At 40.6% G+C, this 72,089-nt stretch overlaps 1 protein-coding gene across 2 annotated transcripts; it reads left to right on the forward strand.

Moving 5' to 3' along the window:
- Positions 1–13,887: 13,887 nt before the first annotated feature.
- rgs18 (regulator of G protein signaling 18) lies at positions 13,888–49,701 on the forward strand. Of its 2 annotated transcripts, XM_060929406.1 has the most exons (6): positions 13,888–13,921; positions 38,330–38,400; positions 40,344–40,472; positions 40,562–40,623; positions 42,340–42,506; positions 46,902–49,701. In XM_060929406.1, exons 2-6 carry the CDS (start codon positions 38,348–38,350, stop codon positions 47,145–47,147), a joined length of 657 nt encoding a protein of 218 aa, XP_060785389.1. In that variant the 5' UTR covers positions 13,888–13,921; positions 38,330–38,347; the 3' UTR covers positions 47,148–49,701. The 2 variants fall into 2 exon arrangements, with proteins under 2 accessions (XP_060785389.1, XP_060785379.1); XM_060929396.1 differs by lacking the exon at positions 13,888–13,921 and having other exon boundaries at positions 38,174–38,400.
- The last annotated feature ends 22,388 nt before the right edge of the window (positions 49,702–72,089 follow it).

Raw genomic sequence — 72,089 nt, forward strand, 5'->3', positions numbered from 1 at the left:
TAGTGTTAGTGAAGGCCATTGCTAGTGCAGTCAAGCCAGTGCTACCGAGAGCTACTATGAGCACAGGCTAACAACTGAGAAACTAAGATTTCTGTCTCCAGACTCTTCGTCCACGCACACTCACCACAATATTTTTCACTTATACTTAAGTATTCATTTCCCTGTGTAATTTACTTAGTAATTTTTCAAATCAACAGCAACAACTACACACAACGGAGCGAACTGGCAGCCAAAATTCTCTCAAAATCTTCCATTTTTAACAAAGCAAACTTGGTGGCCATGTTTGTTGACAAATTATCACGGTCACTCACTAGCGCGGAAGTTTTACGTCTCCGACGTGTGACATCATGTTCTCTTGACAATATGCAATATTGTAACAAAATTGCACACTCATTCTCCATTGGATAGAGTGATGTAATACATGTAGGATAAGCGATATGCTAACAATATTGTATGCTATCAAACCAAACGAATGAAACCCACTAGAAGGGAATAGAACACATGTTTTTATTCCATGGAAAAGTGGCCTTTATGTATTATTATTATTATTATTATTATTATTATAATATAAAACTATCATAAGATGACTGTGATGACCTGGCGATTTGTCCAGGGTGTACCCCGCCTTTCGCCCGTAGTCAGCTGGGATAGGCTCCAGCTTGCCTGCGACCCAGTAGAACAGGATAAAGCGGCTACAGATAATGAGATGAGATGAGATGAGATGAGATGAGATGAGATGAGATGAGATGATGATGAATATCACTGGAAAATAACCAACAATTTAGCACCAGATTCATTAAATATAAGCTTCACCTCAAATATTTCAATATAAACATATCATTAATGTTTAATAGAAGCCATCATTCAACCTACAAGTTTCTTCGGGGTCTAGATATTCAAGTGCACAGTTCAGTTACATCATCTCTTCAAACTACTTCTCAAAAAAAAAAAAAAATCACTCCAAACACCGTGTAAGATTAGATTTGGTTTCTGTGAAGGAAATGGTTTTCGTGCAAGAGAACGATTCTTCACAGTGCAGGGAGGTAAAAGCCCATCCCAGCTCTGTGAAGTGGATACAGCAAGGGCATCAAGCACTCAGCGAAACTGATCTCTGCATCATCTCCCGCATCCACTTGGAAATGATGTCATTCCTCAACTCAAGTGGAGATTAAACCTTCCCGTCTTAAAAAAAAAAAAGTGGGGTGAAACGTGCAACTTAACCAATACGCTGTCTAAGGTTAAGCAGAAAACAGCAGGTTGTTACATTGCAGTATATTGTGCTCATCTAGAAAGTCAATCAATCACAGGATGATATGTACAATAGTAGGACGCTTCACTTATCTAGATTTTTTTTTTTGTCTTTCTGGCTGCTAAATGTATTAAGCTATGCGACAAAATACTGATACTAATCCTGGTGCTAGCTTCAACAGGTTTGGACAGGAAAAAGTTTCTAGGTGTTACTTTAGTAAGATAGCTCTAAATTCGTTAACATCTTAAAGGTCCCATGGCATGAAATTTTCACTTTCTGAGGTTTTTTAATGTTAAAATGAGTTCCTCTGACCTTCTTAAGTCACCCCAGTGGCTAGAAATTTCATAATGTGTAAACCAAACTATGCCCAACATTTGAGAATGGTGCGTCAAAACGGCGCGTTGATAAGCTCTTCCCTTTACTACGTCAGCAAGGGAGATGATCCCCACGCCCCCCCCCCCCCCCCCCCCGGATTCCCACCCACTGTATGGATTGCCCCACCCAGTTGTAGTGAGGAGACCATAGAGGACACAACAACATGGCATCACCTAAGCGAGCGAAACATGGAAATTGCGCTGTACATGGATGTGACAACACAGGAAAGAGTCTGTTTTTACTGCCGACGGGAGAGCCCCTGAAGACGCAGTGGCTTAATTTTATTTACTTCAATAATACGCCGTCGAGTCTACCTAAGACGGGGTATGTTTGTCGGAAGCATTTTCCTGAGGAATGTTTCCACAACTTGGGACAGTACAGGGCAGGTTTTGCACATCAACTGTCACTGAAGCCTGGGTCCGTACCAAGCATCCCTGCCGCATCAGCAACAAACACCGAACAAGTAAGTGTATAACTGGTCGTTTTGCCGTGTTTTAAAATCGGTGCGTTAGCCTAGCAATGGCTACATTAGCTGTGCAGCTAACCGCTTCCTGCAGTTAGCCAGGTAATCTGCGCTACAAAACTAAAGAGCATGCAGCATGCTCTGTTAAACTGAGTTTAGTCTGGAAATTGACTGTAATTTATGAGCTTATGTTTGACTATTACTCCGCAATGCATGTCTTCTGTTGGATAAGCGATATGTTGCTGTAGTGGCTGCTTCTATCCTCTTTGGTTATGGAGTGTGTGTTCAAGCCTAGGGTATTATACGTTCGTAAACTACCACTCAGAACACTCTCACTCTCTGTTCTCTGTGTCACGTTGAGTTTACGAAAGGAGTCCGAGGGAGAACGGGGTTTTGTCTTAGCAGCGAGTATGTGTGTGCGCAGCTTGGTCAAGCCCCTCCCCCTCCCCCCATGGCCCGCCCCCACCCTCTACCCTTCCCCGCCTCCTGCTTCTCATTAGCAAAACGACGCACTGGGAAAAGCGCTGAAATGGGGCTTTCTCCCAGGAGGCTATATTTACGTGCCGAGGGTTCATTTCGAGAAAGGCTGCAGATATAACATCCGGAAGCCTCCACGAGCTCATTTAAAGTATCAACAAACCACCATGCCATGGGACCTTTAAACAACTAGCGTCCAGGTGCGGGTCCACATTTACATTCTTCACTCATGTAACTATTAGTGCATGAACAAGTCGTAATAGTTACTATATAATGTGCTGTAGGATGAATAACTGAAAAAAATTGGGATTTTAGGGATCTACAGTATGGACTTAAAAGAATAAATAAGGAAAGGGTTTTTTTTTTCATAAACCATCAGTTTACATACTGCCATGACTGTCTACAGGTGTTCATCATGACTGAATTAGTTGCTAATCAGCTCCCTGTGGTAAATGATTGACTTTTAAACCTTGGTTAAAAAAAAAGCCTAAAGTAAAAATATTCTGCTTGTTATGTGGTTTAAACTCTGGATAACCACTAGGGACCGTGAGAACAACCTAGATTCCTTCTTGTTAGTGAATGCACGCTTGCAACACGTTCCAGCAAAGTCATAGAGTGATCATTAGGTGCACTAAATTGGCCATCTTTTCCTGAGCCATTGCCTTGTCCTGAACAATAAGGTACCCTGAATATACATAAATAACTAGCATTCAATTTCAGCCCTCAGAACCACCAGGGATGGCAAGAATCAACTGTATATCTTCCTGTGTGTGTGTGCACATGAATGCCGTAACCTTCCAACAAAGTCATCAAGAGACTGTAGGATGTAGAACTTACAATGAATCCTGCCATCTTCCATCTCCCTGGAAGCTTCTCACAGGTTTAGCACTGTTCCTGTTTCTGTCACTGGCAGTTCTCCAGGGTTTGTAGAATCACCTCAGTAATGTACGTCACAACATCACAAGGAATTTTTGGCAGTTAGGGCCACCTGGAAACGTATTCGGAGACAACCACCAAACTCATGCCTCTGGGAGGAATGGTGTTAAGGTTGTAGAGTCTGGAGAAGGTACATGGTGACACCCAGGTAGCAGCATGTCTGAAGCAGATATCCTGGAGTTAGCATGCCTCCAAGTAATGCAGGAGGAGGCACATCTGATGAAGGGATATATGAGCCTGCCAGTAGGCTACCCAGTGGACCAGTCTCTATTGAGACAGGGAAGCTCTCAGTGTCTTTTCTTCATGATCTCTGAAGAAATGGTCTATGGCTGCACAGCAAGCTTAATCAGTTGATGAACAAAATACAGATGACCAAAGTCATCTTTCCACCAGGGTGAAAGGTTCCGGGTTTGAACCTCACAGCCAACAGGAACCTTTCTGTATGGTTCTCCCCATGTCTGTGTGGGTTTCCTCTGGGTGCTCCGGTTTCCCCTACTGTTCAAAGACATGCAGTTAGGTTAACTGGCTACTCTAAATTGCCTATAGATGTGAATGTGTGTGAATGGTTGGGTTGGAACTGCTCTATGTCCTCGACGTCCACCTGGGTACCTCTCCTGAGCTAGCTAACAAATCTGCAGTAAACAGTCAACTACAGCTGACACAGAAGAACAACATGATGTAAGGTGAGCTTATCACAAGAGTATGCATTTCTCCCATCCTTTTCTGATTGCTAGCAAAAAAAAGTCCAAGTTTGTAATCTTGCAGAGATTGGTGAAGAGGGGCCTGAAGTAACTCCCACACGAAGATAAGATCCTAAGCAAATTTCTTACCCCTTTCAGAAAGGTCATAATAACTTTACAAGCCCCTAGATGCCATGAATGATGCTGTGAAGTACTGCAAAGCATTTATACACCTTTAGCATAGATGGAGATTTGCTGCTGTCTAGTTCTCCCAAAAGACATCATATTTGGGAACTGGGAAGGTTACCAGATTCAGCTGGTGAGCTGGACAGCATTCATGGAACAGCTTCTAAGAAAAAGCCTTAATGCCCAGGTTTTATTAGCAGGACTAGTGGTCTAGTTGTGGAATTATGTGCAATATGAGCAGAATCCATTTTAGATGGGAAAATCATGAACCATTGTATCCTGTTTCAGCAGTCTTGACAAATCATCTGCTGTACCACTATAAAACCCAGCAGTGAGTTTCCCAAAAGTCTCTTAACACTAAGAGCATCTTAACTAGAAGAGAGAGTGATCATTGTGCTTCTCGCTCGACCAATTATCAATGATCTTTGCGCTGCAATGTTTTTGGGAAACCCACCCAAGATCAGTTGTTTGTAGTGAAGCTAACCATGGATGGGCCTACCAGGGGAGCTCCTGTTCTGCTCACCTCACCTGCTCACCCAGACGTCTGTAGGCCAGCTGGCCTGTCAGTTGAAAGCCTCTTGACTAATGCCTTCCATTCCAGTCTATCTTGGGCCATATCCTTGATTTTCCTAAAGTCTTTCTCTTACCTTTGAGTGATTTGTTTGATCTGATCTTCCCATTGTTTTGTAGGTCTGCCAGTTGGCCTTTGGCAGAAAGAACTGTCCAATCTCATGCTGCCATAATGATTTATCGAGTAGTCACAACACATGTGGCCATCCATCCATCCATCCATTATCCGTAACCACTTATCCTGTGCAGGGTTGCGGGCAAGCTGGAGCCTATCCCAGCTGACTACGGACGAGAGGCAGGATACACCCTGGACAAGTCACCAGATTGTTGCAAGGCTGACACATAGAGACAAACAACCATTTGCACTCACATTCACACTTATGGTCAATTTCGAGCCACCAATTAGCCTAACCTGCATGTCTTTGGACTGTGGGGGAAACCGGAGCACCCGGAGGAAACCCACGCAGACACGGGGAGACCATGCAAACTCCACACAGAGCCACTGAGCTCAAACCCAGAACCTTCTTGCTTAGGGTGACCAGATTTCCCTAGTCTGAAACCGGGACACTTTTGCGCGCGACCATGCTCGTGCACGCACACCTTTTTTTTACGTAAACGTGACACTCAGAGAGGTGCTCTTATCATTTTGTTGAAGCTCACATTTATCAACATCTCACATGAAATAAAACAAACAGGCATTTTGTTATCTAGTAGCATAGTGGTGTACAGATCAGTTAAATTATGGTCAGACAACAGATTTTGTAATGGCTGAGAATAGGCCAGGCTATGTCCATAGGCCACATTTAAACTGATTTATTTCACCTGTTTGTGAGAACACCAAGAAGAATGCATATGCACATGTAGGCTATATCTCTAAAATTGTATGCACTATAGCATGAACTTAAAAAGTAGATATGTGACCTCAACATAGCCTAGGTCAGAATCAACCTTACTAACCATTCCCCACAACTGAATGAATAAAGCAAGAAGATGTGTACAAAAGTGAACACTTTAATGGAAGGTGCAACAGGCTGTTCAACACAGCAATATGGCCAAACTGTCAGAATGGTGTGTTAAACAGAAACAAAAAAGAGACAAGTGATTTGAGAATATATACTACGGAAGCCGCGAGAGGCCCTTCATATAATCCTTTTTTTTATTCACCTTGTTATCCCGAGATAAGGACATAATTAATTCAGGATCTCGAGAAAACAACACAACTAATTCGAGATCTCAAGAAAACAAAACCGTTATTCTGTGATCTCGAGAAAACAAAACAATTATTTCGTGATCTTGAGAAAACAAAACAATTATTTCATGATCTCGAGTAAACAGCTGAGAAATGGTTCATTCAGGTGCGCCAAGAGACTTGTGATATGCTGACTTTGGGGCTATTTCTCGTTCTGTATAGATGCAACTTTGGTCATTAGAATGTCTGGAATAATTGATCACCTAATAAGGCAATATTTTGATCAGGGGTTGACACAGGGAGAGATTGCATTAAGTCTTTTAATAAGGGATAATTTTAAAATTAGTCCGCGGCACCTCCGCAGAAGACTGGCCCGGCTTCGTCTCTACCGACGGAGATACAGTGATCCAGCTGAGATCATGAAATAATTGTTTTGTTTTCTCGAGATCCTGAATTAATTATGTCGTTATCTTGGGATAACAAGGTGAATAAAAAAAGATTATATGAAGGGCCTCTCGCGGCTTCCGTAAATATACACTCAAACAAAACAGCAATAAAGGAAGAGAGGGGCGACAGCCCGAGGAAAGCCCCCACAGGAGCGCACAGCATTTGCAGCATAGGCTACCCAACTCAGTACAAGAACAAAGCACTTACAGTGTGTGCAGTAGGCTTCGTGCGCATTGTTCTGCACCTCTCGGAGGAAGGGGTAGGTGCCCTGTAAATCTTTGGAAAAGGTACATTTTCTTTTCGGCATAATTGCTGCGGCATTACTGCTGCTAGCTGCTAGACAAAGAACATTCGCGCCAGTTAATGTTTATTTTATTGTTGCATGGCAACACGTTCTGTTGTCTGGAATAATGTGGCTAAATAAACACCCATGCCACAGGGCCAGGGGGCAGTAACCAGGAAAGTTTGCGATTCCTGTCAACTCATCAAAATACTAAATGCAGACATTTCTCCGCTAATGATTCCCACGCTGCTCAGTTGCAAACATCGCGAGTGGCGAAAACTGGGACATATCCGTGTCCCGACAGACTTTTGTCGGGACTCGGGACACACAACCCCAAATCGGGACTGTCCTGGTAAAACCAGGATGTCTGGTCACCCTATTCTTGCTGTGAAGTGACAGTGCTAACCACTACACCACCGTGCTGCCCCTACATGTGACCAATACATGGCAATCTCTCAGTGCTGGTACAAAAGAACTTGAAGGCCTCAGTTCCAACTGGTTGAACATTCTGATATCACACTTGGAGGTCATTTACTGAAAGGTCTCACTCAGGGTAGTTACTCTATACACTATGTCATAGGTCTGAAGCAGAACATTTCCCATTGAACCCAATATAATGTGCACAATTCAGCACAATGTGGGATGCAATTCATATGTATACAATACAGATCTGTTTGCTTGAACTTCATTAGAAAGAGAAATGGGCCATGACCAATTTTAAATGCCTTTTTATTTTGCAGAGTCACAGTGTTTTTCTTTTGTTTTCTAGACTGCTAGGCTTGTAATGGCTCTCCCAAAAAAAGAATATGCATGCACTGAACAGCATGGCTTTGAGTAACAGAAATTGCCTAATCAAATTTTAATTGTGTTGTATATACAGATGGTTGCAAGCATAGCCAGGGAAACCATTTATTTGGATCTGCTGAGTAAAGGCAGCCTAGCATGAAAACGCCTATTCTAATCAAGAATCCCCCATTAATTTTCTGATGATCCCAAATTAACACTTCAAAATACACTGATCTGCAAGAAGCTTGAAATTTGCAGTAACAATAATATTCCTTTCTTTTTTTTTTCTTCCCCCCAACTCTATTCATCCAGTGTGATTTGCACTGAAGTGGGTGTCAATTCCTGCAATATAAAAGTGGATAGAAAGATCTTTTAGGAAGAACATGTGCATTGATCAAAGAGGGCGGTCAAGCCTGCGGGCCTCTAACATGGAGGAATCCATCACGATTGGCACCTACGTCTGATTACCACTGGGACTATGAGCATTTTGTAGACCTGAGATAGAGAAAAAATGTCGGACACTCTTTACTAGCGCATCACTCAAGAGTGGCAGGATGTCGCTTCAGTGTCAGTTTTGAGTCACCTTTGCTTAAGTTGGCGAGCTTGACTGCTAGCCTCCCATCCTTCAGAACAACATGTTTAAAAGAGCACAACCTTTAAAATCAAAAGAAGTCAACTAAATGTGCAAAAGTTGCTAATAACAAATAAAAGCTGGTGAGGACAGATTAGCATTATGGCCATTAATCAGACTGACACTAAAATTAGCATCCATTTATCACTCGGTAGGTTAGCATTTTTAGGTGAGGTGGAGTGGAGTTTATGTAAAGTGGATGTTTAAAATGCCCTAAAGGTTTAACCTACTGATTAGCCTTAAATATATGCTTCAGATCGTGTGATGCCATTAGAAATGATCAAGTTTACAATCTCATTTCATCTCATTATCTCTAGCCGCTTTTTCCTGTTCTACAGGGTCGCAGGCAAGCTGGAGCCTATCCCAGCTGACTACGGGCAAAAGGCGGGGTACACCCTGGACAAGTCGCCAGGTCATCACAGGGCTGACACATAGACACAGACAACCATTCACACTCACATTCACACCTACGGTCAATTTAGAGTCACCAGTTAACCTAACCTGCATGTCTTTGGACTGTGGGGGAAACCGGAGCACCCGGAGGAAACCCACGCGGACATGGGGAGAACATGCAAACTCCACACAGAAAGGCCCTCGCCGGCCACGGGGCTCAAACCCGGACCTTCTTGCTGTGAGGCGACAGCGCTAACCACTACACCACCATGCCGCCCATAAACAGACATGTTGTTGATTCTAGGATTCCTGTTCTTGGCTGCAGGAGTGGAACCTTGTATGTGTCAGCCCTGTGATGACCTGGCGACTTGTCCAGGGTGTACCCCGCCTTTCACCCGTAGTCAGCTGGGATAGGCTCCAGCTTGCCTGCGACCCTGTAGAACAGGATAAAGTGGCTAGAGATAATGAGATGAGATGTCTGTTTATTCTGTCTTAATGACAATCGTGTTAATTGCATCCAACACTAGGGCTAGCGTTCCTTTATCACTAGCCATGTTAGCATTTTTTTTGTTCAGTAGACTTTATGATGATTGGCGTAAACTATACCTTTTTTAATTCATAATCATATAATCACCTATGCATATAATTATGCTAATTAATTTTTGTATGAAGACACCGATTAACTTAGGGCCTGGTCACACTACAGCTCGCGATGGGTTCACGAATATTTGGTGATGTAAAGTTGGTCACATCACCACCAATCACAATGTGTGGTGAATGTTCTCTGAGCTTTGCGAGTTGTTTTTTGGTGCATCTTCACCTCGTGAGTGTCCAAAAACGTCATGAAAAATTTCAGTGCATGCGTTGAAATTTGGTGGTGATGTTTTTGTCAGCAAACGAAGTGGCAAATACTCTCAAATGGGTCTGGGAATACTTCCCAAAGCTCAGGGAACCTTCACCAAGCCTCTTGATATGTATTAGTCTCGAATCCATATCCCCGATGCTTGCAGGGGCCTCGGCGACACAGTGGCGAGACATCGTCTAACTTTCGCCAAGACTTGAAAAGTGCATTTACATTCGGCAATCCTTCTCTGAGGTTCATAATTGGTTGGGCAAAGGGTTCATGAATTTTCGGCAAATGTTTGGCGACAGTTAGGCCCTGTCCACACGGCAACGGATTCAGGTGAATCTGATAAAATTTTTTATCATTTCGGCCTGGCGTCCACACGGCACCGGTGTTTTGGGTGCCCCAAAACGAAATCTTTTGAGAACGGGTTCCAGAGTGGAAAAATCTGGCAACGGCGCCGTTGCAAAGTCGTCTGGACGAGTAGAACGGATTTGTTTACGATGACGTCACAACCACATGACTAGAACAAGCAGCACTCTCGCGCGCATCATTCAGAAATTGAAATTGTTTACACATTAACCTGACTGACCTGCCAGACAGACAATTTACACCTGCTTTGATGAACAGAAAGTACAGCCTTCCACACAAAGCAACAGCTACCTGACTATAATGGAGGCAGAGGGGAAAAGGGTCAGAAGACCCTTCAACAGACTGTTTTGTATAAACCACTGCATTGCATTCACTTTTGTATACAGCTTTTCTTTTAAATAAACAAGTAACTGAACCATTTCTTGAATTTCTTTTTTTTATTGGATAAGACTGCTTTTCAAAATGTTCACACACAATATAAAAAGTTATATAAATTATATAAAAATGCTTTTCAAAATATTCACACACAATAAGAAAATTAAGTTATATAAAACTATGCACACTAATAAAACTAATTTGTACACACAGAAGGCACAATTTCCTCGCGTAGTCGCAGCCATCTTCTTCTTCTTGTTGTGTGCTTGTTCCTGAGAGTGCTTCACGCCGGGTAGAAGAAGGGGTTTATGCGTGTAACAGACGTTGCGTTGTGTTGTTCACCAGTCTTTTTATTCTGAAGAAATGAGACACAAATACACTGCTGAGGACGGGCTGCAAACGTCCAGTGGCATTGGCGCTTACATTTCCAAAACGAACTGAAAGAGGCCAGCGCCTCGTTCCCATAACTACCTGCACTCTTAAAGGGCCAGCACAGAATTTCCCCACCACTACACACAATGGCAAGTGGAAAAAAATAAACCTGTTACATGCGCATGCATCCTACTTCTTCTTCTATTGTTCTGGTGTCTCTGATGGAACCGTCTTACAGCGCACGTAGAGGTGTGGCATGTGTATTGCATCGTTTTCAGCAAGCGTTGCGTTGCCACATGAACCTGATATTTTACTGATCCGTTGCCCATGTGGACGCGATATTTTTAAAAAAAAATTTCGTTGCCGTGTGGATGTAGCCTTAGACGACACATTTGTGATCATTGCTGATTGGCGCTAATGTCACGCATTGTTGAAATATATTGAGCAAGGCAGCTGCAATCATTCTCCTGCCAGACACCGATACGTACAAAACCCTTAAGCATGCCTCCAAGGAAAAACGCCAGGTCTCAAAATATTTTTGAAACATATATGTTGAAGTAAGCCATGATTGTTTTTATTCAGTCCTAAAGCTAATTCTTGCCAACATGAAAGATACTTGTCCTTTAAAAAGGCCACGTTAGTATTGCTGTGAGGCTGGTTAACCTAATTCACATCAAAAAGCTTAATTGGGCTCTTAAAGCTTAAATAACTGAACAAAGGGTTGTCAGATTAAATCTTTTTCCTTTTTATCGACCCTTGAGCAAATCTTCTTTCGTCTCGGTTACATTCTGATGAATAAAGGTCAACAAAGCACGTCACAGTGAAGTCAATGTCAGACATTGTGTATTTTTATCTAAAATATCTACTGTAGCCCTTAATCTATCAGCACTGTCATGGATTTGATATGCAGATTCATCACACTTTAATCAAAAATGCAGTGCCATCGATCAAAACAAGCTGCAAAGGATGTGTGGAGGCGCTGGATTGACTCATGCCCCCGAGGATATACACACACACACACACACACACATTCTTTGCAAGCATAAGACAATTCTGGCTGCTAATTAAAATGTGCTTTTATATTTAATGTCCTGATTTAATTGAGATTCAGTCGCTTGCCCAAATGCCTCCAGGGTGCATGGATTCAGAGCCCATATACAACAATTAAATTGAAGTAACCTTAATGTTTCTTTAATAATGGTAATAACTGAGCCCATTAACAGGGCCTTAAAATCCAGTAACAACTGTGCAACATCTACATATAAACAGAAGGAGGCAGCCTTGAGGCCCACTTGAACTGAGCCATAGTTGTTTTGAGTTTAGGGCATGCAAACATGTCTTCTGTTCTATTTTCATTTGACTATAGATTTACACAGCACAGACACTTTATGAGGAAAACCACAATGGTCAGGACCCCACCTTGGTTTCAAAACCACCTCACTGGTGGTTCATGGCATGGATTCCACAAAATCTTGGAAACATTGCTTTGAGATCCTGGTCCATGTTGATGATAATTGCATCACATACTGTAATTGATGCAGATTTTCCGCTCTACGAAATCCAGAAGGTGCTCGATTAGATTCAGTTCTGGTAATTGGAGATGCCATTGAAATACATTCAACTCATTGGTCAAACATTCAACCATCTTCAGCTATCCAGTGTAGCCTCGGATTCCTGTTCTTGGCTGACAGGAGTGGAACCTAGTGTGATCTTATGTTGTTGTCATCATAAAGGTCATCATGTTGTGCATTCCGAGATGCTTTTCTGCTCACCACAGATGTTAAGAGTGGTCCTGTCCGACACTCTTCATCAATAAGTTGACACCCATAGAGCGAATGGTTTTGGGTTTTTCTCACCAATATGTGGAAACTCTACAAAAGGTCCTGCATGAACTGAAAATCCCAGGAGATCAGTGGTTTCTGATTGACTGGTTACTCGAACCAGTCCATCTAGCACCAACAATCATGCCACGTTCAAAGTGAATGAGATCTCATTTTTCCCCTCCATTCTGCAATTTGAAGTGAACATTACCTGAAGCTCTTGACCTGTCCCTGCACAATTTGATGCCCTACACTGCTCTCATATGATATCTGGATAATTGCAATTATCCAGATATCCCAATTGATATCTGGATAATAGAGTCTCTGAACATGGACAAAACAAGAGATGGTTGTTGACTTCAGAAGAACATGGAGTGACCACTCTCCACTGTACATCGACGGCTCACTCATGGAGAATGTTAAGAGCACCAAATTCCTCAGTGTTCATCTGGTGGAGAACCTCACCTGGTCCCTCAATACCAGCTCCATAGTCAAGAAGGCCCAGCAGCATCTCTACTTCCTACAGAGGCTGAGCAAAACCCATCTCCCATCACCCATCTTCACTATTCTACAGTGGGACTATTGAGAGCATCCTGAGCAGCTGCATCATGGTCTGGTTTGGAAATTGCACCATCTCGGATCACAAGACCCTACAGCAGATAGTGAGGACAGCTGAGAAGATCTCTCTTCCCTCTATCATGGACATTTACACCACATGCTGCATCCGGAAAGCCACCAGCATCGTGGCCGACCCCACACACTTCCCTCACACAATCTCTTCACCCTCCTGCCGTCTGGAAAAAGATACCGAAGCATTCAGGCCTTCACAGCCAGACTCTGCAACAGTTTCTTCCCGCATGCTATCAGACTCCTCAACTCTGAGGGACTGGACTGATTCTCATGGACTGTTGAACACACCACTCACACTGCAGTCTTTGCACAGTGGAAAATAATGCACTATTGCCTTACAATGTTTACAATGCCTCTTCAATATGCAGCTTATGTTGATTGTGTCTGCACTTTATATTGCTTGTGTCATTTATTGTCCGTTTATTGTTTTTCTGCTGTGTCATTTACTGTTTGCAATGTTGCACTCTTGCACTTTACCATGGTCCTGGTGAAACGTAGTTTCATTTTAACTGTGTGCTGTACCAACTGTATATGGTTGAAATGGCAAATAAAAAGACCTTGACCTTGTGTGAATAGGGCAGTAGGTTTACAAGTGTTCCTAATTAAGTGGCCAGTGAGTTTAGTTAAATTGGTAGCATCTGACATTGTAGTATAATTATAGTCTCACTGTAATATCACAATCAGCCGCAACCGAGCATCACACTATTGTTGATAAACAGAGTATGCCAAGCCTCGTGTGTTAAAAGTAATCAATTTCCTGGTTCGTGGTCAGACTCCAAACCTGTTAAGGATGCGGTTGTTGAGGAAATGACATCATCTGACATCAGGCTTCCTTGGTATGCAGTAAGTATGTGCTATTGCTTCAAGGCTGTTTGCATGGGAAGTGAAAACAAGTTGACAGGAAGCCACTCGTGTTTTTGTAAGCGCTTGAGAACTCGGCGGATCCCAGCTGTAACATCACTGTGCCGTCACTTGGCAGATAAACATCTCGCGTGAGAATTAAGCCGTTTAAAAGAAATGCTGTCTTGATGTATTTGCATGAACGTGGTTGTGAATATGCACACACAAATGTAACAGCGGGGTGTATGGAGGTTGGGGGGGTTGATGTGACTAATTTAACTTCTGTTTTTTTTCTCAGTAACTGATCAGTTGATAAGGGTGAGAACTGTGTGAAATCTCACAGCACAGTCTGATAATTGATCAACCTTGAATTTACCCTGCAGCTTGATGGCATTGTATTGAGTAAGGAGTCAAACATGATGGGGTGTGCTTTGATAGGAAAATAATCTTAATCTTCATGTCACGGTGCAGCTCAGCACTACGGCGTTGATTGTTTTCTAAGAACAGCATGTCTCAAGGTTTTGTTTTTTTTGTTTTAACACCAGTCCAATTTGCTTTTTAATGATCATAATCATGACATGGTGGTGCAGTGGTTATCACTGTTGCACCACCATGTCAGGAAGGTTCTGGGTTTGAACCTCATGGCCGACTGAGGCCTTTCTGTGTGGAGTTTGCATGTTTTCCTCATGCCTGTGTGGGTTTTCTTTGGGTGTTCCGGTTTCCTCCCACAGTCCAAACATATGCAGATTACATTACATTACATGGCAAGTGCAACAGTCAAGTGCAAGAAGTGCTGAACTTCTAGACACGAAAGTTCTACTACCAACTGACAGGATAACACTAAGTGTAATATTCTGTTGAAGTTCCAACACTCACCAAACAGCCACAAAAAAAAAACAATTCAACCATAAAATGAGCTGACAAAGTACAACTAAATAGAGAAAGATAAAACTCCAACAGCTAACCCCAGACTAGACAGTGCACAGCCTGGGTTGGTCAAGACCACTAAGCAATTACACAATAGACAGGGAAGCAGGGGAGAGGTGTAGCCTGAAGAGGTGAGTCTTCAGTCTGCGCTTGAAGGTGGTCAGGGAGTCAGCAGTTCTGACCTCCATGAGAAGGTCATTCCAGCAACGGGGAGCCAGGACAGACAGTAGTCTTGAGTGGGCTGGCCAGGACCAGAGAGGAGGAGGGGCCAGGCGACCAGTAGTGTTGTAGTTGAGTCACTAAACCTCAAGTCCAAGTCCAGTTTGAGTCCCCAGTGTTCAAGTCCGAGTCAAGTCCAAGTCATTAAAAAAATTTCAAGTTGAGTCCAAGTTGAGTCCACTATTGATCCGAGTCGAGTCCAAGACTCCAACTGCACCATTTGACAGTGGCTGTTTTAGCATCATTAACATTAGTTTGTTCCTGAACATGGTGTATGAACAAGTGAATATGCATTCTCTTTGTCAGGGAGTGCGAAGTATTCTGTCAGAGACAGTTGGGAGATGGATGTAATTGCAGAAGGTGTGTTTATTAATACAAGTGAAGACAGGTAAACAATCCAGAATGGCAGGCAAAATCATAAAATGGTGAAACAGGCAATAGGTCGAGTGAGGCACAAACAGGCTATCGTAGACTCAACAGAATCAAAGATGAGAAATGGGAAATCAGGGCTCAAGAAACCAAACAAGGGAATAAGGCTCGGTAATGTGTCAGCAACACAACTCAATATTTTGCAAAGTAAGTGTGTTTTCACAGTTTTTATATAAGCGCACTGATTGCACCTTAATCCTGTGCAGGTGCGAGTTGTTTACAGCAAGAGTCCGCTTGGCGTGCGCATTGTCTGGAGCATGCCCATTACAAAAATCTGATGCACGTGCCAAGGCACACAGGTGACACTCTTGCACAAAATTCGTACAAAATTAATGTAAATATAAATGTCTTATGCCAAATTATTAAGGCATGTTACAAAAAATAAAGAAAAAATCTGAGTCCTCGTCTCCAATTTACAAGTCCGAATCCAAGTCCAGACTCATCAGTGCTCAAGTCCAAGTCGAGTCACAAGTCCTTAAAGGGATAGTTCGGGATTTTTGACATGAATCTATATGGTATCCCCATCAGCAGTGTCGTGCATCCACACTGACTTACCCCCGACAGTGTTCTGTGAGCCTAGATATTGTACAGTGTTGGTCAGTGCACAAGTAGTTCCGGCAGATTTCCTGGGGTCTGCAAAGTAACACGTTTTTCTTCTCAAAACAGCTCGTGTTCGAATGAGTGATTTATTAGCATAACAAAACCCTTGTAGACCAAAAAGTCACAGCTTGTAATTGCTTGGGGCTACTTTCTCTCGATAGCGATCAGTGCGCGCTGTCACTGTTAACAGTTGTGTGCGAGCTAGCCAACAACTTTCATTAGTTGTTCGACAGTGTTTAGCAGCAGCAAATTGCTTTCCTCCTCAGTATACAAGTGCGCTTCCATGGCAGGGAAAAAGAAACTACCACTGCTGCCTATGTAGTGCCCTATTTATACAAATAGGAGTCATTCAGGATTCAGCCATGTTTTTGCTCCGTGTCATGGCTGAATCCTGAATGACTCCTATTTGTATAAATAGGGCACTACATAGGCAGCAGTGGTAGTTTCTTTTTCCCTGACATGGAAGCGCACTTATATACTGAGGAGGAAAGCAATTTGCTGCTGTTAAACACTGTCGAACAACTAATGAAAGTTGTTGGCTAGCTCGCACACAACTGTTAACAGTGACAGCGCGCACTGATCGCTATTGAGAGAAAGTAGCCCCAAGCAATTACAAGCTGTGACTTTTTGGACTACAAGGGTTTTGTTATGCTAATAAATCACTCATTCGAACACGAGCTGTTTTGAGAAGAAAAACGTGTTACTTTGCAGACCCCAGGAAACCTGCCGGAACTACTTGTGCACTGACCAACACTGTACAATATCTAGGCTCACAGAACACTGTCAGGGGTAAGTCAGTGTGGATGCACGACACTGCTGACGGGGATACCATATAGATTCATGTCAAAAATCCCGAACTATCCCTTTAAAATTAGGGCACGAGTCGGACTCAAGTCTGAGTCCTGGACTTGAGAACTACAAGCCTGGCAACCAGTAGCAGCAGAGCGTAGGGATCTGATTGGTGTGTCAGGTCGGCTCAGTCTCTGGAGGTATGCTGGACCTAACCCCTTGACTGCCAGGTAAGCTAGCACCAATGTCTTAAATTTGATGCAAGCCGCGTCAGGTAGCCAGGGAAGGGTGGCAAACAAAGGGTTGATGTGGGAGGAACGAGGGAGGTTGCAGCATTCTGGATGAGCTACAGAGGTCTGATGGCAGATGTTGGAGGCCCAGCAAGGAGAGAGTTGCAGTAGTCCAAGCAGCAGAGGATCAGCGCTTGGACCAGGAGCCATTGGACCTTGGATTAGGTCAACTTCCTACTCTAAATTGCACATCGGTGTTAACCCTGTGATAGACTCTCCACCTCTCACTCGAAGCCAGCTGGGATTGGCTCCAGCTTCCCCCACGGCCCTGATGGATAAATCATATCGATAATGGATGGATGGATGGATGATTATAATCAGAATCAAGAATTCACACCAATAGCTAAAGGACAACACCTCTAGAATCCATACCCATTCAAAAAGGCAAGAATTGCATCACAAGGAAAGGTAGAATTGTTAATCCCATCCTTCACTTTAACCATTTACCATGTGTCGCTTATAAACCTTCATGCAAAAGATGGTGTTTGTTTAACAAGGTTTAGCACAGACTGCAAAGAATTATAGGAAACCATTTTAGGGAACCTTCAGGATTATAGACAATACAGACAGCCCAAGCCAGGTGTCCAAATTTCATATAAAAGCTCCCCATCCATAAATATTATCAAACATCCTTAAGAAGAAGCTTTGATAACTTTTTATGAGTGCATGACGTGATATTTTCTCAGACTGCTGCCTGTCAGCATGTAAATCCAGCAGTCTGAAATGGAATGTGTAATATCTTGGATGACGAAAAAGCAGCTAAAGTTCAAGAGGAACCATCAGGGAGCTAAAAGCATGTCACTGAGCATGCAGTCCTGAAAATATTTGACCTGACAGAATTTTCCTGAAGACATACTCCAAAAGTATTACAGCAGCAGACAATGTTTGGGGAGTTTGGACTCCAGTGTAAATGAGAGCTGAGAAAAGGGAGGCGCCTTGATTCTCTCTTTAGACGGTTCTGCATCCATGCACAAATCTCCATTATAATATAAATATATAAGTTTTCAGTTTAGACCATTATAGACAGTTCAAAACTAAATGTAGAGCAAGTCATAATTAAAAAAAAAAAGTACTGGCTCAATATATATTAACCCAATCGAGTGGTGAAATGAAAAGATATAAGGTAGCAAGTGATCTGGGTATGTTAGCAGATTATGTATAGAATCAAAATGCATTGAGAATTGTTCATCGCATCATGACACCTTGAATCAAAATGGCGTTGAATGGTAAGGGGTCTAATGTTAATGCAAAGAGCAGTCCAATCCAAAGATCAAGAAAGAATTTTAATAAACAATATAAATGTCTGACCAACAGGAGGCATTAGAGGACGAGACGTGAGATGGACCTGCAGATTTTCTTTGACAAGCTTGCAAGACAGGAAGTAGCGCTTTGCGACAACACATTTCAGTTTCAATTTCTGCCTGCCACATTTCCCCTTTCTTTAGCTCGGGCCTCATTTATAAGAACACATTTGACAGCTTTAACAAATGGATCCCCAGCAAACTGATGCTTTGATGTTTGTGAATAATGAACAAGGTCCCCCAAGGACAGCTTCTGGACAACTTTAGGGTGTCTGGTTAGACGATTACCATGCAACAAACTGATAGCCAAAGTCACTGAAGATGTGCTCCAACATGCATTTGTGAACGCGGTTTCAAATGGGGAACTGGTTTTGAGGCAAAGAAACTCTATCAGAAAACAGTGGACTCCATGATATGAACATTTTACGTCATTAGCTAATGGAAATAACATTAGACCCCTGGACTAGGATTGAGAGCCAGGACTCTATTTTAAACTTCCTTTCCTCACTTTTATTTATCATTTCATATTCATAACACACTGGAGAATTTCCTATCATGCTGCATCATGATATATTTAAGCTGGGAGAGTGAAAGGTAGCATACAGCTCAGTGGATGTGGATGAAGCTCCTGCATTTTTCAGAGTTCCATACCAGAATTGTCAAGCAGTTCAAAGCACTAAGATAAGAATGCTAAACATTGTTGCTTTGCCACATGACTATGTAGAAGCCAAACAACTGGTTGGTGTACTGGGGTGACTCTCACTAGCGTCTAGAAATCAAATTCATGAAATGGAATTGGGACAGAACCTGATAACAGAAGAGCACACGATGGCACAACCCACAGTATTATGGTGATATCCATTCACAACATTTTCACGAAGCCATTGTCACAATTATAGAAAGTTGTCGAAATGTACAATTTTATCTCATCTCATCTCATTATCTCTAGCCGCTTTATCCTTCTACAGGGTCGCAGGCAAGCTGGAGCCTATCCCAGCTGACTACGGGCGAAAGGCGGGGTACACCCTGGACAAGTCGCCAGGTCATCACAGGGCTGACACATAGACACAGACAACCATTCACACTCACATTCACACCTACGCTCAATTTAGAGTCACCAGTTAACCTAACCTGCATGTCTTTGGACTGTGGGGGAAACCGGAGCACCCGGAGGAAACCCACATGGACACGGGGGGAACAAGCAAACTCCGCACAGAAAGGCCCTCGCCGGCCACGGGGCTCGAACCCAGGACCTTCTTGCTGTGAGGCAACAGCGCTAACCACTACACCACCGTGCCACCGTGCAATTTTATGAGAGAGTAAAAAAATGTCGCCCATATGATATGGCAGTGTTGTTAATGTACCGGTATTTCCTCTTGAAAGAGGAAGTCATAGTGATGGTGGACTGAAGTGTTTGACTTATTTATATCCAGTAGCATTTATACCTCTCTTCACAAGCGATGGGACAGTGCTTGATGAAGTAGATGATTTGAAGTATATAGGCTCGTGGGTAGCCCTGTGATGACCTGGCGACTTGTCCAGGGTGTACCCCGCCTTTCGCCCATAGTCAGCTGGGATAGGCTCCAGCTTGCCTGCGACCCTGTAGAAGGATAAAGCGGCTAGAGATAATGAGATGAGAGAGAGAGGCTCGTGGGTTAATTCAACTGAGCAGGATATCAAAGTCCACAAGGCACTAGCCTGGCAGACAAGATCTGGAAATCAAGTGTCTCTTGCAAGCTGAAGTGTAGGCTCTTTGTGGCCACCGTCAAGTCTGTTCTCCTGTACAGATGCGAATGCTGGTCCCTTAAGATCTCTTGATGGCTCCTACAGTACACTTGAATGTTACGTGTGGCCCTGAACATCAGCTGGCAGAGCTATGTACCAAATGAAGATTTATATAGTACCTTCCCCAGAATTTCAGACAAGGTGACCTGGCAGAGACTTGGGCTTGTGGGCCACTGCTTCAGGCACAAGAATCTGCCTGCTGATGAGCTTGTGCTGTGGGAGCCTCTCCACGGTTGCAGAAATCGAGGCCATCCCCCCACAACCTTCATCGATACCCTGAAAAGGGACATGGGCCAACTGCATGGCTGATTGACAGGATTGGGGTTCCAGGCATGCGACTCAGCTGAGGCCGCTGTGAGTGAGTGAGTGAGTGAGTGAGTGAGTGAGTGAGTGAGTGAGCATTTATACCCCCACTGAATACAAAGTCAAAGTCCCTCTCACACCAGAATCTGGTCTTCCCAGGCAGTCTCCCAGTACTAATCAACTCTTTAAGGTGTATGGGTGCGGTGCCAATCTCTGTTTTGATAGCCCTCGGCCTCTTGCCTGTACAGCTAGGGTTGCAGTGGGGGGCTAGTCCTCTGGTAACCACGAGAGTTTGAAGTTGCGAGCAGACAGACTAAACGTGAAGACCTTACCAAGTTCAAGTACAAGAATACAAACAAACATCACTGTGGCTTAACACACTAGTTTATAAAAAGGAGAACACCAAAGACTTTAACAAACCACAGGGTTGTCAGTGGGATGCCATCTACATTCTACATACTAGATAAAATTATATGACTTACTCATACTGATAGAGAAGATATCATGGTGTGTGAAGATGGAATTGTAATTTGGATTGGTACAACATTCCTGTACTCTACAGCCCCAAGTTGCTAAAACTTTCCTCCAACGACCAACTTGCACAAATTCTATCCTCTTCCAAATGAATAAATACCAACCATTTTTTTTTCCTCAAACAAGGAATATTGGAAAAGGCAATAATGAATGTGCGGGAAGACATATAGTACATGTAAAGAAATGAAAGGTTTAAAAAAAAATACTATAAGCAGTAAGCAGTAAGCCATAAATGAAACAAAGTCAATATTTGGTGTGAGACCACCCTTTGCTTTAAAAAAAAATGTAGTCTCAGGTCCAATGAGTGCAGTTTTATAAAGAAATGATTCTGTAGGTTTTGCTGAGCATCTTGCAGAACCAGTCACAGTTCTTCTGGACACTTTGTCACACTCGCTTCTTCATTTTGCACCAAAACCCAGTAGCCTTCATTATGTTTTCTTTTTTTAATCTGAAAAGTGCTGTCTTATGTAATACTATGCTGCTCAGACATATTACAACTTTTTTTTTTTTTCTCTGTAACATTTAATTTTGTGCTGGAAAAAAACAAACGTTTGGAACTCTAAAATGCTTTTGTAATGTTTTGACTTGATAATGTAGAAGTCATAAAATAGAAATCTATAACAAAGTTTGTATGAAAAAAAATACGGCGCCGAAGACTTTTGCACAGTAGAACGGCGGCTACAATTATCGACAGTCCATAATTATTGACATCTTTTCAGATTTACCAATAAAAAACCACTTTACAAAGGTGAGTTTCAGTTACAACAGTTATGATTGGTTAATTAATCAACTGGAAGACCCGCCTCACCCTTTGACCTTGTCATCTGACGACACAGCTCGTTACCTGAGATGGAATTTTTTAGCACGATTAGCAATTTGAGGAAAACCCGAACGTTATCATTGCAGGTAAGCATGGTGGAAAGATCATGGACATGTTTTTACTCATCAAATTCGCCGATGTTTCATGATCTCCTTGTCCAAACCGACTTTCACTTACTCTTTCATTTGACAGTCGCCATTTTGTATCCAAAAGCGCATTTGAGAAGTCATGTGAGGTGTCCATAATAGTGATCATGTTCACTGGTGTCCACCATTATCGACACCCTGTGGAATTAAGGGATATTTACAACTGTTATGGATTGATCTTTGTGTAACATTGTTGAAGTAGATGAAGTACTTTAAAAAAATAAAAGTGTTGTGATTTCTAATATTTTTTTCTGATTCATAACAGAATGGAATGTTTATAGAGTATTTGGAATTCGATTGCAATAAATAGATTTTAGACCAGAATTAAATTCCTAGCATATAAAACATTACATGCTTGAAATATTCAGATTTTTCTATTCCATTCAGATTTCTATTCCATTCCCTGTTGACATTTATTGGTAAGCTACAAAACTAGAAATTAATACAAACAACAATGAATGATTAACAAAATGTGATCTACGAAAATACTTAGAAAGTGGGTAGAAAGTGGAACAACAGGATTTTCTGACGCAGGTTAAACTTTATCAGTACATTTGTTTATAAACATTAGAATTACTTCCTCATTTACGTAAACACCGACATAGATATATTTATATGAAAGATATTTTGTACAAAATATAAGTCTATGTAAAACAAATTTAAAATAAAAGCTATATTTTGTTAACTTAATACCACATACCGATTTTTTTTTTCATTTTTTATAAATAATCAACTGGATGTCGATAATTGTAGAATGGTGTCACGTGATCTGATATGCTAAGTAATCAGGAATCAACTCTTTTTTTTCAGTGGAAGTTTGAGTAACTATTCATGCACAATTTACGTATTGAAAGTCTTTTCTACTTTTATGACGGCGTTAAGGTGTCAATAATTGTAGCTGCCGCTCTACTGTACATTGGGGCAAAAAAGTATTTAGTCAGCCACCAATTGTGCAAGTTCTCCCACTTAAAAAGATGAGAGAGGCCTGTAATTTTCATCATAGGTATACCTCAACTATGAGAGATAGAATGGGGGGAAAGAATCCAGGAAATCACATTGTAGGATTTTTAATGAATTAATTGGTAAATTCCTCGGTAAAATAAGTATTTGGTCACCTACAAACAAGCAAGATTTCTGGCTCTCACAGACCTGTAACAACTTCTTTAAGAGGCTCCTCTGTCCTCCACTCGTTACCTGTATTAATGGCACCTGTTTGAACTCGTTATCAGTATAAAAGACACCTGTCCACAACCTCAAACAGTCACACTCCAAACTCCACTATGGCCAAGACCAAAGAGCTGTCAAAGGACACCAGAAACAAAATTGTAGACCTGTACCAGGCTGGGAAGACTGAATCTGCAATAGATAAGCAGCTTGGTGTGAAGAAATCAACTGTGGGAGCAATTATTAGAAAATGGAAGACATACAAGACCACTGATAATCTCCCTCGATCTGGGGCTCCACGCAAGATCTCACCCCGTGGGGTCAAAATAATCACAAGAACGGTGAGCAAAAATCCCAGAACCACATGGGGGGACCTAGCAAATGACCTGCAGAGAGCTGGGACCAAAGTAACAAAGGCTACCATCAGTAACACACTACGCTGCCAGGGACTCAATTCCTGCAGTGCCAGACATGTCCCCCTGCTTAAGCCAGTACATGTCCAGGCCCGTCTGAAGTTTGCTAGAGAGCATTTGGATGATCCAGAAGAGGATTGGGAGAATGTCATATGGTCAGATGAAACCAAAATAGAACTTTTTGGTAAAAACTCAACTTGTCGTGTTTGGAGGAGAAAGAATGCCGAGTTGCATCCAAAGAACACCATACCTACTGTGAAGCATGGGGGTGGAAACATCATGCTTTGGGGCTGTTTTTCTGCAAAGGGACCAGGACGACTGATCCGTGTAAAGGAAAGAATGAATGGGGCCATGTATCGTGAGATTTTGAGTGAAAACCTCCTTCCATCAGCAAGGGCATTGAAGATGAAACGTGGCTGGGTCTTTCAGCATGACAATGATCCCAAACACACCGCCCGGGCAACGAAGGAGTGGCTTCGTAAGAAGCATTTCAAGGTCCTGGAGTGGCCTAGCCAGTCTCCAGATCTCAACCCCATAGAAAATCTTTGGAGGGAGTTGAAAGTCCGTGTTGCCCAGCGACAGCCCCAAAACATCACTGCTCTAGAGGAGATCTGCATGGAGGAATGGGCCAAAATACCAGCAACAGTGTGTGAAACCTTGTGAAGACTTACAGAAAACGTTTGGCCTCTGTCATTGCCAACAAAGGGTACATAACAAAGTATTGAGATTAACTTTTGTTATTGACCAAATACTTATTTTCCACCATAATTTGCAAATAAATTCTTTAAAAATCAGACAATGTGATTTTCTGGATTTTTTTTCTCATTCTGTCTCTCATAGTTGAAGTGTACCTATGATGAAAATTACAGGCCTCGCTCATCTTTTTAAGTGGGAGAACTTGCACAATTGGTGACTGACTAAATACTTTTTTGCCCCACTGTACATCCAAAAATGCACTGAACCATATACAGTACATTCAAGAGAGCATTTAAATGGATAAGCACAAGACTAATACAGGTTGAGTGATCAAAAAGATTGTAATTTTTTTTCCCCAAATGGTGAACTGGTTCAAAATTACAATAACCAAATGTCTTTTTTGGAATTACTCTCAAAAATTTGTATCTGTAACCCTAAGAGAGCGGTACAGAAAGTCTTAAGTGTAATGGGATTACTTATAACCCCAAGGAAGTCCCTCTAGCTCGAGCAGAGTCTTTTGGCTTGAACTTGTTTACACTATTAATACGACTGGGAAACCATGAACAGATCTGTTTTAGTATCAGTGTTGGCAGGCTGAAGTGTTGCCACTGTAATAGCATTAGAGCTATTTCTACTGCTATTACAACATGATAAGTCGGTAAACATTGATTGCAAGAGCAATATTACCATGCTGATATCAAGCATATGATATATCACCCAGCATATGAGGAAGTGCATACATCACATGGAACGCAATGGAGTGTTGGTGTGATTAACCTGTCAGTATTTAATACACACTTTAATTCATTTAAGCTACTTTGCAAAGTACTTTAAAGCAACAGATGCTCTGAAACTGTCTTGTGCTAGCTTTTATGCTAAAAAGGATATACGCAAAATTTAGAACTTTTACTCTTTGTTGAATTGTCTGATTCAATTATAATATCTGGACATAACTTTACTTCATGTTACAGCACCGAGGTGTTGAATTCTCCTTTCTGATTGGTCAGATGTTAGTTATTTTTCTATGAGCTCATACAAATGTATTATTATTTCTATAGTAATAACAACAACTCATCTATGTAATCCAAGGCGAATAATCTATGGATTAAAAAACGTGTTGCTATTTAACAAATCAAACCATAATAATTGATACAGTAACACTTTTTACAAGGAGTTTATGAACACTTGTGGAAGGGATCTTTGGAACAGTCCGTAGGTTTTCCACCACAGTAAAGTCATCAGGACGAGATTTTGATTTCTTCAAGCTCCATTTTTCTCTCTGTTGAGGGAAAGACTGTTTATAGTTACGACTATAACCTAAATGATAACCTGATTTGTGGACGTTGATCAACACATTTCCTTAAAAAGGTTTCACAAACCAGAACAAATTTTAAATTTCTGCCGGATTTACAAATATCTCTGTCGGCCTTATTTACAGTGGATATAAAAAGTGTACACACCCTGTTAAAATGATAGGTTTTTTTGATGTAAAAAAAAAAAATTAGACCACAATTTCAAAACTTTGCCCACCTTTAAAGGAACAGTCCACCGTACTTCCAAAATGAAATATGCTCTTATCTGAATTGAGACGAGCTGCTCCGTACCTCTCCGAGCTTTGCGCGACCTCCCAGTCAGTCAGACGCAGTCAGATGCGCTGTCACTCCTGTTAGCAATGTAGCTAGGCTCAGCATGGCCAATGGTATTTTTTGTGGCTGTAGTTAGATGCGACCAAACTCTTCCACGTTTTTCCTGTTTACATAGGTTTATATGACCAGTGATATGAAAAAAGTTCAGTTACACAAATTGAAACGTAGCGATTTTCTATGCTATGGAAAGTCCGCACTATAATGACAGGCGTACTAACACCTTCTGCGCGCTTCAGCAGCGCATTGATACGGAGCTCAGATATCAATGCGCTGCCGAAGCGCGCAGAAGGTGTTAGTACGCCTGTCATTATAGTGCGGACTTTCCATAGCATAGAAAATCGCTGCGTTTCAATTTGTGTAACTGAACTTTTTTCATATCACTGGTCATATAAACCTATGTAAACAGGAAAAACGCGGAAGAGTTTGGTCGCATCTAACTACAGCCCCAAAAAATACCATTGGCCATGCTGAGCCTAGCTACATTGCTAACAGGAGTGACAGCGCATCTGACTGCGTCTGACTGACTGGGAGGTCGCGCAAAGCTCGGAGAGGTACGGAGCAGCTCGTCTCAATTCAGATAAGAGCATATTTCATTATGGAAGTACGGTGGACTGTTCCTTTAATGTGACCTATAACCTGTACAATTCAATTAAAAAACAAACAAATCTGTTTGGGGGAAAAACGTAAAAAAATTTTAAAAACGTACAATAAGTTGGGGGTGGCACGGTGGTGTAGTGGTTAGCGCTGTCGCCTCACAGCAAGAAGGTCCGGGTTCGAGCCCCGTGGCCGGCGAGGGCCTTTCTGTGTGGAGTTTGCATGTTCTCCCCGTGTCCGCGTGGGTTTCCTCCGGGTGCTCCGGTTTCTCCCACAGTCCAAAGACATGCAGGTTAGGTTAACTGGTGACTCTAAATTGACCGTGAGTGTGAATGGTTGTCTGTGTCTGTGTGTCAGCCCTGTGATGACCTGGCGACTTGTCCAGGGTGTACCCCGCCTTTCACCCGTAGTCAGCTGGGATAGGCTCCAGCTTGCCTGCGACCCTGTAGAACAGGATAAAGCGGCTAGAGATAATGAGATGAGATGAGAGACAATAAGCTGGTTGTGTACTGTAAGTGTGCACACCCTTAAACTTACGAACACATCACTGCACTTTATATGAATCTTTAGGTTGGCCCTCTCTATATCAGAGGCGAAAATGGCACTTGTTGATTCTTACTCTCAAGGCATTGCTAGGCAAACTGCCGGTCTATATCTCAAGACTTCTAACTTACCACACAGGCACCTACAATACTAGGCGAGCGGCAAATAGGATGCTCTTGGATGTTCCGATGGTACAGTCAGAGCTTGGAAAAATTGCCTTCTCCTTTTATGCACCATCAATATGGAATGAGATGCAGGTTATCATTACATTAGAAGCACTTCTTACTGTAAATGCCTTCAAAGGAATGTTAAAATCCGCCCTACAGGAAACATGTAGCTGTTTTTTTACCTGATGTGATTGTTGACTGTGACAACTTCATTTCTCACGTTCTTGATATTGTGTTGATTTTATATATGATGTATGTATTTTACTGTATGTATGCAATTTATGTTAATATCTGTGCGCCATCCTGGCCAGGACTCCCTGGAAGAAGAGCTCTTGTATCTCAATGGGACAATTCCTGGATAAATAAAGGAGAAAAAAAATGTACACTAGGCTGGTTGCATAAGTGTGGTTGCATAAGAATTTCTGGCAAGTACTGGTTGTGTACTACACGTGACAACAATCTCCCGTATTCTCCATATGTCTGGACTATGAGGTAGGGTCAAAGAAAACATCCAGGCCCGGCTAAATTTTGAAAAAAAATATATATATATATAAACTCTCCCAAAAGCATGTGGGAAAATGTGTTGTGGTCTGATGAAACCAAGGTTGAACTTTTTGGCCACAATTCCAAAAGGTATGTTTGGCGCAAAAACAACATTGGGCATCACCAAAAGAACCCCATACCCACGGTGAAGCATAGTGGTGGCAGCATTATGTTTTGGGGTTGTTTTTCTTCAGCTGGAACAGGGGCTTTAGTCAAGGTGGAGGGAATTATGAACAGTTCTAAATACCAGTCAATTTTGGCCCAAAACCTTCAGGTGTCTGCTAGAAAACTGAAGATGAAGAGGAGTTTCATCTTTCAGCACGACAATGACCCCAAAAAAGTTTTGGAATGGCCCAGACAGAGCCCAGACCTAAATCCAGTTGAAAATCTGTGGGGTGACCTGAAGAGGGCTGTGCACAAGAGATGCCCTCGCAATCTGACAGATTTGGAGTGATTTTGCAAGATAGAGTGGGCAAATATTGCCAAGTCTAGATGTGGCAGACTGATAGACTCCGACCCAAAAAGACCGAATGCTGTAATTAAATCAAAAGGTGCTTCAACAAAGTATGAGTTTAAGGGTGTGCACACTTGCGCAACCAGCTTATTGTATGTTTTTTACTTTTTATTTTTTCTCCCCGAACAGATTTGTTTTTCAATTGAATTGTACAGGTTATAGGTCACACTAAAGGTGGTCTCATTTTTTTTACATCAGAAAAACTGTCATTTTAACGGGGTATGTACACTTTTTATATCCACTGTATACTAGTGCATCTCAAAAAATTAAAATACCATGAAAAAGTTCCTTTTTTTCATAATTTAATTCAAAAAGGTAAACTTTCATATATTCTATATTCATTACATGTAAAGTGAAATATTTAAAGCCTTTTTTGTTTTAATTTTGATGATTATGGCTTATAGCTCATGAAAATCAGAAATCCAGTATCTCAAATTATTAGAATATTCCCTAAGATCAATCAAAAAGGATTTACAATACAGAAATGTCCAACTTCTGAAAATTATATTCATTTATACACTCAATACTTGGTTGGGGCTCCTTTACCATGAATTACTGTATCAATGTGGTGTGGCATGGAGGTGATCAGTCTGTGGCACTGCTGAGGTGGTATTGAAGCCCAGGTTGCTTTGATAGTGGCCTTCGGCGTATCTGTATTTTTGGTTCGGGTGTTTCTCATCTTCCTCTTGACAATACCCCATAGATTCTCTATGGGGTTCAGGTCAGGCAAGTTGGCTGGCCAATCAGACACAGTAATATCATGGTCAGAAAACCATTTGGTAGTAGTTTTGGCACTGTGGGTAGGTGCTAAGTCCTGCTGGAAAAGGAAATCAGTATCTCCAAAAAGCTCGTCAGCAGATGGAAGCATGAAGTGCTCTAAAATCTCCTGGTAGATGGCTGTGTTGACTTTGGACTTGATAAAATACAGTGGACCAACACCAGCAGATGACATGGCACCCCAAATCATCACAGACTGTGGAAACTTCACACTGGGCTTCAAACACCTTGGATTCTGTGCCTCTCCACTCTTCCTCCAGACTCTAGAACTGTGATTTCCAAATTAAATGCAAAATGTACTTTCATCTGAAAAGAGGACTTTGGACCACTGAGCAACAGTCCATTTCTTTCTCTCCTTAGCCCAGATAAGACACTTCTGACATTGTCTCTGGCTCAGGAGTAGCTTGATATTAGGAATGCGAAAGTTGTATCCCCTTTCTTGAAGATGTCTGTTTGTGATGGGTCTTGATACACTGACACCAGCCTCAGTCCACTCCTTGTGAAGCTCTCCCAAGTTCTTGAATCAACTTTTCTTGACAATCCTCTCAAGACTGCGGCCATCCCTGTTGCTTGTGCACCTTTTCCAGCCACCCTTTTCAGCAATGACCTTTTGTGGCTTACCCACAACAGTCAAGTCAGCAGTCTTCCCCATGATTGTGGTTGTGTGTACTGAACTAGACCAAGAGATACACTGTGTTCATACTGTTTTACTCAAACTCAAAATGAAATATTCTAATATTTTGAGATGGTTTTTTTTATGTTTTTGTACTGTATGCCATACTGATTAAAATTAAAATAGAAAAATGCTTGAAACATTTTAGTTTATGTGTAATGAGTCTATAATGTATAACATTTTCACTTTCTTAAATAACTGATGGAAAATATTGAACTTTTTCACAATATTCTAATTTTTTGAGATGCACTAGTATGATGATGAATACCAATCGCAGAAATTGAATACCAATCGCAAAATGCAAAGCACATGCACACCACTGTTATTTGCATTTAGCCACACCTACAAAGCTCCATAAAAGGTAAAGCTCAATGAGAGCTGAAAGCACAAAGGCAAAATAGTGAATTATTCCAGAGCATTTTTTTTTCTGAAAAAGCTAAAATCTGGAGAAAAGATGAATTAATGGATTAATGGAACTAGTTTGACATGAAAACCAAGAATTAAAGGCCACACAGGAATCCTACGATGTTTAATTGTTTTGGGTCATGGCAGCTATCTATCCTATGGAAGATTTACAACTGAATTTGTTCACTGATAAAATAAGACCCTTCAAGTACACTTTTCGTAGACATTACAAATCCAAGTATCTGTAAATATACATGCAGAAAGAATATTCTATGATTACAGTAATCCACAATTGAGATATTTTGATTAGGATGCCACGCTCATCTCTCATCTCCGTTCAAGGATGTGCACCTGTTCCCGGTTGACCTTTTTACCCATCAAACAGATTTGTCTGCAATTGTAATGCGACAACACAAAGCGGCGACGGACATAAAAGAGGATTCAGGACTTGTAGTACTCTTCAATTTGTTTGACCTTAAGCTCTGACAAATGAAAGCTGAGAAACGTTATGAGTCTCTTCAAAGTAAAAACCATTTATTCATGATGGCAATAAGAATAAAAACAGCAGAGCATGTTGAGTTTTAAAATGATAAATATGACAAAATAGGACAATTCCAAGCAAATGCAACAACACAACACATAAAGCGATTAATGCAATATTAGTTACTAGAGGGGCGGCTACAATTATCGACACCTTAATGATCTTTTGGCTGTTGCAAAAGTAGAAAAGACTTTCAATACATAAATCATGCATGAATAATTACTCAAAATTCCACTGGGAAAAAAATGAGTTGATTCCCGATTACTTAGGTGGTGTTTACATTAGACCGTATCCGTATCGTTGTCGTTGCGGATGCACTGTCCGTGCACATTAAAACGCCGGGAAACGACTCCACAGGCGGAACAGTTTGAATCTGCCAGGGCCCACGTATTCAACCCAGTACGTATCTGATCCGGTGCTGTATAAACATTGAGGAACGAGGATACGCAGTGTTGAGCTCTAGCTGACGTCGTCATTGGACGTCACTGTGACATCCACCTTCCTGATTCGCTGGCGTTGGTCATGCCACGTTGGTCATGTGACGCGACTGCTGAAAAACCTTCTCCTCTTTAGTCCCAATGACACGGTGTCCCTGATTTCCATAAAGAACTTCAAATTTTGATTCTTATGCTCTCTCACTCTCTCTCGCTCGCTTGCTCTCTCTTTCTCTCTCTCTCCTCTCTCTCACACTCTCTTGCTCACTCAATCTTTATGTGCTTGCAAGTGGTGAGTGACTTGCGCATGCCCAATATGCACTGGGATCATGTGACGTGCCGTCTAATTAGTCATGTGATTAGCGTATCCGTGTATTGGCGTTGCTGTGTGCACGGGGAACGGTTTTGTTGCGGGCACAGAAATTTTGTGTGTGTACGCGAATTGTTTTAAAAACGTTAATCTGATGATCCGCTGATTTGAAATAATGTAAACAGGGCCTTATGCCGCTTTTCCACTACAAACGCGGCTGAGTCGGGCTGAGCCGTGCCGTGCTGAGTTGGGCTGAGTCGAGCTGAGCAGGGCTATTGGAGTTGCATTTCAACTACAACCGCGCTGAACCGTGCTGGCTGGAAGTGGGTGGACACATTGGGTGGAGTTAGCGAAAGTGGGTGGACGTCACGTGATGTCGTTAAGCGGCGCAAACAGTGACATCAGTGACCTTTTAAGCGGTAGTCTCACGACCCGGATAGTAAATAATAAACATGGAGGACATGGAGTCGTTAGTGTTGCTGGTCTTGGTTCTGTGGCTTGTTGTCACCGACAACGCCAACAGATACTGGCAAGAGCGTATAGATGAGGCGAGGCGCATAAGGCTTCAGAAATTCTCGTAATTCGTAATTCTCCTTCTTCCGGGTTTACGGTGTTTACAGATCCCAGCGTGCTCGCGGGGCGTGTGTGGGCATGTGAGGACACTCCTCCTCACCAATCAGTGCACAGGGGAGTGTCTCCTCACGCCCCTAGCCCCACTCGGCTCGGTTTGGCTCGCTTCAGCCCCACTCCAAAACCGTGCGAGTTTTGGGTGCTAAGCAGGGTTGAAGCGAGCTGAGTCGTGCTGTTCTGAAGTAGTCGAAACGCGAGCCGTGTCGGGCTGAAGTGAGCTGAAGCGAGCTGAAGTGAGCTGAAAAAGGGTAGTGGAAAAGGGCCATTAGTATATCAGATCACGTGACACCGTTCCACAATTATCGACACCTTTGTCCACAGTTATTGACACCATTCCACAATTATTGACATCCAGACGATTATTTATTTTAAAAAAAAATCGGTATGTGGTCTTAAGTTACCAAAACATAGTTTTTATTTTAAATTTGTTTTACGTAGACTTAGTACAAAATATATTTTATATAAATATATCGATGCGGGTGCTGATGTAAATGAGTAAGTAATTCTAATGTTTGGAAACAAATGAACTGATAATGTTTAACCTGTTTCAGAAAATCTTTTTGTTCCACTTTCTACCCGCTTTCTCACATTTTGTTAAATCATTTGTTGTTTTTTTGTATTAATTTCTAGTTTTGTAGTTTACTAATAAATGTCAACAGGTAATGGAATAGAAAAATCTGAATATTTCAAGCATGTAATGTTTTATATGCTAGGAATTTAATTCTGGTCTAATTCTATTTATTGCAATCGGATTCCAAATACTCTATAAACATTCCATTCTGTTATGAATCAGAAAAAAAATTCTTATAAATCACAGCACTTTTATTTTTTTAAAGTACTTCATCTACTTCAACAATGTTACACAAAGATCGATCCATAACAGTTGTAAATGTCACTTAATTCCACAGGGTGTTGATAATGGTGGACACCGGTGAAAGTGATCACTATTATTGACACCTCACATGACTTCTCAAACGTGTGTTTAGATACAAAATGGGGACTGTCAAATGAAAGAGTAAGTAAAAGTAGGTTTGGACAAGGAGATCATGAAATATCAGTGAATTTGATCAGTAAAAACATGTCCATGATCGTTCCACGATGCTTACCTGCGATGATAACGTCTGTGTTTTCCGAAAAATTGCTGATCGTGCTAAAAAAAATTCCATCTCAGGTAACGAGCTGTCATCAGACGACAAGATCAAAGGGTGAGGCGGGTCTTGAAACTCACCTTTGTAAAATTGTTTTTTACTGGTAAATCTGAAAAGGTGTCGATAATTATGGACTGTCGATAATTGTAGCCGCCACCCTACTACTACTACGACTACAGGCTGTGCAAATGATATTCATGTATACAGTACTGCGCAAAAGTCTTAGGCATGTGTAAAGAAATGCTGTCGACCAAAAATGGCTTAAAAAATAATGAAATGAAATGTTTCAATATTTAAAAAAATACTATAAACAGTAATCAGTAAGCCGTAATCAATGAAACAAAGTCAATATTTGGTGTGATACGACCCTATGCTTAAAAAAAATAGTAGTCTCAGGGACAATGAGTGCAGTTTTATAAAGAAATGAGCTGTAGGTTTTACTGAGCATCTTGCAGAACCAGCTACAGTGACACAGTCTGGACACTTTGTCATACTTGCTTCTTAATTTTGCACCAAAACCCAGTAAATTCATTATGTTTTCCTTTTTAATCTGAAAAACACTCTCTTATGGAATATGCTGCTCAGATACAATTATTTTTCTGTAACATTCAATTTTGTGCTAAAAAAAAAACCCAACAACGAATGTTTGGAACTCGAAAATGTTTTTATAATGTTTTGACTCGATAATGTAAAAGTCATAAAAGAGAAATCTATAACAAAGATTGTATGGGGAAAAAAAACAGGGTGCCTAAGACTTTTACACATTACTGTATATTTATGCCAGGCCTCATTCTGCACAGGCTACAACAGCACAGCTTCGCAGACACAGAGTGCGTGCGCTTGACTGGCCTGCTGCCAGTCCAGATCTGTCTCCTATTGAGAATGTATGGTGCATCATGAAGAGGAGAATCAGACAACGGACTGTTGAGCAGCTGAAGTCTTGCATCAAGCAAAAACGGGCAAAAAATTCCAATGGCAAAACTGTAGCAATTAGTATCCTCAGATCCCATATGATTAAAAAGTGTTATTAAACGGAAAGGTGATGTAAAACAATGGTAATAATGCCTCCGTCCCAACTTTTTTCCTTTACAGAAAAATCATTTTCCATTGTAAATTTTTCCTGCTCATGTGAAAATAAATGTATCATGAGGGGGGAAAAAATAAAAAGCATGGGAAAAACATGTGAAGACTTCAACAAATGAAGTCAGTTTGGTGTCTTGTTTTCTTTCAGACCATAAGCATACATTTCTTCGACATGTGACTTTTCTGAAAGAATGGCTCTGTCAGTTTAAAAACAAAAAACAACAAAAAAGCAAGCACACAATCTAATATGTAGCTTAGAAAAAAAAAAGGATATTTCTACTCATCAGGACTGAGAACGAGAATGAGGTGACTTCCACCAGAATGATTCAATGGCTCAGTTGGATGTGAAGCTGCTCCAGGGCCTGTGCATTATGCAGTGAATGCATTCTAAAAGCAGCTTCAGTGCTCACAGGCAACCTGTAACTAAAGGGGAAAAAAAAAACAGATTAAAGGAACGCTCTTTGGACTCAGCAGGGGTTTTGCTCTGAACGTGGCTTTCGACAGTTCTGCTCAGAAATCTAAATAAAAGTAACGAAAGCTTGACTTCAGGTTTATCCACAAATGCAAAATTATAAACATTAATTTCTATGTGTTCATTCAATTTGATTGGTGTGTGTGAAGTAATGAACTCCATAATACCATTATAATACAATTCTTAAGTATCGCAACTAGTGCTGTCAAAAATGTCGCGTTATTATCGCGTTAACTTGACTCAATTTTAACGGCGATAATTTTTTTATCGCGAGATTAACGCTCTGTGACATGATGTAGGTTTTTCATAAGCTTTTGAAACTGCCAGGAACTTGGAACAGAGACTTTGCTTAGAAAAACGATAGCAGCTCGACTGTAATGCCATGCCCCGCACAGCCAGAGTCCTCTGCCCTCCCCCGAAGAGCCACGGTGCTCAGCTTAGGTTTCGTTTTCCCATCGGTGGCTCCAGCCCCACTTTGCAGTGGCTGTGACAAGACGTGTTATGCTCTGCAATAAAAAAAAACATTGGTACAACCAGTGTTCGAACTATGCCGATATTTTCGGGGGGTCCCTTTCTTTCCCTTGGGGGGGTGCTTGCACTTGTCTCAGAGCGCGGATCTCCATCGCGCGCTCACTTCGGATATGCAAATGCTTCCCGTTACACATGATTGCTATGTCAATAAACATCATTTTGCCAATATTTTAGAGACCCCCCAACATTTCCCAAATCATGTTTTCAAGGGATCTCATGTCTGTTTCAGGGGATCTCGGATCCCCCGAGTACCCCCATAGTTCGAACGGTGAGCAAGCCCATTCACTTTTTTATGCTGGTAAGAGAATCACATGGTTTTTCATGTGACAAAAATGTGCGATTAAATTGCGATTAATCGCGAGTTAACTATGACAGTCGCGACATTAATCGCGATTAAATATTTTAATCGCTTGACAGCACTAATCGCAACATTTTTAAAGTGACCCAGCCTTTCAATTTCAAAAATCGGTGCAATTTAGTTCAGTCTGAAATTTGCTTATTGTGATATATGATTATTTCTGTAATATCTCATCTCATCTCATTATCTCTAGCCACTTTATCCTGTTCTACAGGGTCGCAGGCAAGCTGGAGCCTATCCCAGCTGACGACGGGCGAAAGGTGGGGTACACCCTGGACAAGTCGCCAGGTCATCACAGGGCTGACACATAGACACAGACAACCATTCACACCTACAGTCAATTTAGAGTCACCAGTTAACCTAACCTGCATGTCTTTGGACTGTGGGGGAAACCGGAGCACCCGGAGGAAACCCACACGGACACAGGGAGAACATGCAAACTCCACACAGAAAGGCCCTCGCTGGCCCTGGGGCTCGAACCCAGGACCTTCTTGCTGTGAGGCGACAGCGCTAACCACTACACCACCGTGCCGCCTCTGTAATATCTAAAAAAAAAAAACAGGCCATTCTGTGGTTGGGAAGTTATTTAATTTGAGGGGATTAAAGCGAATAATGTGCATGAAATCGCTCACTTCATGAACAGCTGATCACACCGAGGTGCTCGCTGAGCGCCAATATTTATTAGTTTGGTCCTGCGTTTCCTTTCCTTCGTATATAACATAACATCTTTTCTTCTCGCTTTCCGTTACTGTAGTTGGTCTTTCGCGTTTCATTCACACACTCACGTCCTCCATTTTTCTCTCCTGTTTCAAATGTGTATCCCACAATGCTTTGTGCGAACGGGAAAACCCCACCACGTGATGGTGGCATGACGTAGTATCTTGTATTGCCTCATGGTGAAGCAGGAAAAAATAGCAGAGAATTTAGGGCCACGTGGCCTTAAATTCATGAATTGTTCTTTTTTTTTATTGTAAGTCTGTGATTCGAATTCAGTAGCTTTCGGTCCACTAAACAAAAATAATTGAGTGTTGGGAAAATTATTTTTATGACCTGCACTTGAAAAATCTGAAAGGCAGTCTAACTTTAAATCTTTCTTCTACTTATGATTTTGGAATTTTATCAAATTTAAGTCATGTGTATGATATGAGTAAACGTGACCTTCCTGAAAAATTGTGCATAACATCACTACATAGAAACGCACACCATTCACAATTGTGTTGAGTCAAAAATTTTAAAATATCACTTTTATCGTGCGCAAAACTGCCATGGTAACCTGGTTATATACCTGGCTATATACGTATGTATTATGTAGTAGATACAATTCCAAAATCGTAAGTGGAAGAAAGACTTAAAGGTAGACTGCCTTTCAGATTTTTCAAGTGTAGGTCATGAAAAGAATTTTCCCAACACTCAATTATTTTTGTTTAGTGGACTGAAAGCTACTGAATACGAATCACAGACTTCTAATTTTATTAGTTTTTTTTTTTAAATAGAACAATTTATGAATTTAAGGCCACATGGCCCTAAATTCTCCGCTATTTTTTCCTGCTTCACCATGATGCAATACAAGATACTACATCATGCTACCATCATGTGGTGGGCTTTCCCTGTTTGCGCAAGGCATTGTGGGATACAAATTTGAAACAGGAGAGAAAAATGGAGGACACGAATGAAACGTGAAAGACGGACTACAGTAACGGAAAGCGAGAAGAAAAGACGTTATGTTATATATGAAGGAAAGGAAACGCAGGACCAAACTAATAAATATTGGCAGTCAGCAAGCATCTCGGTGTGATCAGCTGTTCATTTAGTGACAGAATGATGGAACTGTCAGTTTGTCTGCAAAGCAGGACTTCCTCTGTCTGCTTGACTGCGCGAAGCGAGCGATTTCATGCACATTATTTGCTTTAATCCCTCAAATTAAATAACTTCCCAGCCACAGAATGGCCTGATATTTTGTGCGATATTACAGAAATAAACATATATCACAACGAGCAACTCGAAAGGCTGACTCGAAAGGCTGACTCGCTTTAAGTCCACATCATGACACTGAACAGATATCATGGCATTACCAGTTATGGTAACATGACCTTTTCTGATGACCGGACAAACTGTCATGACATTTATGACACAGTCATGTCAGTCTTATGACGTGGGGTTCAAGTCAAGTGTTATCCATTGGTCATTGGTTTAGCATGAAGAATAACTGGTCATTTCATACCAATGCCAACATGACGTGACTTGCACTAGATTTGAGATGTGTCTTCTTTTTTTTGATCCACCATTCTTTTATTAAATGGAATGACTTTTTTCAACCATGCCATCTACATCATTTCTTTTAAAAAGTGCCTCTTCAAATGGAAAATTCTTTCTCAGCTATGTTACCGTAACATCAGGGGTAGTTCCCATTGAACAGGAAGCATTAACAACAGGTATGGGAAATGACCTGACAGATACCAGTCTGTGTTTTGAGGATTTGTGGTTAAATAAGATTGATGTCCTGCTGTCTGGCTTTATGAGTGAGAGAGAGAGAGAGAGAGAGAGACAGAGAGGAAGAGTGAGACAGGGGAAAAGCATGGAGACCTTTGTCTTTCTGTTTCCTCAATTTGACTTCTCTGCCCCTAAGGAGGAAGTGTCTTTCAAAATGCTCGGCGAGACCGTGTGGCGTGCTACCAGAATGAAAGACAGCCAATCAAGGTATGTTTTTTTTTTTAATTTTATTATTTTTTGTTGAAATCTTTCAAGAAACAATTGCTGGTATGGTAATACATGGTTGGTATATAAGGATGCATGTATTACTTTGACTTTATGATGACAACACGTTGGCATATTTGCTGTGTCTGCATTGCTTAACTGTTTCATCAGAGCACTTTAGCTTGTATCCAGATATCCTGCAGGTTACTCAATGCATAACCTCAATGATCCGTAATCAAAAAGTGATCGAGATGTGTGCTTGGACACACTGTTGTTTTCCAGTGCTACAGTTTTGGTTTTTCTCTTGACTGTCATGGATCTGTGATATAATGGTTTGCTGTTACAAAACGTCACGAGCAAAATACAAGAGCTTGGAAACGTTCATGAGCCCATTTTACGTTGTTTCTTGCTTGCAACTTGGTCTTCTGAAAGTTGTTTTAAAGAAGTAACAAGGACAGAAATGGTTCATGGCCAAAGTGTACGACTACTTCCCCTTATTTCACATTTTATATCGTGCCTCTGTAAGTCAGCATGACACGCATTATAAATGACTCATCCAACCTCAATCTGGTTAAAATATTCAACTTGATCTCACATAAGATTTCTACACTCTTAGAAACAAAAGGTTTGTTTGGGGTGTTAAGGGTTCGGCGTCGTACACCGTAAAGGAAACGTTGCATGGTTGAGTGACGAGGTTCTCAAAATTGGACAAGGAACTGGAAATCTGCCCTCATTCTTGATTACCACATTGTACATGTTTTAGACTCATTATTTAAAGGTGTCAAATTGGAGCCAATCAGCTTCTTACTTAATCTTTGAGTTGACATCATTTACAAGCTACTGGTTTTTCAATTATTGACATTCATTTCGAGTTCCCAAACAAGCTACACAGCAAATTCCTCAGTGTTGAATTAACACTTTCAGAGTTAATCTGTGTCCATTTGGACATACTGTATATAAACACAGTAGGGTGTTAAATCAACACTCTGGGTGTTAATTCAACACTGGGGATTTTGCTGGGTACCAAGTATAAGAACTCAATAACAAATACAACAACCATGATCATCGTAGGTCTTTTTTTTATTCCTGTAACAAATGTTTTTTAAATCATGGCATCATTGGTGGCTCCAGGAAGGCGCCTTGGAAATTAAATGGACTCTAAAACACCCACCTTTTCAAGTCAGACCCCTCATGATGGTGTAGGAACAAGTCACAAGTCTCGTATGTGGAAGGTGTTAACCATGTTGCAAGGAAGTGGAACAAGGTGTGATTGACGCTCGAAAAATTCCAAGCAAGTCAATGAGACAGTGGCGAAGAATAATTTTAAAGCTACGTACTACTTTAGTTGGATAATTCAAACACAACGTAACATTATTCAATGTTAGCTTGTTGATCCAGTGCATCGCAATAATTTAGCATTCTGTTTATTTTTTATATCAAGCGCTGACACAAGATCTGAAACGTTATTAATGTTATGAAGTTGCAACATGTGTCGGATATCATCTACTTGATCACGTCTTTAATTCACCATTTTGAGTTGCCGAATTAATATATTTAATTTTTAATATTTAATGCACTCACATGTAAAGGAAACATGCGAGTGGTTTGAAGGATCTGTTTGCTTCCATTCACATTAATTCATCACAAAGGTTTTTTCTTTTAATGTCCAAAAAGGTCCTCGATGTCTGTAAACACATCATGGTATGGTAATGGAATGACATTTTCCTTGTCATTGTCATTGTCCTACCTCGCAATGCAGCGAGTACAATGGCTCGATATTTGGTGGACAAACAGGTCTAATGTAATTGGTTCATCCACAGAATGACTGGCCCCAGCTTGTGCCCCCTCTTGAGGAAATGGTCTCGAACCACCTCTGCTGGACCGCACTTTGACAAATGCTGGTTTCTTTTTCTTTTTGGAACTAATGACTTTTTATTTTCATGCAGAAATAAGGACAAGGACAAAGATAAGGACAAGGACAAGGACAAAAAGTATCGACTCAGTCTCCTGATGACCAGGTCTGGCTCGCATGAAAATGTGAGTCCAGAGAAAAAGGTGCCAGCGAAAACCATAAAGTAAGTCCTTTCTATTAAACAGTATACCTCAACGTTGAAATTTGCCATCTGAAATAAATCAGAAATTCTGCCTTATCTGTGACGTGCAGCATTCCACCTGAGGTTGCTTTGAGATGGAGCACTTCCTTTGAAGATTTACTGGCACATCCAGGTGAGATAATGTTAATGTTCATGTTAAACAATGAAGAAGCACTAGATCATGGTTGTGTGCAGAGATCCTGTTAGGAACTGAAGGGCCCAGCTTGATAACAAGACATGCTTCTCACATTTGGTTTGGTTTGGTTTGGTTTGGTTTATTTATGTATATAGGAAGACAAAGGGTATCCAAGGGATTACATGTAAAAGCGTAAAACACTTATTTCCAACATGGTCCCTGGTGGAAAAGGACAAGACATACAAACACATGCAACAGATATCACATATACATTCACATTCCTAAGTCACCTAATTCTCTACTTTATTCCACAAAAAAACCCTGACCTTTTGTTTAAAATCCCTTTTTGTTTCTGCCATTTTAATATTTAGTGGAAGGCTATTCCATAACATAATTCCTGTATAAAAGAAAGAGTTATGTGCCACGCTCTTTGCAGATGGTACCTTGCAAGAGCGGACACTTGCTCTTGTTTCATGGGTATGTTGAGTATGCACCATTACAATTTGGGATCCCAAATACTTAGGGGCTATACCATTAATAATGTTGAACATATGATTCAGTTTTAGCTGTTCAACCCTTAGCTTTACAGGCAGAAAGTCCACTTTCTTAAAATCATTCAAAGTGACATGATATCTAGATGGTTTACAAAATATAAAACAGATCATGTTGTTCTGCATAACCTGCATTTTATTTTTAATTTTCACTGTCAGGCCACTGTACCATGCTGAACAAGCATAGTCAAAATGGCACTGAACAAGCACTGACACAAGAAGTTTTTTTATTTTAAAATCTAACTGCCTTGTGTTACGGTATAAAAATTTCAATTTGGAAGCACTTTTGTTTAATAGCTTCTCAGCAATAGAATGACCGGTCAAAGTCTGATCCAGTGTTAAACCTAAATATGTAACCGTTGTCTTTATTTGAATTTCATTACCATTACATATGACTTTTAACTCAGGTGCCTTTTTTATCTTGTATTTGGTACCAAATAAAATGCGTTCAGATTTCCCCACATGTAATGACAGTCTATTATCTAACAGCCACTCTCTTACATTACTCAGCTCCTCATTAAGGGTTTCTTGAATCTGAGAGATGTTTCTACCAGATACAAGTAGCGAGGAGTCATCAGCATAGAGAATTACTTTACATTTAACAGCTGCTGGCATATCATTTACATAAATAAGAAATAACAAAGGGCCTAAAAGTGAGCCTTGGGGCACCCCACAAGATATTTGCAAAGGTTCTGACAATACTCCATCATAATCACAGATTTGATTTCTATTTGATAGGTATGATTTGAACCACTGTAATGATGCCTGGCCAAAACCCATGCATTGCAACTTAGATAAAAGAATTGAATGGTCCACAGTGTCAAACGCTTTCTGTAAATCCAATAAAACCATGCCAGTATAATTTCCTTTTTCACATCTTGACATTTCAAACCAGTTCAATGCAGATTGGAATTTTTACGCTCAACAAACAAGTAGAACATTTACTGAAGTAGTCCAGTGATGAGGAAGAACTTTCAATAAACACTCCAGCACACAAAACCAAGAAGGATCACTTCTGCATTGCAGGGTGACTCAAGCATACAAACATGTTGCTAGTTCTAGATACGCAACACTGCAGGATCTGTTGTTGTGTCATCAGAGTTCAGCTCTTGATATCATCTCAGATCCATTAACAGCAAATGTGCTTCCTTTCCTGGTTTAGATGGACTGGAGACCTTCACGCAATTCCTGCGCTCCGAGTTCAGCGAGGAGAACATCGAGTTCTGGTTAGCGTGTGAGGATTACAAAAGCACCACGTCCCCTGCTAATCTACAATCCAAGGCCAAGCAAATGTACGCAGTATTTATTGATGCTGAGGCGCCCAAAGAGGTACGCAAGAGAAAAAGCCCTTATCCAGAACTTTATTAGCACAGACCGGTGGAGAACATTTATGTGTTTCTCTTTTCTCAAGTGGTGTTTCCGTACACTTGTTTTCACTGGATATTGGATTTGCAAGACCAGGATGTCACAAAAATTTACTTTGCTGATGTAGAAAGACAGAAAGCAGCCTTACAGAAATATATACTGGACATTTCTCAGTTTCCCAATAACTTAACAAGACGCGCTTATCTAAAGAGAGTGGAAAAAGAGAGGCTGGTGAAGGAACAGCTGTTTATAGCTGCGAGAATGGAAGTGATACTCGTTTCACGGGGTGTTCTGTATCAGTGTAACTATAAATGGATAAAAAAATTTGATTTTACCTTAATCAACAACTTCTGAACAATCAGATTGAAGACATTATTAACGCTGACCGAAAAGCTAAGCTAGCTACTTTCAACCTGTTTTGAAAGGTGTAAAAAACTTGCTTAATAAGAAAAAATTACTTCGTAAATAAGGAAAGATATGAATCAATTCTTTACTTTCGTGATTTGATTCTTTCAAACTTTATGTATCAAGCTAACTAAGTACTAATTCGTTTGAATCACCGGCTGATCCCATCTATGAGTCATAATTCACGTACTGCAGAAGAAATCTAGAAGTATATCATCTAGAAACATACACCGGCCAGTTTATTAGGAACACCCATCCACCATGCAGATACAAATCAAGCCCTTCACTTAACGTTCACAAGGTTCCTAAACATCAGAATGGGATCTCAAAGTGTGACCTTCTTTCACCGTGGCATGGGTGTTGGTTTGAGTATTTCAGAAACTGCTCCTGATCTGCTGGGGTTTTCTTCATACACAACAGTCTCTACACAGAACAGTGCGAAAAACAAAAAACATTCAGTTGATTGAGCGACAGTTCTGTGGGTGGAAACAAACGCCTTGTTGATACGAGAGGTCAGAGAAAAATGGCAAGATTGGGTCGAGCTTTTTTGCCAGGTAGGACTCATATAATCACTCTTTACAACCGTGCTGAGCAGAAAAGCATCTCGGCATGCAACAGAAAACAGAAGAAGTAAAAATGATGACACGGATGCCTAAACAAGCAGCACAAAATAGATTTAAAATTTGTTTTCATGTAGATCAAGTATATTTGGGCGTGCAAATTTATTTGACCAGGTTCTACTTTAACCTCGCGTGCATATCTTTACATGTATATATCACTGCTCTAGTCACTGCCCTGATAAACCTTCCAAAGAAAAAGCCCCTATGACTGAGAAGCGGTATCAACGCGAGCCTGGTGGTTTAGCTTTGCTTGTTTTTTGTGTCTGTTGAGGCTGAAACGAAAAGCCTTTGCAAGAGTATAATGTCTGTAGCGCAAGATGTCTTTAAAAAAAACAAACGGCTGAGCCGCATGGCCACAAGACCGAAGTGGAGATGTGACCGTGTGGTTTTCCTGCTAGCATTTTACAGCTGGGCCTGCAAACACCCCCCCTACTCAGCCACCCACGCTTTTTCGGCCTGAGGAAAAAAAAAAACACTGAAATACAAGTAAGCAGAAGTGACTGAAGCACAATGAACTTAGCATTGTGAAGTTCTTGTAGTGTCCTGACAACTTTAAGAAGCAGTATGGATATTAACCCAATACACAGTAACAAAGATGATGTGAAATTAAACATTCACCGAAGTATTGGCAAAACCGGATAAGACAAGAGGTTGTTCCAATATACTGTACGGTATATTCGCATGGTCAGCGATTATTCGTCCAAAATTGCCATGGTAGTATAAAGCAAAGGAAGGGCATGTTTAATTTACACCTTTTGGTTTATCTTTAACCTTTAAGACATTTAAGCTGCACATGGACTATTATGTTATTATATAAGGAAGCAGATGAAGATGAAGTTCAGAAAACACTGAGTCACTGTGGTGCACCTAGCAAAGGCAAGAAAATGTGCTCGAATGAGGTAGTGATGCAAACATTTGAACTTAGACTCACAAACATCTCAACCATCACCAATAAAGCATGAAATCAGTTCTGTAGGCAATGTAATAAAGCTAGCACTGCATCTAGGACTGTTAGTTTGATAAGAAAAGGAAATGGTCTATCAAGATACTGTACACTGGGGTTTGCTAGTTAGAGCTAATGCTGACAAATTTTTCCATGTATGTAATAGATACATTAATATCCTAGCCTACTTGGATCATTTTTCTTTGTAAGGTCACACAACATGAAATGCACATGTCTTACTCAGGCTTGTAGTACTCGAGTCCAGGACTCGTGCCCTAATTTTAAGGACTCGTGACTCGACTTGGACTTGAGCACTGATGACTTGGGCTCGTTCATTAACTGCATTCGGACTCGTAAATTGGAGAAGAGGACTTGGATTTTTTTTTTTGATTCTCAGGATGACGCCAAAAAAAACCTCCTAACAATACACCCCTTGACATTGACCAGTAACATGAATGGACATCAGTTACTGGACCGCGTTGGCTTGACTTAAATTAATTGGGAAGTTTAGGGCTAGGTTCAACGTAATTTGGTCAAGATTTTTTTAATAAGCTCAACATCTTATAAAAGACCACAATGTTATTCCACAAAATTGAGTCATACATGAGCCAGGCTTGTAGTACTCGAGTCCAGGACTCGGACTCGAGTCTGACTTGTGCCTTAATTTTAAGGACTCGTGACTTGACTTGGACTTGAGCATTGATGACTCGGACTCGTTCATTAACTGCATTCAGACTCGTAAATTGGAAACGAGGACTCTCATCTCATCTCATTATCTGTAGCCGCTTTATCCTGTTCTACAGGGTCGCAGGCAAGCTGGAGCCTATCCCAGCTGACTACGGGCGAAAGGCGGGGTACACCCTGGACGAGCTGCCAGGTCAGAGGAAATGCACGCGGACATGGGGAGAACATGTAAACTCCGCACAGAAATGCCCTCGCCGGCCACGGGGCTCAAACCCGGACCTTCTTGCTGTGAGGCGACAGCGCTAACCACTACACCACCGTGCCGCCCCACGAGGACTCTGATTTTTCTTTATTTTATTTTTTTGTAACATGCCATAATAATTTGGCATAAGATATTTATCTCATCTCATTATCTGTAGCCGCTTTATCCTGTTCTACAGGGTCGCAGGCAAGCTGGAGCCTATCCCAGCTGACTATGGGCAAAAGGCGGGGTACACCCTGGACAAGTCGCCAGGTCATCACAGGGCTGACAGATAGACAACCATTCACACTCACATTCACACCTACAGTCAATTTAGAGTCACCAGTTAACCTAACCTGCATGTCTTTGGGGGAAACCGGAGCACCCGGAGGAAACCCACGCGGACACGGGGAGAACATGCAAACTCCGCACAGAAACGCCCTCGCCGGCCACAGGGCTCAAACCCGGACCTTCTTGCTGTGAGGCGACAGCGCTAACCACTACACCACCGTGCCGCCCCACGAGGACTCTGATTTTTCTTTATTTTATTTTTTTGTAACATGCCATAATAATTTGGCATAAGATATTTATATCTACATTAATTTTTATACTAATTTCGTGCAAGAGAATGCACATTCACCTGTTCATACGTCATGTTCAGAAACAAATGAACGTTAATGGCGCTAAAATGCCTGGAGAGAACGCCCCTAGGATTGTCCGCTTTGCTTATACAGACTTCTCGTGCAGTGGGAAAAAATGTGTTGCTATGTGTCCCATATATAGAAGAACTATCGAGGAGACGACAGGGACAGCCTTGAGCTTCAATCGCCATTTGGCAAGACTCCACCCAGAGAAGGAAGTGACACGCTATGTTCATTGCTCTGTTGATAGTGGGCGGGGCTTGCTTGCTGAGCGATGAACTAGCTAGTGTTAACCCTCTCTCATGTTACTTGCCCTGTTGATAGGGGGCGGGGCTTGCTGAGTGATGAACAAGCTTTTTATCTGTAGCCTATTAACTAAAATGGGGCAGTCGAGCAGTAACGTTAGTCCAACACAGTAGCAGAGACGCTTTCACATAAAGGCAGCAACAGCCACCATCAAATGGTGCAGTTGGATTCTTGTTCTCTGACTCGACTCAGATCAATAGTAGACTTGACTCGGAATTTTCTTTAATGACTTGGACTTGACTTGGATTTGAACACTGGGGACTCGAGACTGGACTCGGACTCGAGGTTTAGTGACTCGACTACAACACTGGTCATCATGATGTGAAGTTATTCCCATGCTAGTTGTATCCAGAACACTGGAAATGCCTGGACTGCTCATTTTTCAAAGAATAGCTGCCCGGGAAAAGGCTTCTACCAACACTGATCAGAATTGAGAATTCAGCAGCGATCTGAAATACATTTAATATATATATATTTTTTTTAAATATGTATACATATATATTGTATTACATGTTACAGATCAATATTGACTACTCAACCAAGCTGGACATTCAGAAGAACATTGCACAACCAACGCAGTCGTGTTTCGATTCAGCGCAGAACAAAATCTACGTCTTGATGAAGAAGGACTGTTACCCACGTTTCCTCACATCAGACATCTACCTGAGCATAACCAAGAGGAAAGCAGCTCCTGTCATGACCAGGAGAAGGTCTCGATCTTTTGTCTTCAGTGACCGCGAGGATAACGCAGCAGCCTGGTTGTAGCTCCTCGACGTCAGTTAGTAGAATAGTTTCAACAATCATAGCTGTGCGTTTTTCGCACTCAGTGTCTCGGACAGTATTTTTTCCTCTGGGTCAGCAAAAGAGGTGAGCTTAGATTCAAATTTGCAGATTTGATCAAATGACATCACTGCCAATATTGCTTCATGTACTCGCTTAGCATAAAATACTGCTATTTATAGCTAGATAGTGGGCATACAGGACCGTGTTAAGGCTAGCAAGCTAAATATTGAACTTAAACAACATCAACATCAACATTGCCTGTCTAGCAGTAGCTTATATTTCGTCGCTATCCAAGTTCACCAACAAGCTACGTTAAATGAGAAACTGCTTGATGGTCAGATGGTGTTTAGTTTGATTTTCAGCTACAAGGCAAATCACAGGTTTATATCAACGTGCTTGTTAAAATGCAATGCGTTATCGTTGCTATAGCAGCCGCTTGTTCTCAGGGACTTCTCTCAGATGATAGACATTATCTAAAACTAATAAAAATGGATTAAAAGTGTTAAACATGTTAACAAAGAATGACATCTAATCAATGGATATCATAAGATTGTTCTGTAAGAAGGCAGTATTTAACATTTATGGAAGGAGTCTCCAGTGCCAGAGCTTTGGAAAAGAGTATAGGACCAAGGAGTTTGTATAACAAGCTATATTTGTGTGTGTGTGTGTGTGTGTGTGTGTGTGTGTGTGTGTGTGTGTGTGTTAGTTGTTAACATTAAAATAAAGAAAAATGGTGAGAGAAAGACTGTTTATTGCTGCTATAATGTAGTGTCTTGCAAAAGTATTCATCCCCCTTGGTGTTTGTCCTGTTTTGTCACATTACAAGCTGGAATTAAAATGGATTTTTCGGGGGTTAGCACCATTTGATTCACACAACATGGCTACCACTTTAAAGGTGCAAATTGTTGTTTTATTGTGACCCAAAGAATAATTAAGATGAACAAACAGAAATCTGGAATGTACATAGGTATTCACCCCCACAAAGTCAATACTTTGTAGAGGCACCTTTTGCTACAATTACAGCTGCAAGTCTCTTGGGGTATGTCTGTATTAGCTTAGCACATCTAGCCACTGGGATTTTTGCCCATTCCTCAAGACAAAACTGCTTTAACTCCTTCAAGTTAGATGAGATGCGTTGGTGGACAGCAATCTTCAAGTTATGCCATAGATTCTCAATTGGATTAAGGTCTGGGCTATGATTAGGCCATTCCAAGACATTTAAATGTTTCCCTTTAAACCACTCCAGTGTAGCTTAGCAGTATGTTTAGGGTCATTGTTCTACTGAAACGTGAACCTTCATCCCAGTCTGAAACCTCTGGCCGACTGAAGCAGGTTTTCCTCCAGAATTGCCCTGTATTTAGTGCCATCCAGCTTTCCTTCAGTCCTGACCAGCTTTCCTGTCCCTGCAGGTGAAAAATATCCCCACAGCATGATGCTGCCACCACCATGCTTCACTGTAGGAATGGTGTTCTCAGGGTGTTGGGTTTGCCCCACACATGGCATTTCCCATGATGGCCAAAAAGATCCATTTTAGTCTCATTTGACCAGAGAATCTTCTTCCATGTGTTTGGGGAGTCTGCCACATGCTGTTGGGCAAACTGCAAACATGTTTTCTTAATAAAACAACAAGTGGTAGGCATGTTGTGTAAATCAAATGACGCTAACCCCCAAAAAATCCATTTTAATTCGATCTTGTAATGCAACAAAACAGGACAAACACCAAGGGGGATGAATATTTTTGCAAGACACTGTACATGATAACTTGTTTTGCAACATTAAATGTACAATCTATACAATTCAAGACGTGATGCTATCGGAAACTAATCAGCTTCGAGGTGATAACAGGAAGTCAACTCGACAGGAACACGTCAAGCAACATGACGCCATCCTGTCGGTGATTATTTTCCTATAACAGCACACCCCCCAGAATTCAAACCAGGAGCCAAAGTCGTTCGCAAGCTAGCTAATCACAGATAAAGTGTTGCAGCCATGTCAGATGATCACATTTGCAATTTCCTGATCACATTTAACTTATGCTTCACCCCTTGTTGTCCCAGGAACTCCTGTCACTATGCAAAATCCTGTTCATGACAGTATCAGTATTGCAAGATTTTTTTTAATAGAATATCTGTTTACAGAAGTGTGAGTATTAAACTGTGAACCAGGAAATTTGTTTCTTGCTCTGAGAAGATTTGTATCTTTTATGAAAGCAATACAGAGATATTAGGGACTAAACCATTTCACCGTTTCACCTTTCCTTCCAGTCTAGATCAATGTGTTAGTTTATTAGTTCCTTCCTAATCAGGAGATTTATTATTAGCATTGTGTTTTGTTTTGTTTTTTCACATTAGGACATGTTCACATTCAAGTACTAACATGAGCCTTGAATTATTTATTGACTAAAACGTTTCCCTTTGCTCAGCCTTTCATGCTAATCTATTTCTGTCTCCATGATTACAATCATATCTTGAATTTGTAAATTGTATATACAACCTGTGTGATAAACCACTGTAAAATAAAAGCATTTCTCAATCAACGATTCATCTTGATGGAACCCTTCCTCGAAGATGAGAGTGAACTAAACAGATTACAGCAGGAGTGCATTCCCCATCTCACTTTACTTGAACTTATCACACTTCTGTATTAATATTGATCTCCGAACAGCTAAATCACATCAGCAAAATTGTTTTAAAATGACGTTGCTGTTGTATTGTTAAATGTGCTTATTAATTTTCTAAGACAGCATCTCTGACAATAGTGCTGATTGCATGGTTTACACTGACACACTCATTCTAATACATGATTTTTTTCGGTAGTAATAACAGCTCATTCACAGGGACTTCTATTCACATGATCTAAGACTCACAATAAATAAACAATAACAAAAACACGTTTGTTTTAAACGTTATTTAAGAAAGAAAAATGTATAACCATTAATATGGTGAAGAGTTTGCTATTTATGGAAGGAGTCTCCAGTGTCAGTGCGTTGTAACGGTCAGAAGTAAAGCTTAAGGAAAACATTGTTATTGGAAAATATTGTAACTTATTGGTAGAAAGTGTAACCCTACATCGCACCACACCCACCACTGCTGATTATTTGCGAGAACAACATGCACCCAAGTGTTTCGTTTCTTTGATAATTCTTGGTTTAAAATCGATGCCAAAAAAAATTTCACCTCTCACGAAAATTATCCATGAACAAAGTCAAAGTCTGTTTCAAGAAAGAATATGAAAGAACAACATTATCCTTTCCTTGTGAGCACTAATCCATGGATCAATAGATAAAGACCTTTAAAGTGAAAAGCTACGTGTGCATTGGACATCTACAGTGGGTATAAAAAGTGTACAAACCCCGTTAAAATGATAGGTTTTTCTGATGTAAATAAAAAGAGACCATGATAAATAATTTCAAAACTTTTCCCACCTTTAATGTGACCTATAACCTCATCTCATCTCATTATCTCTAGCCGCTTTATCCTGTTCTACAGGGTCGCAGGCAAGCTGAAGCCTATCCCAGCTGACTACGGGTGAAAGGCGGGGTACACCCTGGACAAGTCGCCAGGTCATCACAGGGCTGACACATAGACAACCATTCACACTCACATTCACACCTACGGTCAATTTAGAGTCACCAGTTAACCTAACCTGTATGTCTTTGGACTGTGGGGGAAACCGGAGCAAACCCACGCGGACACAGGGAGAACATGCAAACTCCGCACAGAAAGGCCCTCGCCGGCCACGAACCCGGACCTTCTTGCTGTGAGGCGACAGCGCTAACCACTACAGATTGCAGATTGCGAGGGCATCTCTTGTGCACAGCCCTCTTCAGGTCACCCCACAGATTTTCAACAGGATTTAGGTCTGGGCTCTGGCTGGGCCATTCCAAAACTTTTTTGGGGTCATTGTCATGCTGAAAGATGAAATTCCTCTTCATGTTCAGCTTTCTCGCAGGCACCTGAAAGATTGGGGCCAAAATTGACTGGTATTTAGAATTGTTCACAATTCCCTCCATCTTGACTAAAGCCCCTGTTCCAGCTGAAGAAAAACAACCACAAAACAAGATGCTGCCACCAGCATGCTTCACCGTGGGTATGGTGTTCTTTTGGTGATGCGCAGTGGTGTTTTTGCGCCAAACATACCTTTTGGAATTGTGGCCAAAAAGTTCAACCTTGGTTTCATCAGACCATAACACATTTTCCCACATGCTTTTGAGAGAGTTGATTTTTTTTTTTTTGCAAAATTTAGTCGGGCCTGGATGTTTTCTTTGACCCTACCTCATAGTCCAGACATATGGAGAATACAGGAGATTGTTGTCACGTGTAGTACACAACCAGTACTTGCCAGAAATTCCTGCAGCTCCTTCAGTGTTGCTGTAGGCCTCTCGGCAGCCTCCCTGACCAGTTTTCGTCTTGTCTTTTCATCAATTTTCGAGGGACGTCCAGTTCTCAGTAATGTCACTGTTGTCCCATATTTTCTCCACTTCTTGATGACCATCTTCACTGTGCTCCATGGTATATCTAATGCCGTGGAAATGTTTTTGCACCCTTCTCCTGACTGATATCTTTCAACAATGAGATCCCTTTGATGCTTTGTAAGCTCTCTGTGAACCCTGGCTTTTGCTGAAGGATGCAACTGAGTAAACGTCTGAACTTTATTTGGGGTTAATCAGAGTCATTTTAATTGAGGGCAGGTGTGAACCCAAAAAGACTGAATGCTGTAATTAAATCAAAAGGTGCTTCAACAAAGTATTAGTTTAAGGGTGTGCACACTTATGCAACCAGCTTATTGTCTGTTTTTTATTTTTTTCCCCTGAACAGATTTGTTTGTTTTTCAATTGAATTGTACAGGTTATAGGTCACGATAAAGGTGGGAAAAGTTTTGAAATGATTTACCGTGGTGTAATTTTTTTACATCAGAAAAAACTATCATTTTAACGGGGTGTATAAACTTTTTATATCCACTGTATGACATGATACATCATGTAGAAGTGATTCATTACCCACAGAAGTACAGCAATCTGAACAAAACGGCACAATATGTATTGAAATGCAAATGTCTGAATCTGTTTCGCGCTCCACATATCCGTATCTGTATTCAGATTTAAACCGTAGATTTCTTTTTGTTTTTAATTAAACAGGAATCACAATGTCCCCAGAAATATTGGAAAACACCTTGGGGTGGGGGCTGCTGGGGAGAACAGAGGTAGAAATACCAGCTGTACGAATTCTGGCTCTGACAGTTCCTCAAACTCAGCTATTGTACATCTCTCCAGTGCACCATCGGTTTCAAATGCAAGGTACTGTACAAGCTGCATCGAGTCAGTTAGTCAGCTAGTCAGCTAATATGCTGTTGGGATGTCAGCCAGTAATAACTCTATGGTGGATAAAACAGCGAGGCAAAGGGTAAAGAAAGCAGGAAAATGTACTAAATGAAACCTACAGTCAATTGCACAAGACTACACTAATTACGAATTAGTCTCTTAATATGATTAAAGATTTTTATTTAGTGTTAACGTCCTTGCTTGGAAATAACTTCAGATTTATTTTCGGTGTTGTTTAACACTAAATAAAAATGAGTTCTTTGCAGTACTAAGAAGCTAGCAAGAATAGAAACAGCTGCTTTAGCTATGGCAAAGATAACTAGTCCACCACAACTTTTTTGAATCACTGGTTGACTCATAGTTGCACAATCCTTAATTAACGAGACTGCTCATTGAGAAGCTAGAATGAATTTAGTTCACAAAATATAAACAAACTAGTAACCGAATTTAAATCCTCCATCAACCTGACCAGGTAGTTACTCAGGATGAATGTCTGAATCCTGAAAATGCACCACACAGTGATTCATCCATCCATGACCGCTTATCCTGTGCAGGGTCAGGGGAAAGCTGGAGCCTATCCCAGCTGACTATGGGTGAGAGGCAGGGTACACCCTGGACAAGTCACCAGATCATCACAGGGCTGACACATAGAGACAAACAACCATTCACACTCACGGTCAGTTTAGAGCCACCAATTAGCCTAACCTGCATATCTTTGGACTATGGGGAAACCAGAGCACTCGGAGGAAACCCACACAAACACGGGGAGAACATGCAAATGCTACACAGAAAGGCCTCCATTGGCCACTGGGCTCAAACCCAGAACCTTCTTGCTATGAGGCAACAGTGATAACCACTACACCACCATGCCACCTTGCCCAGGAAACATTTCTTTGAAAATAGTTCAACTTTTGAAACATCACCAAGCTCATCAATCTCTCACCAACCAATCAGAATCAAGAATCAAGAAAGCATGGGACTAATTATATCAACACTGTCAAAAATACTGGTCAGGTGTTCCACCAACTTTTGGCTATATAGTGTACGTAGTCAGCTTAGGTAGTCGGTCGTCTGTAGTCCCCTGTGATACGATAGTACTTCATATCCCCCCATTTGCTCATGCCAGCATGCAAATAACAAGAGTGCTCTGAGAGCACAGTATCCCCCACTGGCAACTCTGCCATAACTCTGGTAAAATGTGATTGAATTGAACGAAATTGCAATATGTGTATTACCGACATATAACAAATAATTCTGTCAAGCTTCATGAAATTCCTCCAAAAATTGTGAGAGGAGTTGATTTCAGAAGGTGAGTACTCTTCCTGGGATGGACAGACGGATGGACAGATGGATGAACAGACATCGTCACGACATAATCCCCCTTCGGGCCTTTTGGCCAGCAGAGGATAAAAACCTTTTGTTGCATTCCATGGGATCCCAGTCCTGATCTTTCAACTCAATGAGACTTTGATTCTCACACTGCTCTTCAGAACTTGCCTGATCCATCCTGATGCCCTCCGTCTGGCTGGAGTCTCATCACATCACTCCTGTGGAGGACGGACCCGTATGGATAGTCAAAAGTCGCACTTGGAAGACAGCTCTGGACACTGACAGTTTTGCTATGATGGCTGAGGCAACAATTGTCATGATAACTTTAGGACTGCAGTTGCTATAAACACACTTGCACTTGAGTCTCCATCAATGAACAGCTGATATAGCAACAAAATACACTTCATGCTAAAACTATAATGAATTTCCTGGTTACACAGTTGTACTTTGTGACTCTATAGGACAGTTATAGAAGCAAGTTTTTTATAATCATGCTATCTGTTATCACCCAGATGAGGATGGGTTCCCTTTTGAGTCTGGTTCCTGTCAAGGTTTCTTCCTTGTGTCATCTGAGGGAGTTTTTCCTTGCCACCATCGCCACAGGCTTGATCATCAGGGATAAATAAATTTATTAGGGATAAAACAAGATCAACTGTGAGCTACTGCTCATTTACATATCCCCCTGCTCTCGCTTATATCAGAATGCAAGCAATCGAAGGAATAGGAGGCTTATATCAACTTATATCAATAATTAACCCTGAGACAAGTAAGTAAAGAGCAGTGTTCTCCCCAGGGATTTCAAATACAACCCCGATTCCAAAAAAGTTGGGACAAAGTACAAATAGTAAATAAAAACGGAATGCAATGATGTGGAAGTTTCAAAGTTCCATATTTTATTCAGAATACAACATAGATGACATATCAAATGTTTAAACTGAGAAAATGTATCATTTAAAAAGAAAAATTAGGTGATTTTAAATTTCATGACAACAACACATATCAAAAAAGTTGGGACAAGGCCATGTTTACCACTGTGAGACATCCCCTTTTCTCTTTACAACAGTCTGTAAACGTCTGGGGACTGAGGAGACAAGTTGCTCAAGTTTAGGGATAGGAATGTTAACCCATTCTTGTCTAATGTAGGATTCTACTTGCTCAACTGTCTTAGGTCTTTTTTGTCGTATCTTCCGTTTTATGATGCGCCAAATGTTTTCTATGGGTGAAAGATCTGGACTGCAGGCTGGCCAGTTCAGTACCCGGACCCTTCTTCTACGCAGCCATGATGCTGTAATTGATGCAGTATGTGGTTTGGCATTGTCATGTTGGAAAATGCAAGGTCTTCCCTGAAAGAGACGTCGTCTGGATGGGAGCATATGTTGCTCTAGAACCTGGATATACCTTTCAGCATTGATGGTGTCTTTCCAGATGTGTAAGCTGCCCATGCCACATGCACTAATGCAACCCTATACCATCAGAGATGCAGGCTTCTGAACTGAGCGCTGATAACAACTTGGGTCTTTCTTCTCCTCTTTAGTTCGAATGACACGGCGTCCCTGATTTCCATAAAGAACTTCAAATTTTGATTCGTCTGACCACAGAACAGTTTTCCACTTTGCCACAGTCCATTTTAAATGAGCCTTGGCCCAGAGAAGACGTCTGCGCTTCTGGATCATGTTTAGATACGGCTTCTTCTTTGAACTATAGCGTTTTAGCTGGCAACGGTGGATGGCACGGTGAATTGTGTTCACAGATAATGTTCTCTGGAAATATTCCTGAGCCCATTTTGTGATTTCCAATACAGAAGCATGCCTGTATGTGATGCAGTGCCGTCTAAGGGCCCGAAGATCACGGGCACCCAGTATGGTTTTCCAGCCTTGACCCTTACACACAGAGATTCTTCCAGATTCTCTGAATCTTTTGATGATATTATGCACTGTAGATGATGATATGTTCAAACTCTTTGTAATTTTACACTGTTGAACTCCTTTCTGATATTGCTCCACTATTTGTCGGCGCAGAATTAGGGGGATTGGTGATCCTCTTCCCATCTTTACTTCTGAGAGCCGCTGCCACTCCAAGATGCTCTTTTTATACCCAGTCATGTTAATGACCTATTGCCAGTTGACCTAATGAGTTGCAATTTGGTCCTCCAGCTGTTCCTTTTTTGTACCTTTAACTTTTCCAGCCTCTTATTGCCCCGTCCCAACTTTTTTGAGATGTGTTGCTGTCATGAAATTTCAAATGAGCCAATATTTGGCATGAAATTTCAAAATGTCTCACTTTCGACATTTGATATGTTGTCTACGTTCTATTGTGAATACAATATCAGTTTTTGAGATTTGTAAATTACTGCATTCCATTTTTATTTACAATTTGTACTTTGTCCCAACTTTTTTGGAATCGGGGTTGTAGCATCCTGGTAAACTGTCATTTTGAAATAGAATTTTGCTACTTGAAATAGTGTCAAAAACCACCCTATATGTTTCGTAAATATATGCAGTTGATAAACAGGAAGTCAACATGCGACAGACCTGAAAATGGTATACACGGTATAGAACCCTAAGCTGAAGCTCTGCACCAAATATCAAGCAGTTGTGATTTGTAGTTGCTGAGAAAAATGTTACAAAAATTTTGTAAATACATGCTATATGTGATGACCTGGCGACTTGTCCAGGGTGTACCCCGCCTTTCGCCCGTAGTCAGCTGGAATAGGCTCCAGCTTGCCTGCGACCCTGTAGAACAGGATAAAGCGGCTACAGATAATGAGATGAGATGCTATATGTTTTGTAAATACATTCAGTTGGTAAACAGGAAGTTGATGTGCAACAGACCTGAAAATGGTACACATGGTATAGAACCCCAAGCTGAAGTTTGGTACCAAGTACCAAGTGGCTATGATTTGTGGTTGCTGAGAAAAAGGGTGTTTCGGACGGATGGAAATACGGAGATATGGACGGACGGACAGAGGTAAATAATTAGCTCATCTGTTTAAAGTCTTAATTCTCTGTAAAGTTACTTTGTGACAATATCTGTTGTTAAAAGTGCTATACAGGGCGGCACGGTGGTGTAGTGGTTAGCGCTGTCACCTCACAGTAAGAAGGTCCGGGTTTGAGTCCCGTAGCCGGCGAGGGCCTTTCTGTGCGGAGTTTGCATGTTCTCCCCGTGTCCGCGTGGGTTTCCTCCGGGTGCTCCGGTTTCCCCCACAGTCCAAAGACATGCAGGTTAGGTTAACTGGTGACTCTAAATTGACCGTAGGTGTGAATGTGAGTGTGAATGGTTGTCTGTGTCTATGTGTCAGCCCTGTGATGACCTGGCGACTTGTCCAGGGTGTACCCCGCCTTTCGCCCGTAGTCAGCTGGGATAGGCTCCAGCTTGCCTGCGACCCTGTACAGTAGAAGGATAAAGTGGCTAGAGATAATGAGATGAGATGAGAAAAGCATTATACAAATAAGCTTGACTTGACTTTTCAAGTCCTAGACCTTGTTCCAGGTAATCTTAATCTCTGGATTACTCCCAGTTACTACAGAACCTTCTGGATCATCAGAACTCACATCAGGGTTCTATCACATCCTAAAGCACAACTCAATCCCTCCTCACAGATAGGACTCTCAGCAAATATCAATTATGTATGTACATAAAAGCGTGTGGAATGCATAAGATCTGTTGCTGGCTTAGTACGGAATCAGGGATGGAATAACAAGCACAGAATTAGTAGATAAATCTATCACACCCAGATATTACTTTGACTCAAAAAAAAAGGGGGGGGGGGATTTAAGCACAGAAGAAATCTATATTTCATGAGTGAAGCAGGCTTGAGGAAAAATATTAATGCTATAGACAAATGATATGATATAAAACTCCTTTATGGAACCCGTTACCAAGAAAGATTTCATTATTTCTAAAATATTGGGACGCAAAGTTGTTAAGCTGAGACGGGGTGAGATTGTTTATGGTTTGGTTCAGAACAGTTATTGATATTCCTCACCAGGTTGAGGTATTCAAATCGTACAATTAAGGTCAGCTTGCAAGAAATTGCATACTTTTTTTTTTTTTTGTCAGGGGACGTTTTGCTTTCTTCTTGCAAGAGATGAAAATGAAAGAGTGTTTCACCAGGAATGCAGGTCAGCCTTTGACTTTGCATTTAATAAACAAATACAACAAGGTTAGAGGTGAACAAATTGGTATAATTTGCAGAGTATGGTTCTTCAGGGTGATGTCTGAAATAATGCTGTCTTTTGAATGATAAAACTCTCACATCTGGATATCTCTGAATTAAACCCAGTCATGTTGTTTTGATCTCTGTTACATCCTGGATGGCCAGAAGGGAAAAGAAAATAAAGGCAATCAAAAGAGCTCGATGCAACAAGCTGAGTTATTAGCCTATTATAAAGACCTATTATATTGTTTTATATTCAAACATGCCACAATATCATGAAACATCAAGCACTATAGAAGTAAATTCATGATCCAGTCCAGTGATTCAATGATGTGTCAGGCAAACATCGTGAGCCAGAGTTTTATCGCAGAGTAGGGAGTTGTGCAAATATTTGACTAAAGATAACACCCTGAGAAACTAAAACCAAATCAAGATTATAATATTACCCCAGTAAATACAAATCACCATTCAGTCCTTCAAACATGTTTCTGTTTTGATCCTGTCTCAACCCCTTGTTCCAGTATTTTCTTGTTACCTGACTGTGTTCACCTGTTTTGTGTTACTTAGTGATTATTTTGTCTGTTTAAATCCTGATCATACTTTTGTTGCTGTTTGTCCCTTACTTTTTGCACTTCCTGGTTTTTGATTCTCCCATGGTTTATGATTATGGATTATCCATGCTACGTGTTGCCTCCGTCTGTTCTAACTTCCGCTACAGACTTTGATGATGCTACGATTTCTAAACAAACCAAAATACAGTATTGTTTCAGCATTGTTTTGATTAAATTATCCAGACTGACGGACTCTACAGATATGCTTTGGCTATGTTAAAAAGTTGCATCCTAATTATTATTCCTGGCATATTGCTGGGTTTCACGTGACGTCACATCCGCCTCATTAGTTATTCAAAACTTTAGCTGGTGGTCTACCAAAGCATTTGTACAAAGAAGTTGCATTGCTCGCATGAAAAATGCCTTCCGCTTGCATTGTTTTAGGTTGTTCGAATCAATCAAACCTTGAAACTGATCAAAGTTTCTTCAGGGTTCCATGTGAAATAATACAACCCCGATTCCAAAAAAGTTGGGACAAAGTACAAATTGTAAATAAAAACGGAATGCAATAACTTACAAATCTCAAAAACTGATATTGTATTCACAATAGAACATAGACAACATATATGTCGAAAGTGAGACATTTTGAAATTTCATGCCAAATATTAGCTCATTTGAAATTTCATGACAGCAACACATCTCAAAAAAGTTGGGACAGGGGCAATAAGAGGCTGGAAAAGTTAAAGATACAAAAAAGGAACAGCTGGTGGCAATAGGTCATTAACATGACTGGGCATAAAAAGAGCATCTTGGAGTGGCAGCGGCTCTCAGAAGTAAAGATGGGAAGAGGATCACCAATCCCCCTAATTCTGCGCCAACAAATAGTGGAGCAATATCAGAAAGGAGTTCGACAGTGTAAAATTGCAAAGAGTTTGAACATATCATCATCTACAGTGCATAATATCATCAAAAGATTCAGAGAATCTGGAAGAATCTCTGTGCGTAAGGGTCAAGGCCGGAAAACCATACTGGGTGCCCGTGATCTTCGGGCCCTTAGACAGCACTGCATCACATACAGGCATGCTTCTGTATTGGAAATCACAAAATGGGCTCAGGAATATTTCCAGAGAACATTATTTGTGAACACAATTCACCGTGCCACCCGCCGTTGCCAGCTAAATCTCTATAGTTCAAAGAAGAAGCCGTATCTAAACATGATCCAGAAGTGCAGATGTCTTCTCTGGGCCAAGGCTCATTTAAAATGGACTGTGGCAAAGTGGAAAACTGTTCTGTTTTCAGCCGAATCAAAATGTGAAGTTCTTTATGGAAATCAGGGACGCTGTGTCATTTGGACTAAAGAGGAGAAGGACGACCCAAGTTGTTATCAGCGCTCAGTTCAGAAGCCTGCATCTCTGATGGTATGGGGTTGCATTAGTGCATGTGGCATGGGCAGCTTACACATCTGGAAAGACACCATCAATGCTGAAAGGTATATCCAGGTTCTAGAGCAACATATGCTCCCATCCAGATGACGTCTCTTTCAGGGAAGACCTTGCATTATCCAACATGACAATGCCAAACCACGTACTGCATCAATTACAGCATCATGGCTGCGTAGAAGAAGGGTCCGGGTACTGAACTGGCCAGCCTGCAGTCCAGATCTTTCACCCATAGAAAACATTTGGCGCATCATAAAACGGAAGATACGACAAAAAAGACCTAAGACACTTGAGCAACTAGAATCCTACATTAGACAAGAATGGGTTAACATTCCTATCCCTAAACTTGAGCAACTTGTCTCCTCAGTCCCCAGACGTTTACAGACTGTTGTAAAGAGAAAAGGGGATGTCTCACAGTGGTAAACATGGCCTTGTCCCAACTTTTTTGAGATGTGTTGTTGTCATGAAATTTAAAATCACCTAATTTTTCTCTTTAAATGATACATTTTCTCAGTTTAAACATTTGATATGTCATCTATGTTCTATTCTGAATAAAATATGGAATTTTGAAACTTCCACATCATTGCATTGTGTTTTTATTTACAATTTGTACTTTGTCCCAACTTTTTTGGAATCGGGGTTGTAAAAAAGGGTGAATGAACACAGGATTTCACAAAAAGACATTGAGAAAGGCGGCTTTTGAACCTCTCACTGAAATCAAAGGGAGCCGAGTTGAAGCATGCTCGAGTTTGCAGAGATCACGTGGTGAAAGTTTTGTATATCCCTCTCAGCTATGTCCTTAGTGTTTTCCAAGTACTTTTCTTGTTATGTGTCATCATTGTACGGTACTTTTTTTAGTCACGAAGCACTAAAGTCCCCAGCTGTTTCTTTGTTTACTCCTCACAAAGTCCGTATGCATGAAGGTCGCGACAAAATTCTTACCCAGCCGTACAGTTACAATGCGCCGTGATCACTTCTCCGTCTTGTTTAACTAAGATCCAGGTCTTTAAAGGGGTTTTTGATGATCTTTGTGAATGATTTACCTGAGAGATAAGAGCCAACACAAGTGAGAATCACTTGTTCGAACTGTTGCTTGTTTACACTTCAACTTGCAGCACTTCGTTGTAAAGACGCTAACGAAAAGCTTAAAAAAAAACATACTTACACGGGCACAAACAATACAGGATTCATTCGGCAGCGACTTGATACCGAGGTCACATACAAAAAAGTTGTAAGCCTCCATACTCTTCTATGCTTTCATCTGTTTTGCGGTGTAGAAGGATGTCTGCAACACCAGATAGTTCGAGATGTCAGGGAACTCAACTGAAGGGTAGTTTTTGAGATCGTATGACAAATCCTTCTTTCCCAGATTGTAGGGGTCTATTACATTGCACATAGCAAACTTCTGAATATATCTAAAGCGATCAGTGGCTTCTAGATTACGAGCATACTCTGATAAGTTATCGCTAGTTGTTTGCACTGTGGCAGGTTTAGACCACCAGCTATTTCACTTCCGGTAAAACCGCTAAGAAAAGTGACTGAAACCCAGCAATAACACTAACACAGAGAACAGAATAAAAAAAAGCAACCAAGAACTGTTTACGATGGTTTATCCCCCAGTGTATTCACCCCATCTTCAAGTGTTTTAGCCCCATCATTTTGCCACGACTGCTACCATGCTGAACATTTTGCATTCTTCACATGGTTTAGCCCCATCATTGAATTGAACCAAGTTTGGTCGTAATTTTACCGTTGAAGACACCAATAACAGTCATTTATGAGAGCTTTTAGAATTACCGTAAGTATATATATAAATAAAATCTCATTATCTCTAGCCACTTTATCCTGTTCTACAGGGTTGCAGGCAAACTGGAGCCTATCCCAGCTGACTATGGGCGAAAGGCGGGGTACACCCTGGACAAGTCGCCAGGTCATCACAGGGCTGACACATAGACACAGACAACCATTCACACTCACGGTCAATTTAGAGTCACCAGTTAACCTAACCTGCATGTCTTTGGACTGTGGGGGAAACCGGAGCACCCGGAGGAAACCCATGCGGACACGGGAAGAACATGCAAACTCCGCACAGAAAGGCCCTCGTCGGCCACGGGGCTCGAACCCGGCCCTTCTTGCTGTGAGGTGACAGCGCTAACCACTACACCACCGTGCCGCCTACCACATATACATATATGAGTGATTCCACGCTTATGGATACTGAAATGGGGACATGAACTTATTTTTAAAAATTCACCTAAAACCATTTCTTTTTTTTACCATCAGGTCACAAAACATGTAATCTTTAATGAATGATATGTTAAAAGATAACTTTAATTTTCTGAGATGTAATAAAAACATATTTATATGCCAAAGTCAGAACGTAACAGAAGTGTTGTGGACATATATATTCTCAATTTTAACAATGCAGAATTACTTTTTGAAACATAGGAAGGTGATGTTTTAGCAAATATAATTAATAAACATGTGTAGTAGAATAAACATACACATTCTTTCAATAAGATTAACATGGTATATAGCTAGATTGTAATTAATTTGTAACAGACGCGAGATGTACAGTCGTAACAGAAGTAATGTAACAGACATCATTTTGGAACTCATAGGCTTGACTTTGGCATATAAATATGTTTTTATTACATCTCAGAAAATTAAAGTTACCTTTTAACATATCATTCATTAAAGATTACATGTTTTGTGACCTGATGGTAAAAAAAGAAATGGTTTTAGGTGAATAAGTTCATGTCCCCATTTCAGTACCCATAAGCGTGGAATCACTCATATATATATATATATATATATATATATATATATATATATATATATATATATATATATATACACACACACACTGATTGGTGGCCATATTGCCATGACCATCTGACCATAGGAAGCCCAAGCTGTGTTTCTGTGAGTAAATACAGTAAAAAAAAATAATGATAATAAAAATAAAAGTAAAATTAAAAAAAACATGGAAAAGATGTCCTTTATTTATTTTAGGACATTTATTTTCATGTTTTTTATGTAATTTATTTGTAAAAACCCTCGAGAAAGACAGAAAAAGCTCTGTTCTGTTTAACTCTAGAATGATCAATCATAGACACTTGCTCTCTTTTACCACCCACAGTTTATCATGACCTGGATGACTGAGAATCTTCACAGACATCATAGACACTTGTTTGATCAAATTTATTCATATTTCAACATGGGGCTAAACCACAAGAAGACTAAACCACCGGATACCCCAAGAACTGTTGAAGTCATTGATCTAATCTAAGCTAGTATTACGTTTTAGCCATGAATGCATTATGAATGTGCATGTGTGTGTGTGTGTGTGTAATGCCCTGTGATGCATTGAAGTCCTGTCCTTCCCCTCCCACCACAACCCTAACCAGGATAAAGCACTTACTGAAGCACTTACTGAGTTACTGAAGATGAAGAATGAATGAACAACTGAGACAAATTCAGTTTTCAGCTGTTTGAAAAACCATCACAGAGATCTGAATATCGTGTAATATATTCCGTATATTCTGTATGAGGAATAAAATACTTTAGAGGTTGCTGTAATAGGAAAATGATGAGGGTAATATAATAGGGTCACTGCTTGTATAAGATATCTCACACACACTTGGCTAACTAAATACTGTAAGTTAATAACACAACTTCATTATTCATTATTTTATTTAGTATTCAAGTTAGTTAACAAGCTCATTACCTCATTAATAAGATATTCAACTTGCCAAATTCATTGACATGATATCTACCACAGTGTTATTACTTTATTTTCATGGCTAATTAGTCAAGTCAAGTTTATTTGTATAGTGCTTTTTACAACAGGCATTGTCGCAAAGCAGCTTGACAGAAAATTCAAGACTTTAAACATGAGCTAATTTTATCCCTAATTTATCCCCAATGAACAAGCCTGTGACGACGGTGGCAAGGAAAAACTCCCTCAGATGACATGAGGAAGAAACCTTGACAGGAACCAGACTCAAAAGGGAACCCATCCTCATCTGGGTGATAACAGACAACATGATTATAAATAACTCGCTTCTGTAACTGCGTCCTACAGTGGGACAAAAAAGTATTTAGTCAGTCACCAATTGTGCAAGTTCTCCCACTTAAAAAGATGAGAGAGGCCTGTAATTTTCATCATAGGTATACTTCAACTATGAGAGACAAAATGAGAAAAAAAATCCAAAAAATCACACTGTCTGATTTTTAAAGAATTTATTTGCAAATTATGGTGGAAAATAAGTATTTGGTCAATAACAAAAGTTAATCTCAATACTTTGTTATATACCCTTTGTTGTCAATGACAGAGGTCAAATGTTTTCTGTAAGTCTTCACAAGGTTTTCACACACTGTTGCTGGTATTTTGGCCCATTCCTCCATGCAGATCTCCTCTAGAGCAGTGATGTTTTGGGGCTGTCGCTGGGCAACACGGACTTTCAACTCCCTCCAAAGATTTTCTATGGGGTTGAGATCTGGAGACTGGCTAGGCCACTCCAGGACCTTGAAATGCTTCTTATGAAGCCACTCCTTCATTGCCCGGGCGGTGTGTTTGGGATCATTGTCATGCTGAAAGACCCAGCCACATTTCATCTTCAGTGCCCTTGCTGATGGAAGGAGGTTTTCACTCAAAATCTCACGATACATGGCCCCATTCATTCTTTCCTTTACACGGATCAATCGTCCTGGTCCCTTTGCAGAAAAACAGCCCCAAAGCATGATGTTTCCACCCCCATGCTTCACAGTAGGTATGGTGTTCTTTGGATGCAACTCAGCATTCTTTCTCCTCCAAACACGACAAGTTGAGTTTTTACCAAAAAGTTCTATTTTGGTTTCATCTGACCATATAACATTCTCCCAATCCTCTTCTGGATCATCCAAATGCTCTCTAGCAAACTTCAGACGGGCCTGGACATGTACTGGCTTAAGCAGGGGGACACGTCTGGCACTGCAGGATTTGAGTCCCTGGCGGCGTAGTGTGTTACTGATGGTAGCCTTTGTTACTTTGGTCCCAGCTCTCTGCAGGTCATTCACTAGGTCCCCCTGTGTGGTTCTGGGATTTTTGCTCACCGTTCTTGTGATCATTTTGACCCCACGGGGTGAGATCTTGCATGGAGCCCCAGATCAAGGGAGATTATCAGTGGTCTTGTATGTCTTCCATTTTCTAATAATTGCTCCTACAGTTGATTTCTTCACACCAAGCTGCTTACCTATTGCAGATTCAGTCTTCCCAGCCTGGTGCAGGTCTACAATTTTGTTTCTGGTGTCCTTTGACAGCTCTTTGGTCTTGGCCATAGTGGAGTTTGGAGTGTGACTGTTTGAGGTTGTGGACAGGTGTCTTTTATACTGATAACGAGTTCAAACAGGTGCCATTAATACAGGTAATGAGTGGAGGACAGAGGAGCCACTTAAAGAAGTAGTTACAGGTCTGTGAGAGCCAGAAATCTTGCTTGTTTGTAGGTGACCAAATACTTATTTTACAGAGGAATTTACCAATTAATTCATGAAAAATCCTACAATGTGATTTCCTGGATTCTTTCCCCCCATTCTGTCTCTCATAGTTGAAGTGTACCTATGATGAAAATTACAGGCCTCTCTCATCTTTTTAAGTGGGAGAACTTGCACAATTGGTGGCTGACTAAATACTTTTTTGCCCCACTGTATATAGTCACAAAGTACAACTGTGAAACCGGGAAATTCATTATAGTTTTAAGAAGAAGTCTATTTTGTTGAAGTTATAAACTGTTCATTAATGGAAACTTGCGTGCCAAACTGTTCATGACAACTGCAGTCCTAAAGTTAGCAAGTCAATTGTAGTCCTCAGACATAAATGTATTATTTTAAGTGTCCAGAGCCATCTTCCAAGTGCGACTTTTGACTGTCCATATTGGGCCGTCCTCCAAAGGAGCAATGTGATGAGACTCCAGCCAGAAGTAAGGCATCAGGATGGATCAGGTACCGGTAGGTCCGAGGAGCAGAAGAGGTCAGCATCTTACTGGTGTCTCAGGATTGACATGCAACTCAGAGGGGGGAGAGAAAGAGAGAGAAAAAAAAACAGGTTGTTAGGTATTGCCCAGTGTCACCTTAAGAGTTAGAACAGGATACATTTTGCACTGAGTGCAAGCAGGGACACCGGCAAAACTAATTACGACAGCAGAACTAAAAGGGGAAAGCCAGAAGGTAACACAGCCATGAGGGAGCCCCGGGACATAAAGCAGCCAGCCACTACACCGTCAATAAACCCGAGTGAGTGAGTAAGTGGGGGGCCGACAGCATCCATCCATACATCCCAGTTTACTAAAACAATCTACGCCTGAGGATCCTCCAGATCAACTCCTTTACCTAATAAAACTATTAACAAAAATCATGACTAAACAAATATGTTTTCAGCCTAGACTTAAACACTGAGACTAATAAGCCATATCAAATACAATTACCTTTTTTTTTTTGCTAGCTAGTTAGTGTGTTGGCTACTTAGCAAGCCAGCTAATTCACAAGTTAATTGCTTAATTATAGACTGATAATTAATGCAAATATGATAGCTCGGTAACAAGCTAATTAATGAACTGACTGTCTATATGTTATATTAAGACAACATTATTACTTTGTTTTGCTAGCTAGTTAACAAACTCAGTTAGCTAACAATATTTACACAAATTACAATGTCTTTATTTTGCAATCTGCTGGTATAATCTAAATCTTTAATCGTTTCAGAGAGATTGTACTAACTGCATTTGTCTTGATTTTCATTATTAAAGGTAGACTGCCTTTCAGCTTTTTCATGTGTAGATCATAAAAAGAATTTTCCCGACACCTAATTATTTTTGTTTAGTGGATTGAAAGCTACTGAATTCGAATCACAGACTTACAATTTTATTAGTTTTTTTTAAATTGAACAATTAATGAATTTAAGGCCATGGGCCCCTAAATTCTTCGCTATTTTTTCCTGCTTCACCATGACCCAATTCAAGATACTACGTCATGCCATCTTCACATGGTGGGCCTTCCCCATTCGTTTAAGGCGTTGTGGGATACAAATTTGAAACAGGAGAGGAAAATGGAGGACGCGAGTGTGCGAATGAAACGTGAAAGACCGACTACAGTAACGGAAAGCGAGAAGAAAAGACGTTATGTTATATACGAAGGAAAGGAAACACAGGACCAAACTAATAAATATCGGCGCTCAGCGAGCACCTCAGTGTGATCAGCTGTTCGTTTAGTGACAGAATGATGGAACTGTCAGTGCACGGTCAAAGGTAAACCTGTAGATGGCAGTAATGCAACATTGTGGATGCCAGCTGCCGTAAAACCCAAAAGAAGAAGTAGAAGAAAAGGAAGGTGAACCTGCGCATGCGCACACACACGGACTTCCTCTGTCTGCTTGACTGCGCAAAGCGAGCGATTTCATGCACATTATTTGCTGAAATCCCCTCAAATTAAATCACTTCCCAGCCACAGAATGGCCTGATATTTTGTGAAATATTACAGAAATAAACATATATCACAATGACCACATTTCAGAGGGAACTAAATTTCACCGATTTTATGAAATTGAAAGGCCATCTCGCTTTCACCGTCACAGCCATGTTTCTTTGTTTCCCCTGCAATATGGTGGACGCTGCGTGATAAAACTCATATATGATATCGGTGAAAGGCCTCTATACGACACATGCTATCTTCCTTATTTTATGTTGCTACCTTGTTAGTATGCTAGATAGTTAGCAATTAATTTGCTGGCTCTGTACATGATATCCAACATACTTTATTTTGCGAGCTAGATTGCAATCAAGCGAACAAAACATCAAAGTAGCTACCCAGGTAATAAGCGTTATCATTCAAATTATGTTTTCCACCCATTTTGATTGGCTGAGCAAACTGCACACTTTACATAACTGCCTACAAATAATGGTCTGCACATGTGCAGATACGTCACACTTTTGTCAGCATGGCTCAATTTCTTTGGAATCATTTGACTCGTTGCGTGAACATTATAATCAGTATTTCAAAAAAATAATAATAATTTGAATGATAAAACAATTATTGAACTCGGTTTTCACAAAATATTGTGATTTGTGAGAGTCTCACAAGCAATTATTTGCTTCTGCCTTGCTCGCCACAAACAAATCATGATATTTTATTCAACCTCATCCAATAATTGCTTATTTTCTTAGTTGACTATCATGTATCTGTTTTCATATCTTTTTCGTATCTTAATTTGCTAGCTAGTTTGCAAGCTAATAAAGAATCTTCAGTTAGCCTACTCTTTTAAGATGAGAAATCTAACAGCACTTCATTACCTTATTTTGCTAGCTAAATAAGACTGCTAATAAATCTCATCTCATTATCTCAAGCCGCTTTATCCTTCTACAGGGTCGCAGGCAAGCTGGAGCCTATCCCAGCTGACTACGGGCGAAAGGCGGGGTACACCCTGGACAAGTCGCCAGGTCATCACAGGGCTGACACATAGACACAGACAACCATTCACACTCACATTCACACCTACGGTCAATTTAGAGTCACCAGTTAACCTAACCTGCATGTCTTTGGACTGTGGGGGAAACCGGAGCACCCGGAGGAAACCCACGCGGACACGGGGAGAACATGCAAACTCCACACAGAAAGGCCCTCGCCGGCCACGGGGCTCGAACCCAGGACCTTCTTGCTGTGAGGCGACAGCGCTAACCACTACACCACCGTGCCGCCCTGCTAATAAATAAGTTATTTAATTAACACACTCTTTCTAGACATTAAATTTAAAACAGATTTTTTTTATTTTGCAAGCTAGTTTGCAAGCCTGCTAATAAACAAATTCTTTAATTAACACACACTTTCTGTACAAGAAATCTAACTATATTATTTTATTCTGCTAGCAAGTTAGCAAGCCTGCTAGTTAACATGCAAATCATTTAGCTGACTCTGTACAGGAAATCTAACAAAACTTCATTCCTTTATTTTGCTAGCAAGTTAGCAAGCCTGCTAAAAAAAACAAATTATTTAATTAACACACACTTTCTATACAAGAACTCTAACACAACTTCCTTATTTTATTTTGCTAGCAAGTTAGCAAGCCTGCTAATTCACAAGCAAATCATTTAGCTGAGTCTGTACATGAACTCTAACAAAACTTTATTCCTTTATTTTGCTAGCAAGTTAGCAAGCCTGCTAATAAACAAATTATTTCATTAACACACTTTCTATATAAGAAATTTAGCAAAACTTAATTTTTTAAATTTTGCTAGCAAGTTAGCAAGCCTATAGTTCACAAGCAAATCATTTAGCTGACTCTACAGGAAATCTAACAAAACTTCATTCCTTTATTTTGCAAGCAAGTTAGCAAGCCTGCTAATAAACAAGTTATTTAATTAGAACACACGTTTTATACAAGAAATCTAACTTGCTTATTTTATTTTGCTAGCAAGTTAGCAAGCCAGCTAGTTCACAAGCAAATTACTTCATCGATTCTGTACATGAAATCGAACAAAACTTCATTCCTTTATTTTGCTAGCAAGTTAGCAAGCCTGCTAATAAACAAATTATTTAATTAACACAATTTCTATACAAGAATTCTAATACAACTTCATTATTTTATTTTGCTATCAAGTTAGCAAGCCTGCTAGTTCACAAGAAAATCATTTAGCTGACTCTGGACATGACATTGAACAAAACTTCATTCTTTATTTTGCTAGCAAGTTAGCAAGCCTGCTAATAAACAAATAATTTAACTAACACACTTTCTATACAAGAACTCGAACACAACTTCATTATTTTTTGTTAGCAAGTTAGCAAGCAAATCATTTAGCTGACTCTGTACATCACATCTAACGCAACTTCATTCCTTTATTTTGCTCGCAAGTTAGCAAGCCTCCTAATAAACAAATTATTTAACTAACACGCACTTTCTATACAAGAACTCGAACACAACTTCATTTTTTTATTTTGCTTGCAAGTTATGGGCCTTTTCCACTACCCTTTTTCAGCTCACTTCAGCCCAACACGGCTCGCATTTCGACTACCTCAGAGCAGCACGACTGAGCTCACTTCAGCCTTACTCAGCACCCAAAACTCGCACGGTTTTGGAGTGGGGCTGAAGTGAGCCCAACCGAGCCGAGTGGGGCTAGGGACGTGAGGAGACACTCCACTGTGCACTGATTGGTGAGGAGGAGTGTCCTCACATGCCCACACACGCCCCGCGAGCACGCTGGGATCTGTAAACACCGTAAACCTGTAAAGAAGAATTAAGACAAAGAAGAAGAAGATGATCAGAACATAGATGGATCAGAAAACTAGAAGATGGAAGATGTCCTCCATGTTTATTATTTACTATCCGGGTCGTGAGACTACCGCTTAAAAGGTCACTGATGTCACTGTTTGCGCTACCTAACGACATCACGTGACGGTCACCCACTTTCGCTAACTCCACCCAATGTGTCCACCCACTTCCAGCCAGCATGGTTCAGCGCGGTTGTAGTCGAAATGCAACCCCAACAGCCCCACTCAGCTCGACTCAGCCCAACTCAGCCGCGTTGGTAGTGGAAAAGCCCCGTTAGCTGGCCTGCTAGTTCACAAGCAAATCATTTAGCTGATTCTGTACATGAACTCTAACAAAACTTCATTCCTTTATTTTGTGAGCAAGTCAGCAAACCTGCTAATAAACAAATCATTTAATTAACACACTTTCTATACAAGAACTCTAACACAACTTCATTATTTTATTTTGCTAGCAAGTTAGCAAGCCTGCTAATAAACAAATCATTTAATTAACACACTTTCTATACAAGAACTCTAACACAACTTCATTATTTTATTTTGCTAGCAAGTTAGCAAGCCTGCTAATAAACAAATCATTTAATTAACACACTTTCTATACAAGAACTCTAACACAACTTCATTATTTTATTTTGCTAGCAAGTTAGCAAGCCTGCTAATAAACAAATCATTTAATTAACACACTTTCTATACAAGAACTCTAACACAACTTCATTATTTTATTTTGCTAGCAAGTTAGCAAGCCTGCTAATAAGCAAATTATTTAATTAACACACTTTCTATACAAAAAATCTAACAAAACTTCTTTATTTTAATTTTGCGAGCAAGTTAGCAAGCCTGCTATTTCACCAGCAAATTATTTAGGTGACTCTGTACATGAACTCTAAGAAAACTTCATTCCTTTATTTTGCTAGCAATTTAGTAAGGCTGCTAATAAACAAATTATTTAATTAGAACACACTTTTCATACAAGAAATCTGACACAACTTCATTATTTCATTTTGCTAGCAAGTTACCAAGCCTGCTAATAAACAAATTATTTCATTATCACACTTTCCATACAAAAAAATCTAACAAAACTTATTTTTTTTATTTTGCTAGCAAGTTAGCAAGCCTGCTATTTCACAAGCAAATCATTTAGCTGACTCTGTACATGAACTCTAAGAAAACTTCATTCCTTTATTTTGCTAGCAATTTTGCAAACCTGCTAATAAACAAATTATTTAATTAGAACACACTTTCCATACAAGAAATCTGACACAACTTCATTATTTTATTTTGCTAGCAAGTTAGCAAGCCGGCTAGTTAACAAGCAAATCATTTAGCTGACTCTGTACATGAACTCTAACATTACTTCCTTATTTTATTTTGCTCGCAAGTTAGCAAGCCTGCTAATAAACAAATAATTTCATTAACACACTTTCTATACAAAAATACATAACAAAACTTCATTTTTTAAAATTTTGCTAGCAAGTTAGCTGGCCTGCTAGTTAACAAGCAAATCATTTAGCTGACTCTGTACATGAAATCCAACAAAACTTTATTCCTTTATTTTGCTAGCAAGTTAGCAAGCCTGCAAATAAACAAATTATTTAACTGACACGCACTTTCTATACAAGAACTCTAACACAACTTCATTCCTTTATTTTGCTAGCAAGTTAGCAAGCCGGCTAATAAACAAGTTATTGAATTAACACACTTTCTATACAAGAACTCTAACACAACTTCATTCCTTTATTTTGCTAGCAAGTTAGCAAGCCTGCAAATAAATAAATTATTTAACTAACACACTTTCTATACAAGAACTCTAACACAACTTCCTTATTTTATTTTGCT

This window comes from Neoarius graeffei, chromosome 1 (genome assembly GCF_027579695.1).
Source record: "Neoarius graeffei isolate fNeoGra1 chromosome 1, fNeoGra1.pri, whole genome shotgun sequence".
NCBI lineage: Eukaryota > Metazoa > Chordata > Actinopteri > Siluriformes > Ariidae > Neoarius > Neoarius graeffei.

Coding starts and splice junctions, on each gene's coding strand:
- rgs18 (XM_060929396.1), top strand. CDS start 38,219: ATGAGTGAGAGAGAGAGAGAGAGAGAGAGACAGAGAGGAAGAGTGAGA. Junction 40,473..40,561: donor GTGCCAGCGAAAACCATAAA/GTAAGTCCTTTC, acceptor TGTGACGTGCAG/CATTCCACCTGAGGTTGCTT. Junction 42,507..46,901: donor ATGCTGAGGCGCCCAAAGAG/GTACGCAAGAGA, acceptor TACATGTTACAG/ATCAATATTGACTACTCAAC.